The 72,089-nt window shown below is 44.5% G+C and overlaps 1 protein-coding gene across 1 annotated transcript; it reads left to right on the top strand.

Annotated features, from left to right (window-relative positions):
- Positions 1 to 44,284: 44,284 nt before the first annotated feature.
- SPP1 (secreted phosphoprotein 1) lies at positions 44,285 to 53,817 on the top strand. Its single transcript, XM_048510055.1, has 7 exons — positions 44,285 to 44,433; positions 47,650 to 47,712; positions 47,834 to 47,884; positions 48,784 to 48,906; positions 50,466 to 50,507; positions 51,040 to 51,378; positions 52,966 to 53,817. The coding sequence occupies exons 2-7, from the start codon at positions 47,659 to 47,661 to the stop codon at positions 53,233 to 53,235; spliced, it is 879 nt and encodes a 292-aa protein (XP_048366012.1). The 5' UTR covers positions 44,285 to 44,433; positions 47,650 to 47,658; the 3' UTR covers positions 53,236 to 53,817.
- Positions 53,818 to 72,089: the final 18,272 nt, after the last annotated feature.

The raw sequence follows: 72,089 nt of genomic DNA, 5'->3' as shown, positions 1-72,089 counted from the left end.
TGGCCTTCCCTGGGGTATCATAGCTTTCACTGGGGTATACTGCTTTGAGACTTGGTGTTCTTTCCAACCTGGAAGGAAATCATATCTCAAAGAGGCTTAGTGAATTGCTCACAGGCAGCCATGGTTGTCCTTTGTTTGACCGTATTGCCTACATACAGGCCTTGGCTGGCCCGGTGTTTGTGAGTTCTAGCCAGTTAGAAGGAGTTGCTGCACTTGGTACCATGTGGGCAGGTACGTGTCTCAGATAAGAAGTTCTGTGTGCTGTAAACACGGAGCCATCCTCCGCAGAGCCCTCCTGTGTAAATTATTTTCCACAGACAGGTGCTTGGCTTTTAGCTTGCTTGTTGTCAAGATGTAGAGCTTGCTTAGCCCATGAAATTCTGTACAACTCTGGTCCCTTCAGACATCTCCAGCAGACGCTGATCTGCCCGGGCACACCCCAGGCTTATATGGCCCAAAAGAGCCCATCTGCTACAGTTTGGGATCTTCAGCAAGCTGAAGGGATGTTTTTGGGGAACTCTGCTTTGCTTTGCTTATTGTTTGTATATTGAATACAACCATCATCTTGCACATAACACCTGATTAATCTTGAATAAACACCATTTTTATTATAAAACAATTTGCTTCCAAGGATTGAGTAACTGTCTCATTGTTGACATTGTAATTCACCAGATGTTACCCTTAAAAATGCTTTGTGTGTGTCCATTCATTCAGTTTTTCTGGGAAGAAATTATTAGAAGAGTTTGGATTTATATTCCACCTTTCTCTCCTGTAAGGAGATTCAAGGTGGCTTACAAGCTCCTTTCCCTCCCTCTCCCCACAACAGACACCTTGTGAGGTAGGTGGTGCTGAGAGAGTTCTGAAGAACTGTGACTAGCCCAAGGTCAACCAGGAGGAATGTAGGAGTGCAGAAACACATCTGATTCACCAGATAAGCCTGTGCCACTCAGGTGGAGGAGTGGGGAATCAAACCAGGTTCTCCAGATTAGAAATCCACCTGCTCTCAACCACTACACCACGCTGCTATTACTTGTATCAATTTTGTATTATTCACTGATTTTTGAAAATGCTAGTGTACTTTTAAACTTCTTGCCTGTCTCTTTTAGGCTAACTGGTGGTCGATGGAAAGATATTACAACATTGGAAAGATAAAAGCCCACCTCTGGTAAATCAACATATTGAGGATTTTAGAACTACATCAGTATTTGAAGACATGGCATGTAGAATGGATCTATGCTTAGATATTTGGAAACCATTTATAGAAACTTATGCTTAGATCTGCCACCACTGTTGATATATTTTCATCTCTATGTGCATGTCTTCTTTAAAAAAAACTTTGCTTTTTCCTTTTTCAAGGAAATAAAAAAGGATTTAAAAAACAACACCACAATTGGCTTATTTTAGGGTAAGCACTGAGCTTGGGTGGACCAGTCTCTGAATTAGGATTCTGGTGTTATTGCAACTTCCTCTCCAGGGTCTAAAGCTGAAGACTTTCATACCACCTACACCTGGTACTTTCAACTAGAGATGCTTTGAATTGAACCCGAGACTTGGGTTGTCCTTCCAACTCAGCTTTTCTGTAACGTGTATGTGTAAATTCAGGAAAATGCTACAAAACCGCTGTAAGTCTCCGAGCTCTCCTCCTTAAGGAAACCAATCCATATAAGTGCTAGCCCTTGGAATTTCTCATTGCTCAGGGGCATAACAATCTGATAGCAATCTGTTTATGCAGAGAGATACCTCTCCCTTCTTCCTGCTAAGTGCCGGGAAAATGGTTAGATTTACTTTACTGGAAATAACAAAACCACCATGAAATTGGATTCAAAAGTCTGACAAAAAACTAAGTTGCTTTCAGGTTTTCTTTTCCTCCCGTTTCTTCTTTTGACGGAAACAGCGATCACTTCTCTCAAGGTCAAAGAGAGTATCAGGTTGTCTCGCCTGTTGCTTTGAGAGTGTGGTAGAACCGAGTCTAAAGGAGAATTGCAATTTGTTGTAAACAGCCCGTTTTATTCAGTTACAGCCTTTGTTGATGAATTGTGTATGGGGAAGAGGTCCATTTTAATCAGCGGAGCATCCTTGTTTTGGAGGCTATTTTAGATGTTGATGGTGTACAGCAGCAGGAAATGAGAAGAAATACAGAAAGAGCATTTCTTTCTAACAATGAGTGGTAACTTAAGTGCATTAATTTAGAATTTGTTACTGGAATACATGGGCCAACTTCATTGATTTTTCCCAGCATCTATTCTGTGTCGACAGCCAGTTCATTGGGATCTGACCTATCTTTAGTTTATTGGAAATCAGGGCCAATTACAAAATTGACAAAATGCCTTTGGTGTTTCCTCCCCTCTGGTGGTAGTTCCTTCCCCCCTCCTCTTCCATTTTCAGATCGGCTGCCGCTGATCTCACCTAGTTTCCTCGCCCTATCCTTTTCTAAGATTGTTGGGAAGGGTAGGATTCCTTCTCACCTACAGAGAGAAGATGTCACCACTGACAAATGGTATTCCCATCACTATTGATGCTCACTCTCCTCAAAGTGAGCAAGCAAGCAAGCAATGGCAGCAGCCATGGTTTGCATTCCAGAGAAAGCAAGCAAAGGTGCAAGAGAAGGGAGCTGCTGTTCCTAGCCTCTACGTCCGCTTGCCTGCCTAGTAGGTTACCAGACACAAGGTCCTAGTGGAATAAGCTCCCTAATGAGATCAGGGCCCTGCGAGACTTGAATGAGTTCCTCAGGGCCTGCAAGGACCAGGAAAACTTTTCCACCAGGCATTTCTCATCTAGCCAAAGCTGAGCCTAATCGAAGGTACCTAACATTTGGCCTCTCAAGTATTATTGGGTGCAGGGGGGGGGGGGCTTTTCACCATCTATGGTTGTTTTTAAATGTTTTTAACCATTATTTTACTGTCTGTTTTATTTGTATTAAATTTACTGTTGTGCTGCCCTGAGCCCTTCTTGGGAAGGGTAGGATACGAATGAATGAACGAACGAACGAACCAACGAATGAATGAATAAGGTAGGGCCTGCAATTCTCATTTAATGACAACTGATCTCCAGTCTGCAATAATAAGTTCCCCTACAGGTAATGGCTATTCCAGAGGACAGACTCAATAGGTTCACATCCATCCACACTCAGCTCTCTCCCCAAATCTCTGAGAATTTCCCAAACAAGAGCTGGCAACCCTACCTATGAGGTTAATTGACTGAGTCCTTTGGCTATGGCAAGTAGGGATGCTATCCTCCAGGTGGGACCTGGGGATCTCTTAGAATTCCAGGCCATCTGAAGATGACAGATATCAGTTCCCATGGAGACAAGGGTACTTTGGGAGGTAAATTCTGTGCCATTGCACCCCACTGAGGTCTCTGTCCTTCCCAGGCTGTCCCCAAATCTCCAGGAGTTTCCCAGTTTGGACCTGGCAACCTTACTCCCCATCATCCCCTGCCGAGGACCGGAGGGGGGCGGCTGGCAACCCTACCACTTATCCCTCTTGATGTAGACATTCCACACAAGCTCCTAAAATGTTTTGCAAATGTTTTCAAAACTACCTGTTTGTCTGCACTCACGCCTCTAAAAACACTTCTAAGCCACCATTATGTGGTTGTTCCATTTAGTTTAACTCCTTAGATTTGTAGCTACGAAGCCTCAAAGCCTCATGCTTTGATCTGCTAGTGGGCTAAAAACCACGCAGAACGACGTGGAGGAAACGTTTTATTTCCTGCCTCAAAACGTTTTATTTGGTTTGTGCGGAAAGGGCCATAGAGGAGAAACTTGGCCAACACAGGTAGCAGCATGACATGATGGCAACAAAGGGAACGGGACTTAGAGGAGTCCAGTCCTCCAGGGACCCCATCCACACTACAGTTCATACAGAGCAACAAAGTGGCAGCAGCTGCTACAGGGGCCGATTAGTTAGAGGTCAGCAGCAGGCCTCGGGTGCCCAGTGGTGCCCATCCTTGACCCTGCCTGGCCTTGCTACCAATGTTCAGAGTTATGTTCCTGGTGATTACGGCATGGGTGACTCAGTGCTTTGCGTGAGTGGGTGAGAAACAACTGAACTGTAACAGGCCTATATCTGGTAAAAGGTGTCAAGTACTATAAATGCAAGATGCAGTCTCCTTAAAAAATTTAAACTGGCCAAATGGCAATTTTATTGTTTTTGAGTGGTTTGCAGACCAAGAATGGAATGTGTTAATAAATCATCTATAAACAGACTACCAGAAAGAGGATGAACTATTTCATCAACCCCACCTGATGGGAAAGAGTCCCGGTGGAAGTATATCACACGTTTGCGCAACGCCAGCTGACACTTAGTCATCTTAGTCTAATTTATTTCATTCCATCAATCATAGATGGAAAGGAGAAAAAAATCCCACAAGCCGATGGGACTCCAGGGCAGCCCAAGAAAGCACATTCAAATGAAAGCCAGTATGTACCAGAGGGCAGTGAAAAGAATTAAATCCAACTCTAGGCTTGCCAAGTTTTCTCCACTTTGGAAATCAAAAGAAGAAGAGTTTGGATTTATACCCCACCTTCTATCCTGTAAGGGTGGGGGAAGTTGCATTTCAAACAGTTTGAGAAATGTCTGGAAACTTGCACCATCAGGAGCAAAGACAACAAAGTGAGCAGCAGTGGCGTAGTGGCTAAGAGCAGGTGCACTCTGATCTGGAGGAACCGGGTTTGATTCCCAGCTCTGCCGCCTGAGCTGTGGAGGCTTATCTGGGGAATTCAGATTAGTCTGTACACTCCCACACACGCCAGCTGGGTAACCTTTGGCTTGTCACAGCTTTTCAAAGCTCTCTCAGCCCCACCCACCTCACAGGGTGTTTGTTGTGAGGGGGGGAAGGGCAAGGAGATTGTAAGCCCCTTTGAGTCTCCTACAGGAGAGAAAGGGGGGATATAAATCCAAACTCCTCTTCCTCTTCTTCCTCTTCTTCCTCTTCTTCTTCTTCTTCTTCTTCTCCGTGTTAGTGTTGCTCCTCCTGGAACCGAAGTAACAAATTCTGCTCTTATTTTCTTTTCCAGGGCTTCTGCTGTTATCCGAGGGATATAGTTAAATAGTACAACATTTATGCAAAATAACGGCAGTCTAAGCCCACTGAAATGAATGGGCTTATACTGGAATAACTCTTTTTATGATTGCACTGATGGTCTGTCAGGAGAAATCGGGGATTCAGTTTCTGGTGCCCCCAGTTAAAAGACTGAAGGTTGTTGCAGGGGGAAACTCTTACTGGTAGGAAAGCTGCCGTCCATCAAAGGGGATGAGCTAAATGCGCCAACGGTCTGATTTAGAACAAGGCCGCTTCATATCGTCATACCCAAACGGTCCTGGAAGATACAAGGATGCAGCAGCTCTCGAATGCTCAGGAAATGTCAGAATGAGACCTCAGTCTGAAGAAAGCCTGTGAAGCTGATTTATATTGAGTCAGATCTATCCAGTTCAGTATTGTCCATTCCAGCTGACAGTCTTTCTCATCACCATCTACCTAATGCCTTTTAATTGGAAATGCTGGAGATTGAACCTAACACCCTCTACAGCAAAGCAGTTGCTGTACCACCACTGGCACTCTAGTACATGGCCAGTGGTGGGATCCAAAAATTTTAGCAACAGGTTCCCATGCTGGTGGGATTCAAACTGTGGCGTAAGCCGCCAGTGGGGCTCGGCGGGGCACGACGGGGGAGTAAGCTAGCGGGCATTCCAGGGGCGGGGCATTCCTGGGTGGGGCTGTGGCAAGGACAGCCGGGCCGCTTCTTGCCGGTCCTTAGCAAGGGAAAGCGAATGCACGCAGGCGCAGGCTGCCACGCACGCCGGTGCACCTCCTGCTAGACTGCTTCAAGTTCTGCGCGCTACTGCTGAGAGGAGGGGCGTAACTAAGGCAAAAATCACGTGGCAAAATCACCAATTAGTAACCCTCTCTCGGCACACACAAATAATTAGTAACCTGCTCTTGGGAACCTGTGAGGACCTGCTGGATCCCACCTCTGTACATGGCTCTATTACATGGCTTCCCAACCTTTCTGAGACTGTGCGTGCTATTAGACTTTTGGCTTCTAGTGGTGGCCCGTACCACCACAAAATTGGTTCCTCAGTCTGGGGCAAAGATCTTACAAAATGTTGGGGGCTTCCAAACCAAGTGTCTTTCTATGGAGCTCTAAGCAGACACAAAGATGTCGCTTCTGGGATCTTCGGCAACATCTTCTGCTCCAGTGAGGTAGAGGAAAGACACGATGGGCTTTTACTTTGGGGGGAAAGAATGTGAGTGTCATGAAGTATAAGGGTAGACATCACAGAGCCCACAGGCCTCAGTGCTCTAGTAACATCAGCTTGGCAACTGGTTTTTGAGGTCCTTGAATAAAAAAAATAAAGTTTTTTTAAATTAAATAACTGCAGTTCATTCAGCCAGGTACATAAAAATTTCAGACAGAGCCTCCAGGCAGTTGGTTGGACATGGAGTAATGCCTACTGTCTCAAACATTTTCTAGACAGAACATCTCCCGTGATGGGTGTCATTACTGATTTTCTCTGTGGTACCATTTTAGACCTTAGACAGTTATTTATTTATTTTGCGTGCCTTGAACGACATCAAAAACTATATTGAGTGGAGAGGGGGGAAGAACCAGAGTCACGTCTAGCTTACCACAAACTCAGAGGTCCCACTCCAATAAAACCTGATCTGTTGCTGGATTACAGGCAAGTGGTTTTATACACCATTTCTGTTTCTCTTCACCTCCCCCCAGCAGACAAATTACTACTGCTGATTTGCCAACATGTCTGTCTCCTAAATCCAAAGCGGGAACTATAGAACACAGCTGTGTGTGGAGACACTTAGAAAAAATCTTGACAAGTCTTAATCACACATGTACAGAGCAAGGGTTATGCTTTTTCTTACATGTTTGTTCAGTGGTAACTCAGTGTGGTTCCAGCTCAGACCATTGCCAGAACTCAAGAGACTATGGCTGGGGGGTGAATCATTGCTGTTTCTCCCACTATGAAAGAGTTCATGGATGTTCATTTTGTGTTGGCCTCCAGCATTACAGGGGATTAGCCCAGCACAGGACGAGCAGGAGAGGACCCATGGGTCACTGTTAGGATTTGCAAGTGTCTGTCACAATCCTGACAAGAAGGGGTTAATTATGTGCATGCTAATTAGTTAGTGAGGCTGCAGTTTTAGGACCAGTTCATTGATTAAGCCATTGGCTAGTGAAGAAGAAGAAGGAGGAGGAGGAGAGGGAGGAGGAGGAGGAGGAGGAGGAGTTTGGATTTATATCCCCTCTTTCTCTCCTGTAGGAGACTCAAAGGGGCTTACAATCTCCTTGCCCTTCCCCCCTCACAACAAACACCCTGTGAGGTAGGTGGGGCTGAGAGAGCTCCGAGAAGCTGTGACTAGCCCAAGGTCACCCAGCTGGCGTGTGTGGGAGTGTACAGGCTAATCTGAATTCCCCAGATAAGCCTCCGCAGCTCAGGCGGCAGAGCTGGGAATCAAACCCGGTTCCTCCAGATTAGATACACGAGCTCTTAACCTCCTACGCCACTGCTTATGTGAGACTGAGGTCAGAGGTTATAAAGTTATCTATGTTTCTTTGTCTCATGCACACGCAGCCTCACACACGCACACACACATGAGGTACCTTCTTTGTTGAAGATTCACCTTAAGAGGTGAATCTCTGCCTTGCTGTAGGCACCATGTGGAAGCACGTGGTCCTAGGCAATGTAACCAAGTTAGTGCTAGAATAGAAAGTATTCTCTGTTTTTATTCCATGTAACCTTTTTTCCCCCTTGTTAGTAAGGAAACTCTTTTTTATATAATCACAGCAACTGTCTCCAGGTCTCTCATTTGTACTCTGCTAAATCAAATTAATCCCAACAGTCACTGGTAGAGCTTTGCATGTAGGCGCAATCTTTGACATCTCAGTTGAAAAAGATCTCAGGAAGCAGGTGTCAAGAAAGAGCTGTTGTTACAGCTGATTGTGCTTGACTTGGGTAAGGTAACTTCATATGAGAAAAATGGATACACCTTTCCAAGGCTTGGAGAACATAACTTACAGACAAATTACCATTGTATAGTTCAGACCTGGGCATTATACGGCCCGGGGGCCACATCCGGCCCGCTGGATGACCCTGACTGGCCCGTATGACAGACCTGGCCCTGGCCTAAGAGGACCTGTTTAGAACCACGCTGCTCATTCTTCTGCTAACCTTCCCCCTTCCCCCCTCACCTTGCCACTGGCTTTGGAAGGGCTCCTCTGAGAAAAGAGCTGCCACTCCCCTCACAAGCAGTGGCTTCACTAAGCGTTCCTTCAGCTTTGAAAGCCCCGCAGAAGCTGGTTGCCTTGGCTGCCGGCTTCTGCGGGGCTTTCAAAAGCGCCTCCGAAAGCGCCTCGCCCGCCCTGCCTTGCTGGGGAGCGAGGCACTTTTGAAAGCCCCGCAGAAGCCAGCAACCAAGGCAACCGGCTTCTGCGGGGCTTTCAAAAGCACCAGTCGATGAAAAAAGCAGGTCAAGGGACTTAAGTCTCCCCACTTGCTTGATTGTCACAGTGGACAACTATGCAGGTAGGTTAAGCTTGTGATTCTTTGTGCCAAATAGTGTTGTATGCAGAACTGTTGCCACTGATTCCAAGTTGATCTGTGCACCTGTCTGTCACTTATCAGCCCCTATTATGCAGAATTGAGTTCAGCCTTTTGGCCCGGCCCTCCACAATATTTTCTGTTTCTTATGCGGCCCCATGGAAAAAATAATTGCCCACCCCTGGTATAGCTAAGGCTGCCAACTCCAGGTTGGGAAATACTTGGAATTTGGAAGCAAAGACTGGGGATGGAACTCAACAGGGATGGGTTGCCATAGAGTCTTGGAGGTGGGCAACCCTGATCCTATTATGTAAAAGGCTAGCGTGGTAGCGATGACTCACTTCCAGCCAATCACCATGCACACACAGCTTGGAGGGTGGAGCTTGCACAGAACAGGTAAATAAACACAATTAACCCGCAGAATGTGGCAGGATCACTAGACCAAACTAACTTTGTTCATGTACTTTAAACTGTGAAATTGTGGGTGGATGAGCTGATAGCAGAGGAAACCACTGCGGGAAAATGTTCACCAAATGGTGGGCAGCACAAATCACAAGTGGGAGAAAATGGTGGGCGCAAGCTCCGTTGAAAACAGAAATGAGAGCAGGAGAGGGGAGGCGAAAAAAATAACTGCTTTCCCTGGCAGTGCTTTTCTTTTGTCCACGCTATGCAGACAAAAAAAAAAGCCAAAATGGTTCTTTTAAAAATGTCTGCAAGATGTTTTAAATTTATGTTTGTGCTGTGCATAAAGAATCCATGGTGGGAGCTGCCCGGAGCCCAGTCTTTGGTCAGGGTAGGGAAGGACAAAAATCACAATAAAGTCAAGTTCACTTCCTGTTATTTTTAGCACAGAGTTAATTTCTATTTTTTAAAAAAGTTCTGCCCAACACCTCAGTTGTTTAAATCAATATTATGATGACTCCGCACATTCAAGATATCATAGAATAGTGAATGATGTGGAAGTACTACTATAGCTCCTGCTATTCTTTGTGACAGCCCTGAATGCCAGCATACATGACATCAGACATGTTCACACAGTGAAGGCATGTACAACTGAATGTACAACTGTTTGTAAGAAAGAGTCAATTCACAGTCACTTTATAAATGGAAACCAGAGGGTCAGAACCTGAATGAATGTCAAGTTTAAATCACACATTTAACTCTACAGGTATTGAATATGACACCAATATTACTCTATTATTATTCAGTATTTTTCAAGGCACCCTGAGACCTGGATCGCCCAAGTGATGCTGATTTCATCAGATCTCAGAAGCTAAGTAGGGTCATCTCTTTGTAGTACTTGAATCGGAGCCCACCAAGGAAGTCCAGAGTCGTTATGCCAAGGAAATCTATGGAAAACTACCTCTGTTAGTCTCTTGCCTTGAAAATCCTTCTAGGTTGCACTTAGTCGACTGCAAGTTGATGGCACTTTACCAAGGTGACCAGACGTCCCGCTTTTGGCGGGACAGTCCCACCTTAAACCAATTTGTCCCGCGTCCCGCGGGTTTTTTTAACTGTCCCAATTTTTGGAAGGCTGCCGCACTGCCTTCTGGGGCGCTCCCCTTTTCCCACCCTGTGACAGGGCGGGAAACAGGGGAGCGCCCCAGAAGGCAGTATGGTGAAGTTCTCCTCACATGCGCACAGCTGGTCCATGGGGAAGCGCTTGCTGCCTTTTGGGGCGCTCCCCATTTTTCCGCCCGGTTACAGGGCGGGAAACAGGGGAGCGCCCCAAAAGGCAGTGCACTCCTACAGCCACGTGCGTGCCCCCCTCCCCCAGATCCCGGTTTTAAAAGGTGACAATCTGGTCACCTTACACTTTACATACACATATGGAAAAGGAAACAGGATGGCTCATGCCAGTCACAAAGGGGGAAGAACAGATGGTTCTATATACTCAGAGGAATTAAACAAAAGAGAGCCAGCATGATGTAGTGGTTAAGAGCAGTGGACTCTAATCTGGAGAACCAGGTTTGATTCCTCACCCCTCCACATGAAACCTACTGGGTGACCTTGGACCTGTCACAGTTTTCTCAGATCTCTCTCAGTCTGTGCGGAGGCAGGCAATAGCAAACCACCTCTGTTAATCTTTTGCCTTGAAAACCATGCTGGTTTTCATGTTGGCTGAAACCTGACAGCACTTTACACACACACACACACACACACACACACACACACACACACACACACACACATTATTTAATGCCTGCACAAAGAAAAATCACTGTATTCTGTATACAGAGTGTATGTGTGTTCACTGTAACTTGTGAGCAGGGCTTTTGTCACTGAGGCTCATTATGCACATGCACAATAATGCACTTTCAAACTGCTTTCAGTGCTCTTTGAAGCTGTGCGGAATAGCAAAATCCACTTGCAAACGGTTGTGAAAGTGGTTTGAAAACGCATTATTTTGCGTGTGTGGAAGGGGCCTGAGTCTCAGAGTTTGGGATGATAGGGACCAGACGCAACTCTGTCCCTTTCCCCAGGGTACTCATGCCAACTCACCACAGAATTTCTGGCTATGGTCCTAGAGCAACATTCGGTGCCACCTACCATTGCTTCTTCTCAAGACCCTGTTGCATAATCCATTATGGCATCCCATTCTTTGCCAGGTTCAAGTTAGTAAATAGCCTTGTTCAAGACTGCATAGCCTCTTCATACTGAAGAGTTGTCTGGCTTATTTTTTATCAATCTGTCCTTTATTTCCATACCAATAAATCCACCTGTGATGTCCACAGAACATCCAGCATCGAACAAGATGCAGTAGCAGGAGCCAAAACCACTCACAAATGAAGTTAGTTACACACTGAACTCTTCCAACGGCAGTCTGGAAAAACATGACTTCTGTTAATGCAGTTTTTATTTTCATGCCTCCTTCTGCCACCCAAAGTGAAACCATGCAAGAAACCACATAACCCTCGACTGCTCTAATACTTTCAGAGAGCCATTTTAAAAGTCACATCCAAAAAAACAAGAACCATTTGGAGAAGTTCTGAAGAAGGAACACACGTAGGATAATACATAAATATATATATTTGTATACATATATAGGATAATATAGATAGGTTTTTTTCTGAAAAACATTTAGCATTCAGACATTATTATTATTATTATACAAAACAGTTATACACAGCAAACAAGATCAATATGCTGGATTTTGTATTACATCACACGTCGGACACTTTCCAAGCATCTAGGACTGTGTTTGGATGTATGACATTGAATAAATGCATTGCAGGAGCCAGTAGTAGGGTGGCCTTTTGCAGCTGACATATGGTGATTTTGTCAGCGCCAATTGTTTTTAAGTGCCGTTCAAGATCTTTAGGCACTGCACCCAGTGTGCCGATCACCACTGGGACCACCTGTACTGGTTTGTGCCAGAGTCTTTGTAGTTCAATCCGCCGTCTAAATCCCTCGTATCGTGTAAGTTTTTCCAGTTGCTTCATCATCAATCCTGCTGTCACCAGGAATTGCAACATCAACTATCCACACTTTCTTTTTTTTTTCCTGATACAATCGTGGAGGTCAGGAGTATTGTGTTCCAAAAATACTTTGTCAGTCTGGAGATTAAGAAGTCCCAGAGTAGTTTTACATGCGTGTTCATTTTCAGTGACCTTTTCAGGTTTGTGAGTTCCACCAGTTCTTTGTCACAGGCAGATGGTAGTTGTAGGCACAAGTTCCAGTGAGATCATCTGAGCAACCAGTGTTATGCACCTCTGCTTGCTTAGATCCTGGTCCATGCTGATCTTCCTTTGCAGCAGCTAAAGTATGCTGATCTATTGGTTTCGTCTGCTTCCTTGCAGAGTCTGCACTCCCTAGGATCTGTAGTTGGCTTGCTTTTCGAATTCTGGCTTTGATGTATGCGTTTGTTCGAATTGCTTGTTCTTGGGCTGCAAAGAGATCAAGCTTCCTCAGTCTCCTTTTTCAAAGTTCCATTTTAGTGAGGCCACAAATCCAGAGTTTTTTTTCCCTTGTCAATTTTGTCCCCTCAGATTTTTTCTAGGAACTGTCCAGGGGGAGCCTTCTGTTGCCAGTGTTCTCTTCTGCGTTGCGAAGTGTATTTTCCTACGGTATTCACTCTTTGTCTTTTGCACTTTGAGCAGTTTTCTGCTGTTGACTTCCATCAATGTTGGTTCTTCACTGTTTTTCACATAATCTGCCAGTGCATGTTTCTCTTCTTCCACCGTTTGTTTCACTTGCAGAAGCCCTCTACCTCCTGATTTTCTGGGTAGGTAAAGTCTGTCAACATCACTACGCGGGTGTAATGAGTAGTGGATTGTCATCAGTTTTCTTGTTCTGAAGAAGTTCTGAAGAAGGAACACACGTGGGATAATACATAAATATATATATTTGTATACATATATAGGATAATATAGATAGGTTTTTTTCTGAAAAACATTTAGCATTCAGACATTATTATTATTATTATTATTATTATTATTATTATTATTATTATTATTATTATTATTATTATTATTATTATTATTATACACATAACAACACAGCACAAGTGTCTGGAATTCATCTCTGAATATCGAGTCCTTCCCAAGGACCTAGGATATTAGAGGTATTTGCGTAGAATGTGTGCAGTTCCTAGAAGTGCTGCTTTCTGCAGCATGTGGACTGATGTTCTGTCCAAGTTTAAGGCTTTCCCAGATGTTTTTTCAAGATTCTACTTGGGATTCCTCCTAGGAGGCCAATGCGACTACTTCAGGTGGGATTACTGTTGTTCTTTTCGCCTTACAATCTTCAACTTCAGATTTATTTATTTATTTGTTGTTGTTGTTGTTGTTGTTGTTTATTTGTTTATTTGTTGTAGCTATTATTATTATTATGTATTGTGAATTATATTGGGTTTATAAACGACGCTCCCCCCTCGGATTTTTGCATGCCACCAATCAATCATCAAAGGTATCAAATTTGGTATATTTTATGGTAGTGGTCTTCAACACATGGTTCAGAAGTTCCAACTTCTGGGTCATGAACCCCTGTAGAAGCCACCTTTAGTATTTCTGTAATGCCCTGATCTGGATAGCCCAGGATAGCCTGACCTCGCCAGATCTCAGAATCTAAGCACAGTCAGCCCTGGCTACTATTTGGTTGAGGGATCTCCAAGAAATACCAGGGCCATGATGTGCAACCAAGCAATAGCGAACCAGCCCTGAAAGTCTCTTGCCTTGAAAACTCCACCAGGGATCACCATAAGTCAGATGTGACTTGTTGGGAATTTTTTCTTCCAGTACTAAAAACATTTCATAAATATCGCAGGACAGATCTACAAACTATGCTAGCAATCTTGGATTTCCACACATAGTTTTTTTTCTGATTTGGCCTCTAAACTGGACTGTTTTGGTGGCAGGGGAGTCTCTCTACAATGTCAATATGGGGTCATAGTTACAGTGTCAAACTAAGACATGATACACCCAGGTTCAAATCTCCATTCTGCCACGGAAACTCACTAGGTGACCCTGGCCAAGTCATGCACTCAAGTCATGCGCTCAGCAGAGGCCAATTTACTGGAGGTCCCTGGCCTCGAATGACGCTGCTGCAGCTCTCCACTCCGGGCCAGGGCCTTTACCTGACTCCTAGGCGCCCGGCCTAGTGGAACACTCTCCCGCCAGGTTATCCAGGCCCTGGCAGGACCTTGGGGAATTCCGCAGGGCCTGTAAGACTGAGTTGTTCCACCGGGCCTTTGGGGAGACCAGCCGCTGAAGGTGCCCCAGTTCCCTCCCCTTTGCTTCCTATGGGTCCCGAACACCGCCGGGACCCATTATTCTCTCTTTATTTCTTTTTTAGGAGGGTCATGTAAGGGTTTCGTGGGATGCTGTTTTGGGTTATAATTGCTGTTTATATTGTATTTATGTTTTTATATATGATGTTTTTATATATGATGTTTTATATTGTGCCCCGGCCTGAGCCCTCCGGGGATAGGGCGGTATATTAAATCTAATAATAAATAAAAATAAATAAATAAAAACTAACCTACTTCACTGCGTTGCTGTGAGGATAAATGGAAGAGAGAAGAATCATGTAAGCCATTCTCACAGGCAAGAAAGTAGGGGTATAAATGAAATAAATCAATAAACATCTATTTTTGTGGCGTTTGCCATTTGCTGGGAACTTTCCCAAACCTAGTTGGATACTGTATTTTGGGGGAAATTATAACCAAAGTGCCTTTTGGTGTGGACAGGAAAATATGACCTTTATCATTCCAGACAGTTACCTAGGGTACAAGCCTCAGATCACAATATTTCCAGTTCAATCAGGATAGCCTTTCACACTTTCTTTTCACAATATCCAAAACTGTGGAAAGAGAGTGCATGAGTAATGTAGAGATTCCCCTTTTGAGGTTTATGCAAGACAACATTCATTTACCAAAGTGTCTGGTGGTAGTTGGTGTTTTGCTCCCTTTCTTGGGAAAGCGCTCCCTGTCTCGCACCCAAAAGCAAAGTGGACTAGCATGGAATGACTGGAGTGTAGGATAAGCATTCGCAGAGTTATTTTACTCAGCCAACAGAAAAAGAAAAATGACAGTCAGCAGCAGCTTCCGTTGTTCATTGAATTCGGACTTTTGTGCTACCTGAATGTAATTAGAGCATGAATTGCTGTAACCAAATCACAGGGCAATTGATCACTAGACCACAAAGAGAAAAAAATAGCATGACTGCTGATGCCAATGGAACGTGCTACTATGTGCAAGAAAATGCGGCCTAGAATCTGTGAGGTTTACACCAAGACACTGACACTTGTTAAAAGAAGATTAATAACAGAAAATGTTTTAATGATCTGCCCACTAAAGAAGAATGTTTATTTTAGTGTGGACAGTGCGGAGAAGGGATGTTTCTTCCATCTGTCTTACTCAAGATCCTTAAACAAAGTAGAATTTAGAAAATAACAAACTAGTAGAGTTGCCAGGTCTCCCTAGCAACCAGACAGGGGCAGGGAGAGGTCTAGCCTGGTGTGGCAGCAATGTTTCCAGCTTCGTGGTGACATCACTTCCAGGATATGCCAGAAATCATATCATCATGTTGCAAGTGATGTGAGATGTTCTGATATTGGGGCAAAAACTTCATAGTAGAAGCTGTTTTTGTCCAAATACCAGAGTGCTGTCCAAATACCAGAGTGCTGTTGGTGACACAATGACATCACTTCCGGGGCTCACTGGAGGTGACATTACTACATTGCAAGTGATGTCACTGCCATGGCAGGCTAGACCTTTCCTCGCTGTTGGTAAATCCCCACACTGGCCAGGTAGCTGGAGGTAAGGAATCCCATAGTGGAGGCTCATCAGCCCTGCAAACTAGGACTTTCTAAGGCTGATGAGGAAGTTTGTGATGTAGGAAAGGAACAAGAGTTTCCTAACCCTGAAGGAAAATATTTTTATACAGCAATATGCTCTCTGAATGAATCCAGGGTCAGGATGAGGAACCACTGGATACTAAGGTTACTTCTATAATATTCCATTTAAAAAAAAACACCCCACTATCAGAGTGCAAGTGGACGCAAATGCTTCCAGAACACAGAAGAGCAACTTGGGCAATCGCTAGACTTTGCCCCTTTCTGCACAGACACTTTAAAACGTTTTGAAGTAGGAAATGAAATGTTTCCTCTGTGGTGTTCCACGTTGTTTTTACCTACAAATGCTTTATTTGCAGCCTCAAAACAATTCTTCATTTGAAACATTTTCAAAATGGCTTCATTTGCTTGTGCAGTCTCTTTAAAATGTTTCCCACACCTATCTGCCTTCCTTGAACTTCCTCCTTCACATGAGCTGACTCTCCATTCCCCCCCCCCCCACACACACACCTCTTTTTCCAACCATTTCAGCAGTGTTTCCTCATTTTGGTGGGGCTAATCTTCACCTGTTGGACTGTAAAAGACACAGAGGATTGCAGCCCCCACACTGTGAAGAATGGAAGCACAGATTGGCCGACATACCAAACAAAAAGGGAGAAATCACAAAATGGTGTCCAGGAATCGTTTCGAGGGGGTGAGTGTGGACATGCATCGTGGTAAAGGGGACAACTGAAAAATTGGGGGATTTGTGTGGAAAGGGCCTTTGTTTGGTTTCACTTAATTCCTCTCAGTCTCTTTCTGTGCCTGTTTCTATTTTCAGCTCCATCTATACATTCCAAGGTTCTTATGTTTCTTTGGGGAACAATTCAAGGACTTCGTATCACACCTGCAATGGAAATTTTGTGCCTCCCTGACGTATACATTTCCCCCCCTGTTTGCTACCACAGCATGCAGAGAAAAGCTACTGTAGGTCCCCTGTCCTCACACAACCTCAAACTGCCCCAGGAACCTCTATTGACTCTGCTGTGAAAATCATGGTGCTTACATGGTTACATGTAATTGTCATAATGGAGCCAATAAGTAATACATTTTCAGGGAGATTTGGGTTCTTGATAATTGCACATGGTAAGACCAGAGCCTGACCTCCCGCTGCGCACTGTGCAGCCATCTCTAGCAGTATCCGGCCACATGCTGTTTGTAAAATGTGGGAAATCTAGCATTAAGAAAGTGGCAACATCCCTGGGGCATCCCTGGAGATACTTCATTAACCAATCTAGGCCAAAGTCACACTTTCATAAGGGACACACCCAGTGGTGGGATCCAAAAATTTTAGTAACAGGTTGCCATGGTGGTGGGATTCAAACAGTGGCGTAGTGCCAATGGGGCATGGCGGGGCACGACGGGGGCGGGGCTGGGCATTCCGGGGGCAGGGCATTGCTGGGCGGGGCTGTGGCAAAGACGCAGCCACTGTGCCGGTCCTTGGGCGGGAAACGAATGCACGCAGGTGCAGGCTGCCATGCACATCGGTGCACCTCCTGCTAGACTGCTTCAAGTTCTGCGCGCTACTGCTGAGGAGTGGAGGAGGGGCGTAACTAAGGCAAAAATCACGTGGCAAAATCACCAATTAGTAACCCCCTCTCGGCACACACAAATAATTAGTAACCTGCTCTTGGGAACCTGTGAGAACCTGCTGGATCCCACCTCTGGCCACACCTTAAAAGGCACTTCATTGCTTGGTGCTACTCAGAGCATTGCAAGCACTCCACTCACTTCCGTGCCATTTTCTCTACTGGAAAGTACTGAGCGGGTATTGGCCGTTTTTCAGACTTTATGTGGCTGAGGACATGCGGAGCCCAAGAAAGTAACAAACAAGGCTCTAAGGTGATGTACATGAGGCTGTAAATCAGTTGGGAGACACACACACACACACACACGCCCTCAAACCAATTTGTGTCACATGTAACATATAGTTGGAGCTCTCATGTTCTCTCCCACAAACACAAGGACTTCATGAAGTGTATGTGGAGACTTTTTGTTTCTAGCTTTCCACCCACTAAACTATCCATAGCTCCCCACAGTTAGAGGAAGTGTTAGTTCCTCTAGCACAGTGATGGCAAACCTTTTCGAGACCGAGTGCCCAAATTGCAACCTCAAACCCATTTATTTATCGCAAAGTGCCAACACAAAGTGCCAATTTAACCTGAATACTGATATTTCAGTTTAGAAAAAAGGTTGGCTCCAAGAAGGCATGCATTACTCGGGAGTAAGCTTGGTGGTAGTCGGTGCCTTTGCTTTGAAGCAACGGTGCAACTCTTCCAATGGGTGAATCACGACCCTAGGAGGGTTTACTCAGAAGCAGGCCCAATTGCCAGCAACCAAGCTTACTCCCAGGTAAAGGATTGTGCTTTAGTTCTTCACATGAAAATCAGTGGGGTTTAACAGTGCTTAACAGGGTTACCTACACTGCTTCCCCAAAACTAGGTCTTAGGTTTAATGCTAATAATCGAGCCCAGCAGCCCAGGCCAGCCTAGATGTGGGGGGGGGGGGACTATGTGAGTGCCCACAGAGAGGGCTCTGAGTGCCACCTCTGGCACCGGTGCCATAGGTTCACCACCACTGCTCTAGTATCTGTCAACTGCTAATCTAGAACCATGAAGAGATTGTCCAGCTATCAGGAGACCATCTCCTAACCAGTAGCTTCCACAGATGAAACATCAGACAAAGGTTCCAGGCCATAGCAATCTGCTCAATAAAGTAATTGTCATCCAACAGTTATAACACTACCAGCTCAGCTCAGCTCAGACAGCACTGCACTTCATTATTTTTACAGCATTATTTTTATTTCTACATGATTTCTACCACATTATTTGTTTTTATGTAATTTCTGCACCATAATTCCTTTCTATGGCGTATGAATCAGTGTCTGGAAGCTGAAACTGAATTCCAGATGACATGAAGTTGATTCCTAGCTGGAATTGCTCTGGGTTAGATCCAACAAACTTCTCCCCTGCTGAAAATGGGAGAAAAGGTTTCCATTTGGCCACCAGAAAGGCTATAGTGGGGATCATAGGACTTGCAAGGACAATTGTCATGTGGGCTAGGGGCAGTAATAAGTAGGGGAATTGGCTGAAACTGGGTAAAAAAGCAGGTGGGAACCAACCCACTGCTATTCTGGGTGGATTCAGCATGTCTCCTATATAGCATGTAAAGAGTTGGGGGGAGGCAGTGCTTAGTTAGTATATTAAACTAGGATCTCTAGGAGATCCAGGTGCTAATTGCTTTCCTTGTTATGGAAGTTTACAGGATGACCTTTGACATGCCATACATTCTCAAACTAAACCACCTTCAAGTTTGGGGTTTGTGTGTTTTCTGGGTTGTATGGCTGTGTTCCAGGACTGGAACCCGGAAAACCCACAACCCAGGAAAATCCACAACACCCTAGTGATTCCGGCCATGAAAGCCTTTGACAATACACCTTCAAGTTTGCTGTAAGCATAAAAGTGAAAAGGGAGAAATGTTGTGAACCACGCTGCGTCTCCATGAGGGAACAAAGTGACTTCCTGGCACAGAAGCAAATTGATGGAGTCACTCAAGGCCAAACTAGACGTAACAGCTTCCTTGTGGCCACCACAAAGATGCCATCGCCATTTGAAGTTACTTTAAAATGCCATGAGTTTATATATCTATATATATCTATATCTATCCATCTATCCATCCATCTATCCATCCATCTATCCATCTATCTATATAGATAGATATAGATATAATGATATCAGCATTTTTGTGGTGGCAGCAAGAATCCTCTTCTGGATTCAGCCAGTCTAGGCAGGCCTATCCACGCTACTATTACCTCAGGTTCCGCTTCTGCAATGTGCTTTTACGTGGGAATGCTTTTAAAGACGACTTGGAAACTGCCATGTTAAGAAGGAGGTACAGATTTCTTTCTTATTGGTTACAGTATTGAGCAAGCATTGGTTGGCTGTGATGCAAACTTTCAGATAAGTACCAAAGGTGAACAATGTTATGGGGTCAGTCAGCATCTTGAACTTCCTCAGGAATAGATATTGTCCTTGATCATGACAAATCAAATAGTTTCTACTCTCACTGCTAGTGGTGATTTGGACCTCTTCTTTGAACCTAGTAGTGATTCGGACCCCTTCTTTTCTCCATCAGCACCAAAACTTTGGAACACCCTCGCCAGGGAGAGTCATCTGTCTCCCATTATCAGTGTCTTTCACCAGTGTCTTTGTTTCGTTTGGCATACCCCCTGGCTGTGGCACTGTTAATGTTTTATTGAACTATTGTATAGTTTTATATGTTATTTTTAATACTTGGAGACCCTGTTTGGGTAGAAAGGCAGCCTAAAAAGGCAGCCTAATAAATTAATAAATTAATCAATAACATTTAATAAGCCACTTCACACAGACTTGACATCAGCTAGGTCTGACATTAAGTTGCAGAACTAGACGTGTCGTTGCACAAACTAAGCACCCTCTCCATTTTCTGGAGGAGGGAAATCTTTAGAGCACCCTTAGAATAAAGAGCTCCAGTGTGTCATGGGACTAAGATCAGTAAAAGATTATGGTGCCAGACCCACTCTTCAAAGGGGCTTAAATTGAAGGTGGTTTATTAATGGAGCAGCTGAAGGAGCAACAGCAGACACAGGTGAGCAATATTTTACCATGATACACAGACCTCGCTTGTTCTCTGTTTACATGTGGTTAGTCTGGGCCGTGGAAGCTTGGAGGCCATCCAGGTGACCACCCAAAGGGCTTCAGCCCATCCAGAGATTCAGATTACCCTGCTGTCTGCCTCTCAGCTCCCTTGCTGCCCAGCTACGCCATAACATCACCACTTGGTCTAGAGAGATTTAATAGACCGCAGTCACAATTACCATCAGACAGTGTTCGGTAGACAAGACAGGAGGAGGCCTTCTTCCAGAAATCACACTAAGCTTGCAGATTTTAAACACACTGGTAATATTAGGAAGATTTTTGTCAGCCAGTACGAAATCTGTCAAAAACACAGGCAAACAGCAAACCCTTATGCATGGTTACAGTTCTAGGCTGATGCTGATTTAATTCATTAGTACATAGATGCTGATTTAATCAGTTGGTACATAGCAGTGATGGTGAACCTATGGCACGGGTGCCAGCGATGGTACTCAGAGCCCTCTCTTTGGGCACACGCAAACAGAGTCCCACACACACACACATCTAGGCTGGCCTGGGCTCGATTATTAGCATTAAACTTAAGACCTAGTTTTGGGGAAGCAGTGTAGGTAACCCTGTTAAGCGCTGTTAAACCCCACTGATTTTCATGCGAAGAACTGAAGTGCGATCCTTTACCTGGAAGTACGCTCAGTTGCTGGCAATGGGGTTTGCTTCTAAGTAAACCCTCCTAGGGTCATGATTCACTCATGTGAAACATTCCACAGTTGCTTCAAAGCAAAGCCACCGACTACCACCCAGCTTACTCCCGAGTAACGCACGCCTTGGAGCCAACCGTTTTTTGCTAAACCGAAACCTCGGTATTTAAGTTAAATTGCCGTGTTGGCACTTTGCGACAAATAAGTGGGTTTTGGGTTGCAATTTGGGCACTCGGTCTCAAAAAGGTTCGCCATCACTGGTATATAGAGAGTGGAACAATGTTTTTCGACTGGGCAGTCTGCAAAGCCCTCCCAGAGACTTTTTCCTAGAACTTGGAAGGGAGACCACCAAGACAGACAATGGCAAACCACCTCTGCTTCTCAGCTGACTTGAAATCCCCTTACTGGGGGCGCTGTAAGTCAGCTGAAACTTGATGGCACTTTGTTCACACATGCAATGCATCCCGCATTTGTCCAAGCAGCAAGAAATTCCAGTGGCAGCATTTATCCCAGTTGGTTCCCTTTGGATAAGAGAGAGCATTAGAGTCTTACTATCTACAAATATGCACCTCGAACATACGTGGATGCCAAAATGCCTTGTGGTTCAGCCTGTCTTCTTCTTCACTGGTTCTTAATCTTTCATACCTTCCCTCCCACCAGTCACACTAGCAAAGAACCTGGGTCCCACCATAACCGAAACAGAGCCTGTTTTTCCCAAGAAGGACATTTATATGTATACAGGTATTCTGCTATTATATTTGTCATTTACTATCATTTTAAGGACAAAAAAATGCAGTAGTATCATCATGAGTAAAGTTTGTTGGTATGTCTGTAATGGATAATCCCTGAATAATCACCTGGGTGAACACAGCCTCTGTGGTACTTTTATTTAATCTTTTTGTTCTTTCATACTGAGATGTTTAGATTACTGTAGGGAAAATAGTGACTTTTAGCCCTCATTAAAATGGAAAACTGAATTATTCAAGAATGCTCTTCTGTGAGGTTTATAGAGTTGCACTGTACAAAATGATTCACGAAGTTACTTGGATAAATTAAATTACGGACTGGAATAAATTAAAGTCGGGATTGTGGTACTACTGTGTATAGGCAGAGGCGTAGCTCCAAGGGGACAGGGGTGTGTGCAATGCACTGGGCGCATGCCCCTGTGTGGGTGTGGCAAGGGTGCTCCAGGGACAGGGCGGGATGGGGCATTCCAGGGTGGGACAGGGGTGGAGGATGCACCAGTGCACTGGGTTCATCCAGCTGCTGCTTTCCCCCTTGCTACACCTCTGTGTATAGGTTGCTCCTTGCTGTTGCTTATTTACACTGCAATTGCTGCTCCATCTTTTACAGTGCAGAGGTAGCCAGCTGGCTAGAGACCAAGCAAAAATCTTGTTACCGCATTGACTCAATCTGGTCTTGGGTCAGAGTGGATTTTGGGGCTTTCTTTGCTTGCTCGCTCTGCAAACTTTCGAGGAGAATGAGGCTTGATAGTATGAGGAGATACCTTAACTATTACCTGTCCTAATAGGTCACAACTGGCCAGGGCAATGCAGTTAAAATAGTTCATCATGTGGTGAATACTGGTGATCACTCCAAGGTATCATTTTGCCAGAATGGAAGGAAGGCCATAGCAAGCAAGGTCCCAGTCCTTGCCTCCGGCTTCTGCTTGATGGTAAAATTGGTGGTAGAGTGGTCATGAAGTAATGTCACTTCCTGGTATGCACCCAGAAGTGACATCACAGTGCCATGTGACAATCTAGGAATTTCCTAAATCAGAACCTATCAGGACTACTGGGCCAACCTTGAGGCCTTCTTCACCTACCCAAAGCTACAAAGCAAGGGTTTTTTTTGGCACAATGGATTTGTGGTTGTGAGAAGCAAAGGTAAGTTATAGTTAATATTGCTTGGCCAGTCTTGCCCAGACATGAGACGAGATGGAGAGACATTGACTCAGCTGCCTTGATCCAAACTTTTGCCTACACTTGGGGCACAGTAGACCTTTTAAGCACTAATTAAGTTGTGTCCCATTATTTAACCCACAAGGTTGACTCAGACCTGCATATTAACCACATGTGTGCACAATTCTTATGTTTGAGGCTATCAATTGCTGAATGATAATAGGATAGCAGCAACTCCAGGAAAATAAAGTTTGGCACTCAGCACTGCATGGAAATGCCATGTACAAATATGATGTAAATGCTGCTAAATGTGCAAATATACAATTAATTATTCATTCCTCCAGTACATACATCTTCAGCATGGTCAATGGGGCTGCACGTGTGACCCACCCTGGTCTAGCTGGCAAAATCCAGAATTTTACTTAAGAAAAATAAGTTTCTGAAGATGCCACAAGTTAGACGGAATAAATCAAAAACAGGCTTTGCTCTCAGCGTGTGACTCAACACCGGGGTGTATTCACTTGGAAGCCAGGATGTTAAGCTGGCATGGACAATGGTTTAAGAAAGGAATTTACTTATTTGCTTGTGGACTGATGTGCCTTTGTGGTGGTTTGGTGGCGGAAGAGTGTAACCGAGCTTCTTCACAAAGGCGAAATCTGACCATGCCCTGCGGCTGTGGTACAGAGTGTGGCTGTCCCATTGCTTCTCGAGAAGGGAGGAAAGCCGAATGCTTCCACCAGCAAAACACACAACATTCTTTCAGCAAAATTCACACCAGGCTTCTCATTCCTTTATTATTTATTTATTTACCTGTATCCCATTTTTCTCCTTGTGGGGCCTAAAGAGGCTCCTAGTGCAAAAAACACAATAAAAGAAAAATACAATTACAATTAAAAAAAACACTATGTGGGGAAGGGGAAAGAATTCAAAGAGCAAAGCAGGTCATCCCTTCCGTTGGCAGATTTTCCTTTCCGCTCTAGCATGAAAGTCAAAGGACAACAACTCTTTGGCTTACATCTCTGGGCACACTCAGGCCTTAATTATTTGTGAGAAGGAAAGGAGAAATGGACTCAGTGAGATGTTATTCTTCTTCACTAGTGGGATCTTCCCCAGTTCCTCCACACCCAGGTCTTAAAATACCCATGAAATACAGAGGAGAAACAGACTAGGTGATACATTATGATTATTCAGTCAGTGCTAGGGTGGATTCAACAAAGTCAGGAGCTGAAACTTACTCCAACAGAAGCTGAGAGTAGACTGAGGCCTTAAGTACCCCAGCAAGGAGATGGAGATACAAACCCCTCCTCTCTAGAAGACAGGCTACTGACTCTTAAAGGCACCTTGCCTTGTGAGAGTGAGGATCATTTCAACAGAGATGGTAATGGTTCTTGGCTTTGTGAGGATTGAGTCAGTGGTGGGATCCAAAAATTTTAGTAACAGGATCCCATGGTGGTGGGATTCAAACAGTGGCGTAGCGCCAATGGGTCTGGGGGGGCACAACAGGGGGCATGGCCGGGCATTCCGGGGGCGGGGAATTGCTGGGCGGGGCCGTGGCAAGGACACAGCCGCTGCACTGGTCCTTGGGCGGGAAACGAATGCATGCAGGCGCAGGCTGCCACGCATGCCAGTGCACTTCCTGCTAGACTGCTTCAAGTTCTGCGCTACTGCTGAGGAGCGGAGGAGGGGCATAACTAAGGCAAAAATCACGTGGCAAAATCACCAATTAGTAACCCCCTCTCGGCACACACAAATAATTAGTAACCTACTCTCGGGAACCTGTGAGAACCTGCTGGATCCCACCTCTGGATTGAGTGGTCAGCAGAAGAAGGATCTCAGTGGTTGTAGTTAGAGTGGAGAATTTGGAGTCTGAATCTGAGGAGGTTAAGTGAAAGAGCTGATGCAGTATCCTCCTTCTCCCAGACTCCTCTTGGCCATCAAATGGAATTCCTGCAGAGGTCTCATATGTTGTCTCCTGGAGCAATTCCAGGACCTCAGCCTCCTTCTGGTGAGTGGATTTGGTTTCTTTGCCCAGTGAAGAAGAGTTGGTCCATGACTCCATGTTCTGGCTACCTCCAAGTTGGACTACAACAAAGTACAAGTGGTGTACAGCAAGGCTGGGCAGGGCTGGTATGCTGCCACAGCAACATGCAGTACTGAGGAGGCTCAGTGCTGAGTCCGCGCTGATAATTGTTTAGCAGGAAATAATTCAAGATATACCAAGTCCATGGGAGAATCTGGAGCAATGCCCAACAAACTAGGAGTCAGAAGTCAGGTAGGTACACAGCAGCAAGGAGAATCCAAGAATCAAGGTCAAGAAGCCAGCCCATGGTCAGTCGGGGTCTGAAGACAAGCAGTGGCATGCAGGCAAGGTCAAGAAGGACACACTTTGCAACCACGACTGCAGTGTCTGCCAAAGGCCTTTTATTTCTCAGATCTACTTGTCTGCTCCTGCAAAGACTCTGGGTAATACTTAGCCTGTAACCTTGCTGAGCGGTACCTCTCCTTTAAGGCAAATGATCTGCTCTTTTATGTTTCTGAACACAGCAAGCTTTTTGTCCAAGTATCACCATCACGTATGATCACAGTCTGGATTACCCCATTGAGCCAACAATTGCAGCACAAAGGCTGCACATGTTGCGGCAAACTATTTAATCTCCCTGAAATTACATTTATAGACTTAGGGAGAAACCAATTTCTTCGGGTAAACCAACTGTCATTAAGGTTGTGGCAGTCTTTCCCAAACCGAGGTCTTAAAGAGGAAGAGAAAGAGACGTCTGCTGGGTTCCCCCACCCCTTTAAAAGCATAGCTCTGAATAGTCTCATTCTTATGCTTCAATTTACTTGCAGAATTATAGATTGTGACAGGAAGGTAGCAAGGTTAATTACATTTCGCTGAAGAAACATATTTCTTAATGGTATTTTCCTATGTAGGCACAAAAGCAGAAGTCATCTTTACAGTAATTTTGTATTAGGAATCCAGTTGAAGAGTAAAGCCCATTTAACCAGGGATATCCACCCCATCAGGATCACTGTACTTTCAAAATGTTTAAAAGTATATATAGTGAGTACTGGAAACATCCCATAGCTGGGGTGGAATAATTCAGAAGACCACTTTAAACCCTTCTCTAGCCATGAAAAAGGAAGAGAGAACAGAGTGGAGAGGAGAGCCATTACTTGGACCATGATATTTGACTATATAACCATGATATTTGACTATATAATGTGTTGGGCACATACCCGAGAGAGCGCATCCATCCATATATTCCTGCCTGGGTACTGAGGTCACAGAAAGAGGTCTGCTTGACTGTACCACCCCCTTTGGAAGTAAGGGGGGTAGGGGAAGCCCAGGGGGCTTTCTCTACAGTGGCCCCTACACTGTAGAATGCCCTCCCCCCAGAAGTTCACCAGGCACTTACTCTCTTGAGTTTTGGTGCCTATCAAAGACCACCCAGGCATTTGAAGGGAGGGTCCCAAGATTTCCATACACCCCTTCCTTTTGTGGGTGGGTGGGGTGGATGCAGGAGATTTTAGACTGTGTTTGCATTTTTAGGATGGGTGAGATGGACCCTGCACCACCTTTTATACTTTTCCAGGCAGGGAAACCACTCACTCAGATTTATTTAATGGACAGAGGATATGGCAAAGGGAGGCATGTTAACCTGGAGATGGATGGATGAGGCAAATAAGGCAGGAGTCAAGCGGAGTATATACATACACTAATTTACACAAGAGCTTGGCACAGAGGTTTACAGTTTTTTATTTTCTTCAGCATAGCGCTTAGGATTACTCAATTAGAGTTCAGCTTCAATGTTGGTTTCACAGATGTTACCCAGTTTGTACAGTTCCCTTATCTTAGATGATACTGGTTTATGGTTTCTACACACATGGTCCTAACATAGGCTGGGTACTTAACCACAGTACACTCATTCAACCCTCACATTAGATAAACCCACAAACATAAAACATAAACTCGCTACTGAGGCAAACTTAAAGCAAATTCCTATACCACTGGTACACTAGAATTCTTTTCTCCCTAGAAGATATTCCTATCCTGGTTTATATGACCTTCAGCTATAAACCTAATCCACCAGTATACTCGGTCAGTGTATAATTGCTTTCTCCCAGCACTCAGGTTGTTAACAATAGTTCTAGTCACACACTTTGACAACACTATCCCCTCAGAGGTGTTTAGTTTGTACTCAGTTAAGACAGATGGTTCAGCATCAATGATTCAAACCAAAAGCCTTTCAGATTGTCCTCATAAGGGAGATAACCTCCTTCCCCATCTGCATCATCTAGCCATTAGGCCAAGCAGTGTGCAACATGCTACAGCCAGTCAGGGAGCTTCTACTCTTTCTAGGCCTCTAGGCCTCAATCAGAATATAAACAACAATGGCTGCAGACAGAACTTCTCTTTTGAAAATCATATTTTCTCTGCAGTCTGTCACAATGGAGCTTTATTGTGATTTTACTTCTGGATTTTTATCGTTGTGATTTTACTGTTGTATGGTTTTCATTGTAACCCACTCTCAGATGGTGGTAAAGGGTGGGGAATAAATGTAAATGAATAGAAAAAAAGAAAATACTGGCATGATTCCTGGATGGGCTTTTCATCCACAATTCATTCATGTAGAGAAGGCCATGGCTCAGTGGTAAAGCATCTGCTTTGCATGCGGAAGGTACCAGCTTCAATCCCCAACCTGTCCAGTTAATAGGGTCAAGCAGACAGTGATATGAAAGATCTCCGCTTAAAATTCAGGGAGCATTCCTGCCAGTCAGAACAGACAATTCTGTCTTTGATAGGCTAATATTCAGAGTCAATATAAGGCAGCTTCATGAGCTCAAATATATACACATTTCCTCTTGTTAGATCAGGGTGATTGTCTCAGAGACATCAAATGACGAAGACGGATGTTCATGATACAAAATGGAATCTTGTAGGTCAGGATAAAAAAAAGAGTTTGGGTGCCAAAGATAATGTCAATTGAATGAGATATGCAGCTCACCAAACTGTTCTGTGAAGAGTGCTTCTGTCACAACCACTGTCTAATTCTACCACTAACCTGTGCTTATTACTGTTATTATTATGCTGTTGTTACGAAGGGTCTTTTTCTGTGACAGTACTCACCAGTGCGGAGTACGGGCACCTTTTTTCAGACCTTTCCCAAATCCTGAGGGGAAATTGGTGCAACTTTTTACATAAGTACTGGTAACTTTTTTTTTAAAGGGCACTAGTTAATCATTAAGAACATAAGAACATAAGAACTAGCCTGCTGGATCAGACCAGAGTCCATCTAGTCCAGCACTCTGCTACTCGCAGTGGCCCACCAGGTGCCTTTGGGAGCTCACATGCAGGAGGTGAAAGCAAGGGCCTTCTGCTGCTGCTGCTCCTGAGCACCTGGTCTGCTAAGGCACTTGCAATCTGAGATCAAGGAGGATCAAGATTGGTAGCCATAGATCGACTTCTCCTCCATAAATCTGTCCAAGCCCTTTTTAAAGCTATCCAGGTTAGTGGCCATCACCACCTCCTGTGGCAGCATTATTCCAAACACCAATCACACGTTGCGTGAAGAAGTGTTTCCTTTTATTAGTCCTAATTCTTCCCCCCAGCATTTTCAATGAATGCCCCCTGGTTCTAGTATTGTGAGAAAGAGAGAAAAATTTCTTTCTGTCGACATTTTCTACGCCATGCATAATTTTATAGACTTCAATCATATCCCCCCTCAGCCGCCTCCTCTCCAAACTAAAGAGTCCCAAACGCTGCAGCCTCTCCTCATAAGGAAGGTGCTCCAGTCCCTCAATCATCCTCGTTGCCCTTCTCTGCAGCGAGGTTTATTTATTTAAAACATTTCTGCCATGACTTTGGACCATGCAGTCCAAAAGGCACTTTGCAAAGGCACTTCAGATCAACCTGGCTCCTCATAGTAACTACCTAGAACAGAATGTGTTACTTAACACCATGTTCTGCTTTTGAAATCTGTAACAAGGATTAACCACTGAATTTGTCAGCCTTTTCCTCTTCTCCTGCTGCGTTTAAATGAGTTTGATGTCAAGTCAGGACACAGGAAGCTGAGCAGATGAACATGCCCGTCGGCGGGAGAGTCAGGGTTAGAATCCTATCAGAAATTCTGGGACGGAGGCTGCCCTCGGATTTTGTTTGTGATGTCTGTGTAGCCCACAAGATAAGAAAGTGTGTGGACCTACTTCCTAACTTGTAGATTGCGAATTGTGGTTCTTGTGTGTAGGTGTGTGTGTTCATAACCCCAGCCTAATCTCCCTTGCCCACTGTTGCCTCGAAGGCAGGACTTTCAGTAAAGGAAATGGTAATTAAAACCCTCCATGTCTAGAATGCAATTATATGGTTAGCTTGTTTTTATTTATTCTGTATGTCTGGGTTGGCTTTTTGCTCCCGGGGCCCATTGTGACAGTAAATTGCTGCAGTAAAAACAATGAAACGCGAGAGCAAAGCATGATGTAATACAATAGTGTATTGTTCTTGAGACTGCTGCTTCCCAAATGTATAGTTATAGATTTGTACCCTAGTACATCTCTATAGCATTTCAGGCAAAATTCAGAAAGCTCTACGTGGTGTACTGATATCAGCAAATTCAGAATTAGAGGAGTTTTGGGACTAGACTTCCCAATCTGCAATTCCTAGCAGCTTTGCAAGCACATCTCATACTCTTATTCCTTTTTATTGTGCCATATTCTTTACCGTAACTCAAGTTCCTAACTGTACCTTGTCTCACAGAAAGATAAAAATCTGATTGGAAGTTGTTCGGCAGGAGTACCTTGCTTCGGCACAAAAAATATTCTCTTGGCGAGAGGCACAGGGGATTGGAGGGGACTTGGGAGGACTGATGCCTTTCCCCCTTTCCCAAACCCTTCACAACTAAACAGCCATATGCTTTAACAACTCCCGGACCCCCCGAAGGACCAGGCATGCTCCCCCACATCTGGCTCATCCAATTTTTATTTTCACCCAATAAAGTTGGTGAGCAGGGTGCAAGCGCTGCTGGGATGGTGTGTGTGTGTCTGTGTGTCGCTGTGTGCAGCTCAGGTGAAGCATCAGGTCCCATGTTTTGCAACAACAGCAGCCGAGCAGGGTGAGCACCATGAGCATCTGCAGGAAGCCAGGAGCCCATTAGAGGGGTGTGCTGTTTACTGCCTTCCCTTTTGTTTCAGCTTTTGGCTTCCAGTATGCTGCACCTTGCCTTGAACACACCTACCTGCCTTGGTCTGGGGATAAGCCAGTTTGGGAGTTGCTTGCAATGTTGGCAGGGGAAGAAGCTCTGACTGTGGCTTCCCATTGTACGAAGGCAATGGACTCTTTCTCTCTTGTTCTCCCTCCCTCCTCTTCTTGTTTTATTAGTCGGGCCCAGGGCCAAGATTTTCTCCTCTACTGAAAAAAACAACATTTCCCTCACCTGCGGTCCAGCCCTCCCCTCCCCCACTGCCAAATGCACACTTCCATGGATTTCTTTTGTTAACTGCCAGATGGAGGGAGAGTGGGGTCTCCCTCTCCTCAGTTTTCAAGGCCTAGCAGGGCAGTGGACAGCTTCATCTTTGGAATGTGGGGGGGGGGGTTGGAAGGGGCTTGGGGGGACTAGTGCCAGGCACTAGGACCCAAACAGAGTAAAATAAAGTTCAGGAAGTGGTGTTGAATTAATTCAAAATTGAGCTTGTATCTTTCCGTGAGACAGGGTGTAGGCTTCTGCACAACAAAACAGTACTTCACAGCCATTTTGAACACTATGCACGGAAGGACCAACTTTTGGCTCCCAAACCACAACGTTTGAGAGCTGCTGTTATTTAACATCCTTTTTCAAAGACTGCAACATACGTGAGTCCTTTGGACTAAGCCTCAAAATACTGATCTGCTCTACTGCTTTCTCAGACCATGGTCTGTATTATCCCTTCAGGCCTTTCTCAAGGACAAAGAGAGAGAGCACTAGAGAATTATTGTGGTGGTTGGAAGTACCATCAACTCACAGCTGACTTATGGCAGCCCCATAGGGTTTTCAAGACTAGAGGCCTTTGGAGGTAGTTTGCCATTGCCTGGCTCTACGTCACAGTCTGGACTTGCTTGGTGGTCTCCCATCCAAGTATTAACCATGGTTGACTCTGCTTAGCCTCCAAGATCTGATGAGATCAGGCTGGCTTGGGCCATCCAAGTCAGGGCCTAGAGACTTACAGTAATTTGCAAATGTGTAGGTTGAGCAGACATTATTTCTATTTATTATAACATTGATATTATGTGGACTCAGAAACAAACACACCACTAGACAACTGCCCTACAGAAAATTCTGTCTCCTGTGCAAAACTGCTTAGCAGTTCTGTCAGATGGACAAATGTTGATTTTGATTCCCTTTCCAACATACAATGTGAATCAAGGTACGCTACAGTTGTCTGACAAAGGAGTACTCTTCCCTTAAACCAGGGGTCTTCAAACTATGGCACCCCAGATGTTCATGAACTACAATTCCCATCAGCCCTGCCACTTGGCCATGCTGGCAGGGGCTGATGGGAATTGCAGTCCATGAACTTCTGGAGGGCCATAGTTTGAAGACCCCTGCCTTAAACAGAAACTTGAGCGTTACCTCATAACTTAAACGTTCCTTAGAGGAATATTCATTGCAAATTACAGTACAAGGAAATATACAGGGAACATGTGGAGGGCATCTTTCAGACACAGCTGGGGAGCGTTTGACTTGAGGTCCTCTTCTGATTCAGCGCTGCCCGGGTTCAGCCTAGGAAAAGACAACAAGAAAGTCTCACCTCAAAGCTGAAACATTTTTGGAAAATATTGATGCAACATAAAGGTGTTTGGAAAGGGAACAGAAACTTCTTTTAAAAAATATTTTTCTTAAAAACTGAAACCTCAGATGGACTCGTGAAACATAAAACAATACAGGAAACTCAGTGAAAAGGACTACAGCATACTCCATAAAAACGAGCTAGTAAATTAGAGGTGGTACTAATAAATGATGCCCTGACTAGCCCAGGCTAGCCCAGACCTCAGCAAGGTTGGCCCTGGTTAAAGTTCAGACGGGAGACCACCAAGGAAGTTCAGAGTTGTGATGCAGAGACAGCCAGTGACAAACCACCTCTGACACCTCTTACTTTGAAAACCCTACACAGTAAACATAAGTCTTTTGAGACTTGATGGAACTTTCCTCCACCACCACTAGTTATGACACATGTCATGGTGTTGCCCAGAAGTAATTTGGTGGTGAGGGGCTTCCATAGGGGCTACTCAGCTCGGACCCAGGCAGTTACAGTGAATAGGGAGTTAGGTTCACTTATTGCATCTCACGTGCAGTTTGAGGAGGAGCTGATAGACAAGCATAACTGATGAGGCCCGAACCATGCGGCCTTTGCGGTACTAGCAACATCAGTGGGCCTGAACTTGTAGAGTATTTCCTTAGTCCCTTCTCTAGTGACAACCGTTGATGTGAAGCAATTAGTGGAGAAATGGACAATGTAATGGCATCACATCAAGCATTTTCATATACACTGCTGTTGGGATAAGATAGTGGCAAAGCTGCAACAGGGCGGGGGGGCATCACACCCCCAACGCACACCATTGACATCACATGGGGTGGAAAATCGTCCCCCAGATCCCCTTCCCAGGGCGGATTGGGGCAGGGGTGGCGGTGGATTGGGGTGGGGCAGGGTGGGGTGGGGCGGGGGCAGACAGGGGCAGGGGGCGCTCTGGGGGCATGTGTGGTCTAGCTTTTGATTTGACCAGCTGGAGTCACAGGAACATATGGGGACAGATGTTGGCAATGGCATGAACTGGAAGTGACATCATGCCTCTCAAGAAATTGCCAAACACTCATGGTTTTACCATAGAGCTTCCAAAAGTTCGTAGAGTCATCATGTCACTTCTGAGTTTTCCCTGTTGGCCTGACAGCTAGTTTTTGTAATTTTTCTTTTGCCAACACTTAGCATAAGCATAAGCATTTATTGTCATTGCGCACGCACAATGAAAATTTACAGCAGGTTAATTCCCTCGATGCAATACAATCTCCAGACTCCATACTCCCATCCTCACTTTCCCCTTCCTCCACCCATCACTACACAGCCCCAAACACATCAACACGAAGCCCCGGAGTTCAGCATCGCCACAGCTCTAGAGTAGAAGCTGTCTCTAAGCCTCTTTGTCCTAGTTTTGATAGACCTATATTGTCTGCCAGATGGTAACAGTTCAAAAAGAGAGTGTGCTGGATGAGACGGATCTCTCAGAATATTTTGGGCTTTCTTTAGGCTTTGGGAATTATAGAGTTCTTCCAAGGAGGGGAGAGGGCAGTCGATAATCCTCTGTGCAGTAGTGATCACCCTTTGGAGTGATGTGACTTAGAGCTGCAGCAAGAAATATGAACTTAAGTTTGGCTGGATCCTACCCGAAAGTTCTAATAGAAACATATTGTGAAAATTATATTAGTGAATTAGATCCCCATATACAGGCTTAGATCATGTGAATCAGTCCCATATGCGCTAGATAGTCCCTACTACATGCTACAGAGCATACTTTTTCTTGAATTAGAAATTCCATTTGCACACGGCTCACAGAAAAGCCTTGATTTTGATTTTGTGCAAATGCAAATGACAGTACAAAAGGAAACATGCTCTGCAGCAGCGACTATCTAACATGAATGGAACTTGTTCAAAGGATCTGAGACATTCATTGTAATAAAATGGCCTTCAGATGACACTTATGCTTATTGTGACACTTGGCTGACACTTAGGCTTATTGTGAAATCTATTAATTTTTTAAAGACATCCAATGCTATAAATGTAACTTCCCCTAAATGTTTCAGATGCAATGTTTATCTTGTGGCAAAGGGTCAGCTGTCTTGTTCCAATGACATCATCAACTTATTTGTAGTCTCTGTTCAGACTTTTATTTTTGTAATCTGGAGCAACGCGACTGAGAATGTTTCCATTCATAGACAGATTCCATGAAGACACTCTAGATTGTTGGGGTTTTTGTTCCTGTTGGAATGAAGCAAATACATCAAAGTTGGCTATACCCATGATCTACCTTTCCCTCTATGATCACTGGAGGATCAGTGGCAAGTATGCACATTTGCAATGCAACATGCCAATGGTGATTTTTATCATGTGGAGATGCTGTGCAGCAACTCTTCAGAGTCTCCACCAAAAGTCTTTCACACCACCTCCAACCTGATCCTTTTAACTGGAGATGCCTGGGATTGACCCTATGACCTTCTGCATACCAACCAGATGCTCTACTACTGAGCCATGCCCCCTCCCGCACCCCCTGTTCTACCTGTTACAATAGATTGGCGGCGGGCGGGAACCAGCCAGGCAGTAATTCCAAACCAGGGAACCATAATCTTGTGCAAACTTCTACCTCCATTGAGTCACTGTCCACACGAGCTGAATCAGTCCCTAGAGCTGATGTTAATTTGAGTCAGTCAGAGAGGCAATGCAGGCTTGGACTATAAAGCAGAATCTGAGGGCTACACTGCTACAGTCTGCAGTTGGGGGTTCATAAGACTGAGGCCATTTACGCACTTGTGGTCTCCTTTGCACTGAGTGTACATTCCTTTCAGGTTAGATTTTGCATAATGCACACATAAGGCTCCTGATCTCACCATGCCTCAGATTAGAGAATCTCCACAGTTTCTGAAACCTCTAACACTGTGACTTTTCCTCCACCTGTTTAGGGAGAGTGAAGAAAACACTATATGTTTTGTTTTCTTCAGATTTTCTCCCCACGTTCCCTGCCCACACAACAACAGTTTCTCCCATTCTTCCAACCACCATTCCTGAAAGATTGAAAGGGCTGTTTGTTAAGTTGAGTTCCACTGGAGGAGGGTCAGAAAAGATGGTCACTGACTGTAGTATCCAAAACCCACAAGTCACTTCAGAGACGGAGCCAGCAGTTAAATGCTGGGTTCGGCCTGGCAGGCCCCAGCACTCAACTCTGTGTTGTCTGAACAACTCTGCGTTGTCTGCATTGTCTGAGCCTTTGGATAGGGCGGTATACAAATAAATAGATAGATAGATAGATAGATAGATAGATAGATAGATAGATAGATAGATAGATAGATAGATAGATAGATAGATAGATAGATAGATAGATAGATAGATAGATAGATAGATAGATAGATAGATAGATAGATAGATAGATAGATAGATAGATAGATAAGGGCAACATGCATATTTTGCATGGACATGTAGCTTGGATATACACAATCCAGGACCAAGAAAAATCCAGTGGTCAGTCCCCATATATCACCAGTGCAAATACATATGATGACCCTGTGGTGACCACGTGTATTGGGAGGTTCTACATGTGGTGGCAGTCTCCTGGTACACATGGACATCACATCTGAAAAGATCTATTATGATGAGACAGGGAGCGTGGCTGGCTGGTGTGATGTGGCTGCCTTTCCTACGTGCCTTCCCCATCTAAACTGTGTCATGTGTCTAAGATCATGCAAAGTCCAAACTTGGCGATAGCTGACCCTCCTGTCCTCGGTAAATGGCGTTCCTGGTGTCTCCATGTTGCTTACTTTAGAATCCAAAGCATCCCGTTCCTCTCCTTAATGTATACCTTGCCGCGTAATTTCCTTCTCCGCATCACCAGCTAACCACAATTTGCTGTTGCCTCTGCCAAACTTACATCCACAGGCTCAACCATGAATCTTCCTATATGTCTAACATTGAATTATACGCAGGATGTACTTTCTCCATCTGTTGCCTATTATCTTCCTCGTTCACATCTTGTAAACAAGTTGTCCACTGATGTCTTTGCTTCAGAAGAGAACAGGAAAGGTCAGTTTTCATCTAGCAGCATTTTGGGAGCAGTGTCTAGCATGAAGTTCTTGCAAAGATGATTAAACAATGTGGGGGGCGGAATGTGCTGTTAAGTCACGGCCAACGTATGGATTTTCACTGGATTTTCAAGATAAGAGACCAACAGAAGTTGCTGTTTCCTACTTTGAAGGCCTTCCATCTAAGTGTAACCTCTATCTGTGGGTTCTGTGGGGCAGAACTTGGAATGAGTTTGCAACAACAAATTTTAAAAACAAAGTGGTTTACTTTCTTAACATATAACATATAACATCAACATTTAATATCACACTTCAAGGTCCTGTTCAGGTTGCATATTCAAGTCCTTATATTTACAGTCTACTGATACTGCCGAGTCCAATTCTTCTTTGCAAGTGGGTTGGCTCCTGAAGACTCCAAGGGCTTGATGAACAGGATTCAACATGGTGAAGGTTTCCAGGAGAGCTCTCACCCACTACAAACATAAAAACCCTTAACAAGGTGTTAAGGGCTTATACTAATCAAGGTCCGAGTCTGGTAGCCTTGTCTCCTCCAAACTATATGAACTCTGCAGCCTTCTGCTGCTTTGAGTCTCCACCCCTTTTTGGGTCAACCCATTCTGAGCATGGGGGTTACATTAGCACAAACCACGGTCAACTGTGTGGATTTCCCAGTTTCCTAAGATCTGGACGCAGGTCAGGACTAACCTCTTATCTCATCTATACCAGGGCTTTCAAACAACAGCACATCCTAATAATTTCTTGTTGTTTCGATTTTTGGTGGTATGGGTTGTTGTTGTTGTTTTCAGGGAGGTATTGGCAGCTCATTGGGTGCAAGGGTCTTTCAGGGACCATGACAAACTCTGCTAGCCACAATAACTACAGGATGCTACAGCTTGCCCGGAGCAAAGTGCAAATGACTAGGAAAGACAATGTCAAACCACCACGTAATCTGCCTAGTAAACGTTGTGATGTGGCATCACCCCATGGGTCAGAAATGATCCAGTGTTTTTTTCTTTATAGTCTCCTCCGATCAACAGTGCGATTGAACCTAGAACCCAGATGGTCTACCTACCACCAACTCACGTCCTCTCCCTGAAAAGGAGAGGTACAAATTATTAAGGAGGGTGTGGCAGGGAGCCTAGATAATGTTCATAGATATGCATGTTACCAAAGTAAACGTTCCTAGTTGTAAATTTAAAAAAAACAGAAGTAATATGCCTGCATTTGGAAATTCTAGTTTAGGATTTAACAAACTGGTGCATTTTAAAATTTTAGGTTAGGGATCCTTAGAATGATTCCTTTCCTGCCAAGATCCACAGACCTGTTTCTTTGCTATGTCTTGCAGGCATTTGCAGGAGATCAAGGAATGATCTTTTGCCACCTAGAACAGCCTGTTCTGTCCTCTGTATGTTGCACACTTTATAAACATGTTTCTTATTTCAGTTTTTTATAAGATGAGCACTTTATAAACATGTTTCTTATTTCAGTTTTTTTATAAGACGAGCAATTTAGGTGAGGACGTTAGAATCGTAAAAGTGGGAAGGGGGGGTCTCTAAATGCTTTCCCCATAGCAAAATAGGATGCCAGCAATCGTGAGAAAAAAAATGGATTTTGTATGTTTTTGGTATAAACGACTATTTACTACAGTCTGGGTAGTTGTCTGGAGGGGGGAATTTTTGCTTTGGAAAGCTGTGGCCACAGAAAGTTTATTTACATGGCTGATGCCAAGTGGCATTTTTAACCCAGATTTTAAGTTTCTTTTCTCCCTTAGACTATGTTTGTGTTGCTTTCCTAGAAACTCAGAGATAATATTTTTGATCTCTTTTTTATCCTGTGTAGAAGAAATTGGTTCTTGTAACTCACATTCCAGACAAAGGTCCCAAAGACTTGACTTCTGGCTTTCCCACCATATCTAACGGTTCAGCTATACCATACAGCAGATGCTTGTTCATAGACTTGATCCCAATTCAGGTTATATGCATGGATTGTTCCACCATGAGTACACTGTTTAGACGCACACATCTATGCTGGCTGCTATCCAGTGGTGGGATCCAAAAATTTTAGTAACAGGTTCCCATGGTGGTGGGATTCAAACAGTGGCATAGCGCCAATGGGGATGGGCGGGGCACGACGGGGGTGTGGCCGGGCATTCCAGGGGCGGGGCATTCTTGGGCGGGGCTGTGGCAAGGACGCAGCTGCTGCGCCAGTCCTTGGGCGGGAAACGAATGGACGCAGGCGCAGGCTGCCACGCACGCCGGTGCACCTCCTGCTAGACTGCTTCAAGTTCTGCGCGCTACTGCTGAGAGGAGGGGCGAAATTAAGGCAAAAATCACGTGGCAAAATCACCAATTAATAACCCCCTCTCGGCACACACCAATAATTAGTAACCTACTCTTGGGAACCTGTGAGAACCTGCTGGATCCCACCTCTGCTGCTATCCTGGCTATGCTGGGATTGGGGATTGTGGAAGATGGGGTGTGAGGACTGCAGAAATGTGCATCAGAGGATGTTTGTATTTTTGTTGTGCGTGCACAATGTCATTAAAGCTTATCTTATCTTTTCTTATTTCCATTCGTCCATATAATCATGCGTATGGATATATACCTAAAAGCCTCGACTGAAGGCTGCTATCTCATTTGTTCTCCTGCTTCCTTCTGGGTTTTTTTTGGGGGGGAGGGGTGAAATTTATGTATGCTTCTACTAGTTGGTTCTGTATATCTCCTTTTTGTGTTGTGATCACATCAGGCTAGCCTATTGTGCATATTTTATTTTTCAAATAGCATACAAGTCCTAAGCAAGTACTGATAATAGATCATGAGTTTCCTGATATGCCCTGGTGGTCTGAGACAGTGTGTGGCTGCTCTAGGGCCCTTTCCACACATGCGGAATAATGTACTTTCTGTACACTTTACAACTGGGTTTTACTGTGCGGAACAGCAAAATCCACTTGCAAAGAATTATGAAAGTGGACTGAAAATTCATTATTCTGAATGTGCGGAAATGGCCTTAGCAGGGCAGAGATATGGTCCCACACTCTCTCAGAGCATTGCTGAGTCTGATAGGCCTGGGCAGAGGAGGAGGAGGAGGAGGAGGAGGAGGAGGAGGAGTTTGGATTTATATCCCCCCTTTCTCTCCTGCAGGAGACTCAAAGGGGCCTACAATCTCCTTGCCCTTCCCCCCTCACAACAAACACCCTGAGAGGTAGGTGGGGCTGAGAGAGCTCTGAGAAGCTGTGACTAGCCCAAGGTCACCCAGCTGGCATGTGTGGGAGTGTACAGGCTAATCTGAATTCCCCAGATAAGCCTCCACAGCTCAGGCGGCAGAGCGGGGAATCAAACCTGGTTCCTCCAGATTAGATACACGAGCTCTTAACCTCCTACGCCACTGCTACACCACTGCTGCCATAACAGATGGCAAGGACTCTGATGCCATGGGTGCAGCAGAGGGGAAGTTGTGGAATGGTTTCCCAGGCAAAACGAAGGACATCTGTCCAGTTTCCCCTTTTGCCAATCGATAGGGCAAAAGTCAGGCTTGGTCAGAGGGTCAAGGGCTGTGGGTCTCTCTCTCCCCCTCTCCCAGTCGACGTGGTGTATCCAGTGATTGGCTGCTTCTCTGATATTGAACATTGATATAAACCAGTGATGGCGAACCTATGGCACGGGTGCCAGAGGTGGCACTCGGAGCCCTCTCTGTGGGCACGCGCACACAGAGTTTGTCATGTGGGGGGCGGAAAATCACCCCTACACACACACACATCTAGGCTGGCCTGGGCCACTGAGCACGATGTGTGTACACTGCAGTGAGCAGGGAGGGCTCGGCTGGCAGGCCTGGTGCCTGTGCTCCAGGTGATTGCTGCCCGAGGAGGAGGGGCTCAGAGGAGGCAGAGATGCTAGAGAGGCACAGAGCGGTGTGCACGGGACTTGCTGGAGGCTACAGCAGGCTGGCCCCTGCTTGAGCAGGTGGGGTGGAGGAAGAGGGAGCCAACCATTTCTTTCTAAACTAAAACCTCAGCATTCAGGTTAAATTGCCGGGGTGGCACTTTGCGATAAATAAGTGGGGTTTGGGTTGCAATTTGGGCACTCGGTCTCAAAAAGGTTCGCCATCACTGATATAAACAAATGTTTACTATCGATTTTTGTGGACTATATCATGTAGTAAGTGTTACCTGATAGTCCATTCGCTGGTAATAACAATTAACAGCACGGATGCATTTTGTGTGGATAGTAGTACAAATCATACAAATATTGAACTTATTTTAAGACATCACACGGTGTCTGTAATGACAAATCTGAAAGGGTTCTTTATATGACCAGAGTGCATATACTAAACAGCCATCAAAGATGCAGCACAGAATGTATACCTCAAGGCAAAAGGTGAACTGTTTGTGTTAATGCTCGCAAACCAAGATAACCTCAGTGAAGCAATGGGGAAGATGATGGTTAGCAGAGAAGGAATATCTACTAGAGACCTCTAGTGGTGACTTTGCTGCCTTGCTACTTCAGACACCAGTGAATTAAAAAAGAGTTTGAATTGAATCTGGTTTATAAAATGAGGGAGAGGAAGATCAAAGGGGGATAGAAAATATTTTTGTTCCTTTCCCGTAACACTAGAACAACTAAAACTGAGGGGCAATCAATTCAGACAGACCAAAAAAGTGCTTCTTCACACATCATACCCTTGTGGAACTCGCTGTCCCCACATAAAAATGATGGCTACTTGTTTTGATAGCTTTGAAAGGGCGGGGGGTTTACAAATGATAGGAGAAGAGGCAGTTCAATGTGTATTAACCATAAATGGAAACCCCATGCTCAAAGGCAGTACATTTCTGAACATCACTTGTTGTGGGTCACAGCTTGGAGGATTGTTGCTTTCATGCTCTTCTGGACTAGAAAAACTCTTGGAATCTCTGGGCTCATCTTATGCTTTTATTCTTAAAGACCATTTCGGAACCAAATGGGCCCCGCCTTGGAAGGAACAAAAATCTCCTATCCCTTTAATAATTATGACAATGATTTTGCTGTCAAGTCACAGCCAATTTATGGCATTGCCATAGGATTTTCAGGGCAAAGGAAGTTCAGAGGTAGTTTGCCATTGCCTGGCCGTTCAGCAACCCTGGGTCTCCTTGGTGGTCTCCCATTCAAATGCTGTCCAGGGCTGACCCTGCTTAGTTTCTGAAAGCTGATGAGATCAGCCTAGCCTGCGATACCCAAGTCAGGGCAATAATGATAATTTTGCCGCCAAGTCACAACCAACTTATGGCAAGCTTTTGTGTGGTTCTCAAGATGGTCACCTCCCTCTGCATAGCAACCCCAGCAGTGGTGGGATCCAAAAATTTTAGTAACAGGTTCCCATGGTGGTGGGATTCAAACAGTGGTGTAGCGCCAATGGGGCTGGGTGGGGCACGACGGGGGCATAGCCGGGCATTCCGGGGGCGGGGCATTAATAATTTCTCTGGTACTATAAAAAACTCTTACTGTAAAAAAAAGTTCCTAATTTCCAGCTGGTATCTTTCTGTCCATAATTTAAACTCATTATAGCAAGTCCTATCATCTACTGCCAACAGAAACAACTACTTCTACCTCTAACTGACTGCCTGTCAAATACTTAATACTTTCAAATACTTAATTTTGTGTCTAGAAATCAAAAGAAGGATACTTTCCTTAAACAAGGAACTTTACCATATTTCTAACACATGTTTTTAAAACAGCCCAACAGGAGAATTATCCCGCTTCTACAGCCTTCATTTAACCAGCCAGCTACAGGAAACAACAGGACTTTATGATTTTTGGACCTAATGGAATTTCTAATGGAAAAGCAGACCCATTTAGTAACCCCCTCTCGGCGCACACAAATAATTAGTAACCCACTCTTGGGAACTGGTGAGAACCTGCTGGATCCCACCTCTGAACCCCAGCCTTCCCTGCAGGACTCCCATATAGGTACTACCTATGGCCGATTTTGCTTAGCTTCTACTTTCTGACAAGCTCAGGTTCCCGGTCTACTCGTATCCATAGGATAGGATGCTATTTACTAGGTGAAGTTACTGACCAGCATAGTGTAGTGGTTAAGAGCCAGTGTAGTATAGTGGTTAAGAGCAGGTGGATTCTAATTTGGAGTACCAGGTTTGATTCCCCACTCCTCCACCTGAGTGGCAGAGGCTTATCTGATGTACCAGATGTGTTTCAGCACGCCTACATTCCGGCCCTCTTTTCTTTCTCCTGTGCTGTGGTTCAATATTAATATTGTGTAAATTTTAACACATGGGGAAGAAAAGTGGATGGTAGGCATAGGTAGGCCTGAAGACACAAGTTCTGTCCTTTTAGTGTGTGGCTTAATATGTGGAAATAAGCCAGTAAAGCTTTTATGGCATGAAGGTAAATAACACTGCCTAGTAAATAACATCCCATTAAGCTTTTGTTAAAGGGACAGGATATTTTTTTCTCTGGACAACTGGCAACCCATTGGTCACCTAAGAAGGAATGAGGATGGAAGCACAGTTGGCTAAGCACATAAGTTTCTTCTTTGCACTTGACACATTGCAGGAGGAAAACACCAGATTACAATCGGGAAACCTGGACTCCCTGTAAAGACCTCATAAAATGGCGTCCGTTACTTGCACAATTATTTCGCAACAAAAGAAGAGCCAAATTGTCTAGCCTCCAGAAGTTCCTATTGTGCTCTTTACTATCTATATGTCTTGAGGAGATCCCCTGCCAGGAAAAATTCTAGCCTCCAGCTTGATGCGGCATGCTGGCTTCCTTCTCTACAAACAACAGTCTTTGGGCCTGATCCAGTTTACTTCTGGAGGGAAAGGAGGTAGAGAAAATTCATTTCTTTCTCTCTACAAGTGCAAGGAGCTACCCTAAAAGCTGCTGATGCTTTGCATATTGAAAAAAGTTAATTAAAGGCCTAATAGAAGAATGAATACTAATGGATTATGATAAATTGGATAATTTATATTATGGAATTCATGAAATATTCATTCTGTTATTAGGCCTTTTGTCAACCTTCCTCATTACCTGGTTCTTCTGGGTTCATTTTTCCCTCCTTTCGGTTTTGGTTCTGCATTTTGCAAGAGCCTTCTATTTGCCTGCCCTTAAGGGGAACTATGGGGAGACCTGCTGCCCTTTCCGCCATGCCATGGCAAGTCCATTGATTACAAATTTCCTAGTGAATTCTGAGTGGAGAATCAATCCCAGTTCTCCAAATTGGAGTCCACTGGCTGTCTAAGTCCACACTAGCTCTCTAAGAAAATACTGCCAGACGGGAAAGCAGGCTTTCAGTGAAGCTCCAGAATGGGGCCATCTTTAGAGATGATACCGAATTGTTTGGTCTCAAGTTGCTAGAGCATAGGTGTCAAACTCGTGGCCCTCCAGATGTTATGGACTACAGTTCCCATCATCCGCTGCCAGCATCATGCTGGCAGGGGATGATGGGGAACTGTAGTCCACAACATCTGGAGGGCCACAAGTTTGACACCTGTGTGCTAGAGGGTACAAGTACCTTGTTGCAAAAACTAAGATGCAATTTTCTTTTGACTGGTCCCTTTCCCAGTTCCCCAGTAAAAGCTCTGTGGGGCTTTCAACGGAATCGCTACATCGGTCTGTTCCTTGAAGCCCATAAAAGCAAATCAGATTTCATTCTGGCTTAAGATGTCATGGACAGAAGCCAACTTTATCTGATGCATCTCATGAGGCGCATATTCTTTGGATGTGATGAAAATTGCTTTCGTGCACATTAACTGAAGACATACCATTATTTATATTTCGAAGACATTATTCAGACTTTTTCGCTGGGCATCTGCAGGCAACCCCTCTGCATGTAAACCTCAGTGATTGACGGCAGTCGACCTGCTCCTTTGAAGCTGCAAATGTTTCCCTTTAAAATGAAAGCATCTATCTATCTATCTATCTATCTATCTATCTATCTATCTATCTATCTATCTATCTATCTATCTATCTATCTATCTATCTATCTATCTATCTATCTATCTATCTATCTATCTATCTATCTATCTATCTATCTATCTATCTATCTATCTATCTATCTATCTATCTATCTATCGATATAGATATATATTAAAAATGTAGCTCAGACTCAATTCTGGTTTCTTCCTCCAGCAAGTGCAGAACTGGAGGTTTGCCCCTCAAAACCTCTGGCTCGGTGCTGAGTGCCAAGTGTTGATCTGGAACGGCTGGTTAATGAGACTGTACATAAGTAATGCTTTAACCATCCTGCTGTTCCTTGTTTGCTTTGAAAGCCACAAAACCCGAAAGGGAAATGGTGGAGAATAGTGGGAAGACAGTGACAAGAAACCTCATGACCTCATCCTTTCTGCCTCGTGAGGATTGGTCGGCTGGTGTCTGGCATAGAGTTTAAATTCCCGAGGTCTGCAGATGGTAAGCAGAGGAAGAGGAGGCGAGGTAGACGGAGCATCTCTGGAGCAAGTGATCTTGGCATTGCCTTGAGCAGACCTCTTGCCTGAAATACCCCTTCAGTTCCAGGTAAGGCAGTTCCCTTTTCTTCCGAGCTATTGATTTTGGCTGTGTTGTGCTTTTATGAACATGAAAAGCAGGAGGTGGCAGCTGGGAGAGATTTTTAATATCAGAGCAGAGAAAAGGGAACTCTGTGCAGACTACTGAACTGGCTTTCCAATCCTTGTTCGCATGTCCCAGGAGAATATTTAAACCTCCAGGAAGGAATGGGACTACAAAGACGGAGCTGTGCTGAACAGAAGTGGTTTTAAAACACATATCTTTGGCTGCCTGAAATTTTCCCACTGGCAATTTATAACACCACCCTCTTCAGCCACAGGATGTGGCTCATATGGGCCACCGCCCAGCTCTAAATTTTTTAAAAGTTGGGGGGATCAAGCCAGCCAGGAAGTCATAATCTGGGTCCTGGAAACTAGAGTTGTCACCAAAAAAATTCAGCTAGAGCTGCTATGCACAGTGAGTTGCACAATGCACAGAAATGTGGCTAATGCAACTTTTCTCATCAGCTTTTCCATGCTAGGAAAAGTCTCATTTGCTGAGCCTCATTTGCTGAGAGGCAGCATGGTGGAGTGGACTCTAATCTGGAGAACCTGGTTTGATCCCCTACTCCTCCACATGAGTGGCAGACTCTGGTGAACCAGTTATGTTTCTGCACTCCTACATTCCTGCTGGGTGACCTTGGGCTAGTCACAGTTCTTTGGAACTCTCTCAGCCCCACCTACCTCACAAGGTGTCTGTTGTGGGGCGAGGAAGGGAAAGGAGCTTGTAAGCCACCTTGAGTCTCCTTACAGTTGAGAAAAGTGGGGTATAAATCCATTTCTTCTTTCCGACTGTCTTGCAAAGACAGTAGAGTGTTATTGCGAAAAACAGTTGACAAACAATATGAATTTTTTTCCTAATCTCAGAGATGCAGGGGTGTGTGATGATGACTCAGCTGAGGGAGGTGCATATGCACTTTGCACATGTTAAAGGGCATGTCATTATTACTAAGACTTTGTATGCTCGTGGGGAAAGAAACTTTGGTAAGGCTCAGATTCAGCTTCAGACAGGAGGTTTTGAAACCACGTGCTTCAACTCTGGAAAGCTTATACCCCAAAAATCTTGTTCATTTCCATGATGCTATTGGGCTTGAATCGAGTTTTTCCACTACAGACCAACATGGCTTGAAATTGACACCCTGCCAGTTGCTCTAACATTATTATTCCCCTACTGTCTATTTAATCATCAATGTGTTCCTTGCTAAAAGCCATTTTATTTCCCTGGCTTTTAAGCTCCAGAAAGGGATGGTTACTTTCTCCTTTCTTTGCTCTTCAAGAGTTCCTTCAGCTACATTGTGATGTAATGCTTTGCCATCGATTTTCTCTTTGTGTACCGGGTCTCATTAACCTTTGTTAGTAGAAGGGCAAGCACAGTAACCTGTGCCAATTCTCCCTTTCACCCTCACTAATGGCTCCTGTTCCATCATGATTCATCAGTTTCTGATATCTCCTGAGCCCTGATTCATACATTTTTTTTCTGCAGAGTCAGCCTGAGCGCTAGTTTCCTTCCTGACTTAGAACATTTGGCTCGCTGTTTTTAAATGTCTTAGATGGAAGGATGAATCAGTCATAAAACCTGTTAGTGCTGCAAACAGAAATCCTTTTTTAATTCCATTATGTTTCTGCTAATGCTCAAGGAGATCAGAGGGGGGGAAATCAGTTTATCGTACCTTCAGAAAAACCCCATGAAAGGTACCTTTTCCTCTGGAATGTCCATGAAGTTTACATCATCTGCTTCTGCCACAATTTAAAACGAAATCAGCTGTTTTAAGCTCTTCTCAGTATCCCACTATGGTATAATGGTGTCTCATTTCTGGGACACTATGGACCTGCTGAATTCGTCTCCCAGATATAGTAGTACTACTTATTCTGGAATAAGAAGCAATCATTAGAAATAAAAAAAGCATATTTAAATAAGAGTAATTTGTAAAAATTCTTGGCCCCTTCCGCACATGCAGAATAATGCAGTTTCAATCCACTTTCACAATTGTTTGAAAATGGATTTTGCGATTCCACACGGTAAATCCAGCTGCAAAGTGCATTTAAAAAGTGTATTGAAAGTGCATTATTCTGCATGTGCGGAAGGGGCCCAGGATAGCCCAGGCCAGTCTGATCAGATTTTAGAAGCTAAGTAGAGTCTGCCCTGGTTAGCACTTGGATGCAAGATAACAAGGTAGTCCAGGTTGCTACACAAAGGCAGGCAATGGGAAACCACCTTTGTTCCTCTCTGGCCTAGAGCTCTCCTAGGAGTATTCACCATAAGTCAGCTCCCAAATCTGAGTCCAGTAGCCAGAGACCAAGATTTTCAGGGTATAAGCTTCCAAGAGTCAAAGCGCATTTCATATTAAGCTGGCTCAGAACTTTCCCACACCCCCAATTTGAATGGAAGAAAAATCCTTTTCATTTCTTAATTGTCAATAGAATAAGAATAAGAAGTTGGGGTTATAAGGAGACTCAAGGGGGCTTACAAACTCCATTCCCTTCCTCTCCCCACAACAGGCACCTTCTGAGGTAGGTGGGGCTGAGAGAGTTCCAAAGAATTATGACTAGTCCAAGGTCACCCAGCAGGAATATAGAAGTGGAGAAACCAATGTGGTTCACCAGATAAGGCTCAACCGCTCATGTGGAGGAGTGGGGAATCAAACCCAGTTCTCTAGAGTCTACCTGCTCTTAACCACTACACCATGCTGTAAACCTTAAATGTCTTATTAAGGCTTACAGTGCAATCCTAAAGAGTGTTATTCCAGTCTCATTTCCTTTCAACGGCTTAGACTGAAATACCTCTCTTTTGGATTGCACTGTTAATCTCATTCCTCACACATGGGAACATGTTTGACTGTAATATCAAACTTGACATAGAAAAGTTTTTGCTGATTGCCTGCAATGGTTCTCTTTTTACACTGCGAAGCTTCAAATATGTGAAATCTCCTCCTGACACTTCAGATGGTGCCATCCAGTTAGAATGCTGGTTAGAATTTATGCTCGTTTTCCATGAACAGCAAGTCTGTTATTGACTCCGACAACTGTGGTTTTATGGTTTTAGACTGTTTTGTTGAACACTGACTGGTTGAATACTGTAAACGTTCTAGATGGTTTGGAAGACATTTGGGAAATTCTGTTCTGAAAGTCAGTATTTGAATGAACTGTTGCATAGCTTAATAAATAAACTTTGCATTATTTTTTACAGGGCATCACAATGAAGATTGCTATTCTGTGCTTGTGTCTTTTCACCATTGCCTTGGCGGGGCCAGTAAGTGTGCAAAAAATACTTGTGATACACACACAGCAGATCACACACGTTTATGTAATGCAGTTGCATGAATCAAGACTGACTCTGTGATCTCCCCCCCCCAACCCCTTTTCTCTCAAAGCTCAGAAAATCAAAATTCCACCATGATTCAGCGAGCACAGAAGATAAGCATGTAAGTTTTTTTTTCCTTTGCCATCAGTTCCTGTCACCATTTTATTCATTTAATTATAATCCGGGTTGAAATGTACCAATGTACCGATTCCAGATTTCATATGCAAACGTTCAGCTGAAACAAAGGCTCCCTTTTCATGAAACAGTTTGCCCCTATGAAAAAGGGTGATTGTTTCAGTGATTATCTGAGTTCCAGGGCAAAAATGTTTTCCTGTAGCTAATTTTTAAAAAGAGGAAAATTTGTAATACAATGGACAGCATGACTCTTGGCAAGCGCTTTGCCAGTTGCTGAAGAAGAAGAGTTTGGATTTATATCGCCCCTTTCTCTTCTGTAAGGAGAGTCAAAGGGGCTTACAATCTCCCTTCCTTTCCCCCTACAACAAACACCCCTGTGAGGTAGGTGGGGCTGAGAGAGCTCCAAAGAACTGTGACTTCCCCAAGGTCATCCAGCTAGCAAGTGTTGGAGTGCACAAGCTAATCTAGTTCACCTGATAAGCCTCCACAGCTCAAGTGGCAGAGCAAGGAATCAAACCCAGTTCTCCAGAATATTCACCTGCTCTTCACCACTACACCATGCTTGAGAGAGAGGGATTGCAATTTGGGTATTTTGGGTGCCCAGGGAAGCACTGTTCTTTCCAAATTTGAAATTTCGTATTTTGCTGTGGAAATTGCACCACATAATTGTTTAGTTAGTAGATCTGTTGTGCCCTGACTTGGATAGCATGATGGCATCAGACCTCAGAAGTCACCCCTAACCAGTCACTGCTGCAGTAGGAGAGGTGTTCTCTCCTCTTCCCTGTGGGTATCTGTGGGTATCTGTTTACCACGCCATATAGCCTCCCATGTCCTGTGTTGTGGGATGTTTCCTAACGTACATTAATATAACTCCTATTTTGGCAGGACTCCAGGGGTCATCATGGTCACCGACACCACCACCATCACAGCCATTCACAGAGCCAGGAACATAGCCATGAGCATGTGAACAGCCACGAGTCTCAAGAGCATCATTCATCCTCCCATCAGGTGTGACATCCTTCCTCCTCATTGAGTGACGAGAGTCACCCTCCAGTGTAAAAAACTGCAAATATGAGGCCAAGAGACTAGGCCCAACTATCTGTTATTTTGCTCACCATATCAATGTGTAGTCTTTCCAATAATCTGTTTCGGGTTTTTTTTGTCCAAGCAGATTTTAGCAGCAGTAGCAAAAAGTTGTACCTTTTTTGATCAGTGATATAATAAGCCTTGATCAGTGGTGGGATCCAAAAATTTTAGTAACAGGTTCCCATGGTGGTGGGATTCAAACTGTGGCGTAGTGCCAATGAAGCTGGGTGGGGCACAATGGGGGCGTGGCCAGGCATTCCGGGGCGGGGCATTCCTGGGCGGGGCTGTGGCAAGGACGCAGCTGCTGTGCTGGTCCTTGGGCAGGAAACGAATGCACACAGGCGCAGGCTGCCACGCACACTGGTGCACCTCCTGCTAGACTGCTTCATGTTCTGCACGCTACTGCTGAGAGGAGGGGCGTAACTAAGGCAAAAATCACGTGGCAAAATCACCAATTAGTAACCCCCTCTCGGCCCACACGAATAATTAGTAACCTACTCTCGGGAACCTGTGAGAACCTGCTGGATCCCACCTCTGGCCTTGATGCAGCTAATGTCTATCAGACTTAAGCTCCACTAGTTCCAACAGCAGATGTTTGTCTCAACCAGCTTGAAACCTCGTTGCTTCCATTACTAGCTTAGCTTGGTCCAGAACTGGTGCCGGTGCTAAGATTTTTAAATATATATATATTTAGCCATTTTTCTATTTGTTTTCATTTATTGATTTTCTGTAGGGTCGCCAGCTCTGGGGTGAGAAATGCCTGGATATTTGGGGGCAGAGCCTGAGGAGGGTGGGCTTTGGGAGGGGAGAGTCTTCAATGGCAATGGTATACTGCCATACACTTCACCTTCAAAAGCTACAATTTTCTCCAGGGGAATGATCTGTTTGACAGCGGAATAAACTGCCTCGGAGTGTAGTAGAGCAGGGGCGTCCAACTCTGGGGCTTCAGATGTTCATGGACTACAATCCCCATCAGCCCAAATTGGACACCCCTGTAGCAGAGCTTCCTTCCTTGGAGGTTTTTAAACAGAGGCTGGATGGCCATCTGTCAGGAGGGCTTTGATTACGTCTTCCTGCGTGGCAGGGGGTTGGACTTGATGGCCCTTGTGGTTTCTTCCAACTCGATGATTCTATGATCTGTCACCTGGAGATCTGTTGTACTAGTGGAAGATCTCCATCCACACCTGGCAACCCTAAAATTTATATCAATTAATCAGACAAGAATTGTCATTATTATTATCCAAGACATTTTTATGCCAAGCTTCCTCTAAAGGGTTCAGGACATCCTTATTTTACCCTATTTTATTCCTTCATTTTCCATAACCCTCCCTAGCCAATTCTGTCTAGTCCCTACCCAGACCAGAGAAAGAGAGAGAGAGAAAGAGTTAAAGATGATACTTTCAAAAAATTAAATTTCATTAGGATCATTAATTATCCTGGGAACAGATTTTACAACATTGAAATTTCATTTCCCTTTCTAGAGCTCTGAATCTTCAGAAGAAAGAGAAATCACTGAACAACAAGTAAGTCTTCATCATCTATAGTATAATCCACCAAAATGACTTACCAATGAATATATATATGCCATTTCATGCATATTTTTCTTTTGCCTTAGTGAAAGTTCCTCTCATCTTTTTTATTAATTTGCCTCAACTTCCTGCACAGTGGGGGCCTCAGGCCTAAGTATACTTAGGAAATAAATACATGTTAGAAGTCAAACATGGGGAATCGAAGCCTATTTGCCTCATAAAATAGGATTAGGATTGGGCAGAAGGCCCCAGGTCCTAGCATCTCTAGTTACACTACCTCAAGGTGTGCTGGAAAAATAGGCCTGCTGTTCCTAGTAAGGAACCAAGCGCCCTCTGCATGTGCTCTGAGGCTCTATGTATTTTTCTTTCTTATTGGGAAAGCTCTGAAGGCAGGGTGGTGAAATCGGCCATTGATATTTTTGTCTAGGCAATCTCAGCATAAACGTAGTCCCCCTCCCCATGTGCTTCAGGTTTTCCATACTTGTCAGTGTTTGTACACTATTGAGCTGCTTCTATTCTTCTGCAGACCCTTCTGCTACCTTCTGGTAAGAGTAAGGAAGATGACCTCAACCATAGCGACGTGGATGACCATGACGATGTGGACCATGATGACGTGGACAGCCATGATGACGTGGACAGCCATGATGACGTGGATGACCATGATGATGTGGATGATGACACCCACAGCCATTCAGATGAGTCCAATGAATCAGACAGTTCCGATCAAGCCGTCACTGATGTTTCCACTGACATCCCTTTTACTCCATTTGCCACACCTGGCCCCTTTACAGGCAGAGGTGACAGCCCTTACGGAATGCTGGCTGCGGAACCAGTGTTTTTGAGGAAGTCCAAAAAGTCTGGAAAGGTAAATTATAGTCCTTCAGGGTACAACCACAAATGAGTGAAGTAGTAGCCAAAAATGTTGAAGGAGGTAGTGAAGAAGAATTGCTTAGCAAACCCACGTAAAAACAACTGTAACCCATCTGGCACGGCATGGTGTGCATGCAACTTTTTCGCCAGTCGAATTCTTACTCTGTGATGCCCCATGGTTTAATTCCATAGGCAGAAATTGTTTTTGTTTTAGAACCCAGTTTAGGGATTGGTGGTAGCACTTTATATTAAAAGGTTCCCGTCTCAGTCTCTGGCCTCTCCAGTTAAAGGATCTGAGGCAGCAAATCCAGGTAGGCCTGGGTTTTCCCCAGAAAAACAACTGATTTCCAGATTACAGAGACCAGTTCCACTGAAGAAAATGACAGCTTCAGAGGGTAACATCTATGGTATACCATAGATCTAGGTGAAATCTTTCCCTAGATTCAGCCCTCCTTAGGCACCATCCCAAATCTCCAAAAATTTCCCAGACCAGAATTGGTACCAACCTGGAAAAAAACTGCCAGTAAGAATAGGCAATACCTAGCTATAAGAGTCCAACTTGGAATATGTTCACACCATGCCATTCAAAAACATAGATCACATTAAAAGTTATAGATCACATTAAAACAGATCCGGCTGGTCTCAACAAGGCCCAGGGCTTTTACAGTCCTGGCCCCTACCTGGTGGAACAGGCTCCCTAAGGAGACCAGGGCCCTGCGGGATCTGCAGAGTTTCCGCAGGGCCTGTAAAACGGACCTGTTCCGCCAAGCTTTTGGCCAGCTGGGGTGACCACCAGACCCCATACCATCCTGGTCTCCCGTGGGCGGGTATGGGGTAGGAATGTCGCCATTTGTTAATATATAGTGACATAGGAAATATTGATCTGAACTAAATTATATTAAGTGGTTTTATTGTATTTATTGTTTTTATGTGAATGTACACCGCCCTGAGCCCTCCGGGGGTAGGGCGGTCTAGAAGTGGAATAGAATGAATGAATGAATGAATGAATGAATGAATGAATGAATGAATGAATGAATGAATGAATGAATGAATGAATGAATGAATATCAATCGCTGACAAATTACGTAGCATAGCTGGACAATATCATGTGTCGCTGCTATAAAGGGGCCAGTTGTACCAAGTACTGAAGATGTTACTCAAAGTGCCTAGGAAGAAAATAAAATTATCTGAAGAAAACAAAACACCCCCCCCCCCTTGTTAACTGAGTTTTTCAGAAAGTGACTGGTGAAAGAATGCAAGAGCTCCTGTCCAGCAGGACTTCTTACTTACCATCAGAGATCTGATGGGTGTGCCAGTTAAAATAACATTGTTTTAGCGGTGGCAGCCATCACAGTGGTGGTTTTAGTCTCTCAAACACTCCTCTTGCCCAGAATTTTTGAAACACTCCACCTCCTCAGGCGGACATTTTGTGATTGGCACCCTCTCCTTTGGCAGCCATGTTGTGGTTTTTAGAATTCCAAAGTTGCCCACAGGTTCAAAAAGGTTAGAGATCCTTGGTGTGGATATACCTTCTGACTCAGGTTATCTATTGATTATCTTTTTCCCCCCCTTCTTTTGACAGTTCGATTCTCATGACACCACAGAGGAAGTTGACAACTCATCACACGTGGAAAGCAATGAGTCCCCCTCTTCTGAAAGTCCAGATACTAGTGTAGAATCAGAGGACAAAAGTAACTTGCATGACAGCAATGAGGTCCACAGTGCATCCCACCAGAGCGTAGAGAATGACAGCCTCCAGAAAAGTGTAGAGAATGACAGCCACCAGAAACTTGACAGTGTTGAGGATGACCATGACCACGACCACGACATAGACAATGAGATTGGATACTAAGTGACAACCAAAGCATGGTCCAAAGAAACACGCTTATCTGAGAGAATCCCTCCTGGATTTTTGCATAAGTGGGCGCATATAGGATTGGAACCCAAAGCCATCTATTTTTTTTTCTTTTGCTGAGTTAGAGAGAAGGTCAATACAATTCTTACTTGAATATCTGCTGCCAGTTATATACACATCAGAAGGCTAATTGCAAGCAGTAGCAGTTGCTGGCAGTGGATATTGCTAACCAAGCAGATATGCACCTTAATCCTCTGCATGTTTCCTTGGAATCAGTTCCTGCCACACTGAATGGGGCTTATTGCCAAGTTAAAAAAAAATTAGGGTTGCATCCTCAAGTGTCCAGTACCAGCTGTCCTGACCATTAGTAAATCCTAAGCCCTTCCTGTTGCATAGTCTTCCGCTCAATCACATAGTGGTTTGTTATGAAGGAAAGAGAGGAAATGATAATAATGAAGGAATCTAGTTTTTCACTCAGGCTGAATGTTACATCATATGATATTGTACTTCTAAGGGGTTCGATATTGCAATGTATATTTTGTTGATAATGGTGAGTTAAATAAAAAGACAAAAACCTTACATCAGGATCTCAAAGTGGTTCTTGTTCTAGATGCTCAGCTATCAGGAAGCAAGTCTGGTCTTCCAGATCTCCAGTGTTGGGGAGTATTGTGCTCCCTCTTGTGGTGGCACAAAGGTACACACACATCCTAATTAGAGACAAATATGAATAAATGATGTTTTGTTCAGTAGCCTCTAGGGCAGTGGTGGTGAACCTTTTTGAGGCCGAGTGCCCAAACTGCAACCCAAACCCCACTTATATATCGCAAAGTGCCAACATGGCAATTTAACCTGAATACTAAGGTTTTAATTTAGAAAAACCAGTTGGTTCCAAGGCACACATTACTTGTGAGTAAGCTTGGTGGTAGTTGGTGGCTTTGCTTTGAAGCAACCGTGCAACGCTTCGAATGGGTGAATCATGACCCTAGGAGGGTTTAGAAGCAAGCCCCATTGCCAGCAATTGATCTTACTCCCAGGTAAAGGACTGCGCTTTAGTTCTTCCCATGAAAATCAGTGGGGTTTAACAGCACTTAACAGGGTTACCTACATGTCGTGCCCAGCGGCCCAGGCCAGCCTAGATGTGGGGGGGGGGGGCGATTTTCCAAAAAAAAACCCACATGACGAACTCTGTGCGCTCGTGCCCACAGAGAGGGCTCTGAGTGCCACCTCTGGCACCCGTGCCATAGGTTCGCCACCACGTCTCTAGGGCAATGGTCCTCACAATGGCAGACGTATTTTCTGGAGGCAATTTCCCTCTTCAAGAAGAAGAAGAGAAGAATTGGCCAAGAGTGCCATTTGGGCAAGAGACATCTGCTTCCAGCACCATGCAACCCCTCACTGTCTCCCCTCCCTCACTTCTCTTCCCTTGCATGCCACCCCTCCCCCTCCCTCCCTTCCCTTCCCCTCTGCTAGGGTGGGTGGGTCATATCAAGATGTAGGGCCCCCTGCCTCCCCTCCCTTGCATGCCACAGCTCACTGTCTCCCCTCTCTCACTTCTCTTCTCTTGCATGCCTCCCCCACCGTCCCTTTCCTCTCCTTCCCTCTCTTCCCTTGCATGCCACCCAGTGGTGGGATCCAAAAATTTTAGTAACAGGTTCCCATGGTGGCGGGATTCAAACTGTGGCATAGCGCCAATGGGGCTGGGCGAGGCACGTACGGCGGGGCAATGGCCGGGCCATCTCCAGGGGCGGGGCATTACTGAATGGGCTGTGGCAAGGACAGCAACTCGCTGTGCTCGGTCCTTGGGTGGAGAAACGAATGCCACGAGGCGCCAGGGCCTTGCCACGCACGCTGGTGCACCTCCTGCTAAGGATCTGCTTGCCCAGAAGTTCTGTGGCAGGCTACTTCCACTCTGAGGGAGGAGGTGGGCGTAACTAAGGCAAAAAAGCACGGATGACAAAATCACTACAATTAGTAAACTCCCCCCTCGGCACACACAAATAATTAGTAACCTACTCCCTCCGGGGAACCTGTGAGAAACTGCTGGATCCCATCTCTGATGCCACCCTCCCTCTCGAGTGGCAGTGGAGGTTAAGAGCTCCGTGTGACTCTAATCTGAAGGAACCGGGCTTTGATTCTCCGTTCTGTCAGCTCTGAGCCTCGTGGAGGCTTATCTGGGGAATCTCAAGAGGTAGCCTGTACACTCCCACAGCAATGCCTAGCTGGGGTGACCTTGGGCTATCTCACAGCTTCCCTCGGAGCTCTCCTCCTCAGTCCCACCCACCTCACATGGTGTTTGTTGTGAGGGGGGAAGGGCAAGGAGATTGTCAGCCCCTTTGAGTCTCCTAACAGGAGAGAAAAGGGGGGGATATAAACTAAAACTCCTCCCTCTTCCTCTTCTCCTCCCTCCTCCCCTCTCCCTCGGGTGGTGTATGTGTGTGTGTGTTATTGTGTTTCACTTCCACTCGAAAGTTACTGCCATATGTGTCTGCTTCCAACTGCCTCTATCTCTTGGCCATCTGAGTGAACATTCCATAAGGCACGTAACATCCTCTAAGGGTGACAGTTACACAGACAGGCCCCCCTCCCTGTCCTTCACCAGGGAGCGCCAGGAAAAAGGCGTTTTTACCTGGGCCAGGTATGAAATTTCAGGTATGTGAACATCTGAAAACACTCTCGCCTGACTGACTATAGTGGCTGGGAATTTTCAGAGGAATTGGCCCAGCAGTTACTGAGGTACCCTGTCATCAACACATACACGGTTAGCTTTTTATATATATAGATGGTGTTTACCTAGGGTTGTCAGCTCCAGGTTGGGAAATTCTTGGAGATTTGGAAATTCTTGGAGATTCTTGGAGATATACCGCCTTCCCCAAAGGCTCAGGGAGTGCGGTGTCCATCAACACTAAAAACAATTTAAAACATCAAATACATAATTTACAATAAAATATATAAAATACTAACTACAGATGGCTGTACTATACTATAAAATACTAAACAACCCCTCCTTCCCCCTTTATATACCCACAGGAGGCCAGATGTTCTTATGGCGGAGTTGGACATCAATCTGGCTGGAAAGCCAGACACATGGGGTGAACAGGTCTCAGCTTTTGCAGGCTCCACTCATGGAAACTTCTAGTAAAGTCCCAAGAGAGGGCCCTGATCTCACCTGGAAGCCTGTTCCACCAGGTAGGGGCCAGAGCCGTAAAAGCCCTGGCCCTTGTAGAGGCCAGCCGGATCGCCTTGGGGCCAGGGATCACCAGTAGGTCCGCCTCCGACGAACAGAGGGGCCTAGAAGGGCGGTATAGGGAGATGTCATAAAATATCATAAAATAATATCATAAAATCTACCAGCCAAAGCAGCCATTTTCTCCAGGGGAATGGATCTCTGTTATAATCCTGAGAGATCCAGCCTCCAACTGAAGTTAGGCAACCCCTAACAAAGACTGGGTGAATACCTAGTATGTGACTATGTTGAGGCCATTTTTTTCTTCCACTTAGTTCCTCAGAGGTAGGCAATTGGGGCTGGAGGTGGTAATTCCTTGCCCTGGGGAGAATAAATAAAAGCTCTGCCTAGGGCAAATAAAAAGATTCCAAGTTTTGAGAAGCACAGTCATGGCCATTCACTCAGCCACGGTTGCGAGACGTGTTAAAACAAAAGAATCGCGCATAATGTGATTCTTGAAAACCCCGGTGGGACGGAAACGTGGAGCCAACTTGCTTTAAGAGTGGGATGCGTGCGAAATCTCCCCCCACCCACCCCCCTCCCTTGCCCTTAACCCATGTTTATTGGCCCGTGCAGAAAAGGCCTTAGTGAGGTGGGGGCTGTAATAAGGAAGGAAAATTGGACATTTTAATTTTATTCCCCTGGGATTCAGGGAATTTTTAAAAAATCGAGTAAGCTCTCACATCTATATTTAGAGCTCTACATACGGTGACAGTTGTTCTAAAATTAGGCTCACGCTGCTGCACCTCTTGGGTTATTCATGAGGACAGACTGTACTTGGAAAAACAGGCAAGGGAGTATTTTGCTGCAGAATCAAGAGGCTCAATCTCGCTGTTCCCTTTGTTCCTCCATCTTTTTCATTTTAAAATGCATTTATTTGGGTGGTGGGTAGGATGGAATCTGGGCCTACCTTTGCATAAAAATATGGTCTTGAAAAGAAGAAAATGATAGACACACAGCATTCATAATGAGTGTCGGGAGAGGTGCTTTCCATTGTAAATTCTTGGAGATTTGGAGGTGCAACCTGGGAAGCGGGGTTCAGGGAGGAAAGTGACATGCTGTGTATGCTAATTTAGGAGCAGCAGTGGCGTAGGAGGTTAAGAGCTCGCGTATCTAATCTGGAGGAACCGGGTTTGATTCCCAGCTCTGCCGCCTGAGTTGTGGAGGCTTGTCTGGGGAATTCAGATTAGCCTGTACACTCCCACACACGCCAGCTGGGTGACCTTGGGCTAGTCACAGCTTCTCGGAGCTCTCTCAGCCCCACCTACCTCACAGGGTGTTTGTTGTGAGGGGGGAAGGGCAAGGAGATTGTAAGCCCCTTTGAGTCTCCTGCAGGAGAGAAAGGGGGGATATAAATCCAAACTCTTCTTCTCCTAAATGCTTCTCTTTGGTTACATGCAGGGGTTGAAAAATGTGGTGGCTAATTGTAAATTTCCGCACTTCATTGTGATAGTAATGAGGCATAATATACTCCACAGTCATTAAACACAGGGTTGGAGTAAAAGGAGAGCGGCCACCAGTTTCTCAAAGAATACTATTGAAACTTCATCCCCCCCTTGGAAAAGAGCAGGTGTTTTTCACAGTGAGACTCCAAACCCATAATCCTAAAATAGAGGCCTTGATGGGCCTTTCCTGCCATCTTGTGCCTTCAAGGTAGGGTAGCCAGCTCTGAGTTGAGAAAAACTTGGAGATTTGGGGGGTGGAGCCTGAGAAAGATGGGGTTTGGGCAAGAAGGGACCTCAGCAGGGTGTCATGCCATAGAGCCCGCCCTCCAAAGCAGCCATTTTCTCAGAGGAACTGATCTTGGTCATCTGGAGATCAACTGTAATAGTGGGAGATCTTCAAGTGCCAACAGGAGGCTGCCAGCCCTACAACAGAGGAAGAGCAGACAGTGGTGATGGGTGCCAAAAAGGAGAACAGAAACAGGAAACAAGAGGACAAAATCTGTGTATGCTAATTTACATTCACTGATGCAATTTGCACATAAATCTTATTATTTCCGTACAATTGACTGTAGCTCTTCACTGTAGCTCCTGGACTTTTCAACTTTTCAAGCATATGCTTACCAAAGGATTTCTCAGGAAAGAAGACACCTATTTAAACCCATACTGCTAGTGGTTCTCAACCTTCCTAATGCCGTGATCCTTTAATACAGTTCCTCATCTTGTGGTGACCCCCAACCCTAACATTTATCCATTTTACAGATGGAGAACACTGATGCAGAGAGTCTCAGGCAACCCCTGTGAAGGGCTCGTTCAACCCCAAAAGGGGTCCTGACCCCCAGGTAGAGAACCACTGTACTAAGAGGGGAGGGGGCAGGCTTCCAGCTATTGCAAGAGACCAGTTGGCCCAGGCTCCCCTTTCCCTGCTGCCAGTTGACAAGCCTCACCTGGAAGTTGACAACCCTAGGCCTCAAGAAAGAGGACTGTCACAGAGAAAGAGCAGAATTGACCTCACTTCGGCACTGAGTATAGAATACAGCCAAATCTTTGCGAGTCTCAAGCCCACAAATGTGTGATCCATATTTGAACGAAGCAACCCATAATCTTCTCCGCTGTTCAGCACCCACTGCACCGAAACCAAGAACAGTGAAATATTACCATTCTTCTACTGAACATGCTCAATCAAGATATTCTCCTCTACACACACAAAAACCCCAAATGATATTATCACCGAATCAGTAGAGAACACAGCTCTTCTGTTGCAAACAGCACCTGCCCCTTAGAACCTCCTACACAGAACTGAACATACTTTTTTGTACCCATTAAATCATCCTACTTGTTACTAAAGGCTGAATGTCAAACCAAAATGATTGATCATTTAACCATAGGACTTCCTTTTGCTTTGAAGGCCACTAGTGAGGAGGGTTTAAATTCTGAAGGTCTGCCATGTATTAAGCCACAGTTGAGGACAGCCAGAGACTCAGGATCTTCATTCTAGCAGGTTAGCACACCTTTGAGAGGCCACCCTTCAGGTAACCATCACTATATTTTTGCATTTATATTGCTTTTCAGAGTGTTCAGAGATGGCACGCAGAAGTACATTAGAGAAGATGCTTATAGCTGTGACCTCTCTTTTTAATGAAGATGTGACTGTAACCTACATGCCAATATACTCATATACACTATAGCCATTGGCCACTCATTTAAGATTGCCAACCTCCAGGTGTGTCCTGGAGTTCTCTGGGAATTACATCTGAGCCCTAGGCTGCAGAGATCACTTCCCTTGGAAGAAATCGCAGTTTCAGAGGTAGCACCGCACCCGTGCGGAGCTCCCTCCCATTCCAAACTCTACCTCATCCAGACACCACTCACAAATCTCCAGGAATTTCTCAAGTTGGCCACCTCATCCATATTTTTCGGTTGAAAGGAGGGGGTAACACAGCCAGTGGTCTGAGATATGCTACTTCTTCTTAGATACTCCGTTGTTGTAGGGTGCTTTCATTCTCAACAGCTGGATAATGGGACAGAGAAGACTTTGCGCCTTTTTTTGCCATCAAGTCCCAACTGAAATGGCAACCCAGTAGGGTTTGCAAGCCCAGACATGGCAACCCAGTAGGGTTTTCCATTGCCTGCCTCTCCTTAGCAACCCTGGGTTTCCTTGGTGGTCTCCTATCCAAATATTAACCCCAGCTAATCCTGCTTAAGCTTCCAAGATCTGGTGTGATCAAGCTCGCCTAGATTGTCCAGACCAGGGTAAATACCCAGCTAGAGGGTAGTAATCCCATGACAAGTGTGTACCCATAACAAGTCTCTCCAGTCTGTTATTTTTGAGGTAAGGTGGCCCAAGTGAACTGGGGATCTGGACCCACGGGACTTGAAGAGGAATTCACTGGAACCAACGAGCTAGCTGGAGAAGCTTTGATACCTTCATGTCTCAGTAACTGATGAGCCGCTCCAAGCATCAAAGCCTGTGAGCGCAAATGTCATTCACATCACTTCCCAATGCCGATTTTCTTAGCTATGAACGCTTAACATATACACTGTGTAGGTCTCAATAAATCCTTTCTTGGGTTACTTCTGCTTGTTCAGGCTTAACTAACCTCATGTGGGGTCCTGGGCATTTGTGGGGAAGCTGATGAACATTGTAACCCAAACAAAGGCCCTTTCCCCACTTAACATTTGTTGCGGGCTATTCGCTCACAATAACCTGCGGCTTTCTAGCAGCTACTTCCCCACTGCATCCAAGCTGTGGCAAATATTGTGCTACCCCTTAGCTCAAGCTCCGCCTGGCCTCCTCTTCCCCCCCCCCCTTTCTCGCGCACTTTTCGACTCCTGGAAGGAAGAGCAGCTTTTTGAAAACCCCGCAGAGAGTGCGGGGCAAGTATGGAGGAAGCCCAGGCGTGACTCTGCAGTTCAGTTTCCCGCCCCTGCTGTTGACGTGTAACCTTTAGCCCAATAAGGAAGCAGTGGGCGGGACAGGATGCGTGCGCAGCCAATTTTGTTTTCGTGGTGTTTTAGCCCCAGCTCTACTGGAAAAATCATTTTTGCCTCTTTGATGCAAACTCTAGTCTAGTAGATGTTGCAGGTCTGCAGGAATGCCTCTCCTCGAAAGTAGCTGGGCAGCCCGCCCTTTCATACAGTCATTGGGTCCCCATCTCCAAGTGCAGTTTTGGAAACTTTGGGCTTTTCTTCGCTTAATAAATAAACCTCCGTGCGTTGGACTTTGGAAAAAAAGAAATAAAATGCAGGATTGGGGGAGGGGGAGACCGACCACTCAGCTCAGCACCTTGGAACGCCACATTAAATCGTAAAGGCAGCGTAAAAGCTTGAGCTTGACTAGAGAGGGGGGGGAAATGGAGGAACGGGTTGCCTCTCGAAGCATTCACACCGGAGTGCTGGAATGTGCTGAACTCCCAGGGAAATTGGAGCCTGGGTACACAATACTTCAACCCTTTCAGCAACTGGGTCTGATTCCTTTTTCCATCTCTTGCTCTTTTAGCAACAAGGGAACTTTGGGGAAGACAGAGAGCTGTAGGTCTTTGTTCCACTGTTTACATTCACTTACAGGCTGTTATTTCTCCCTTGGCAATCAGGCAGCAACTCTGTAGCTCAACTTTAGTTAAGCCTCTTTGGTCCTGCATGTGCAAAAAAGGTAGCTGGTTCTAGCTTCTCCAGGCAGTGGCAAGTATCTCTGGGTTTTTTTAAAGAAGCCATTACTCTTCTCATCTCCACTTTGCTATATTGTATCAATTCTATGCATGTCTCGCAGACAGAAAAAAAGAAAAAAATCCCTTTCCAGCAAGAGCAGCAGCCAATCAGGATGGCCCCTGAGCTGAACCCTCGTTCCACAGCCTCAGAGTGGGAAATCTCCGTGGCTGCTGCCGGAGCATCCTTTGAGGTGCAGAAGCTGCGGTGGGGAACGTGAACCCACGCCCAAAAGGTCCCGCAGCAAACAAATCCAGTGCATATCTCCTTCTTTTTTGAAGTGGGGAAACGCCCAAAGGCTCATAAGATCCATTCTAGAGGGGAAGTCTAAGCAGGCAGATAACCCGATAGTGGTCCCAGATTTTCAGAGTAATAGGATAATAGGATAAAAGGGAAATACGATAATCTCAAAATGGCCACAAAAATCTCACCTCAGAAGAATAAAATCCACCAAGACAGGGCAGTTCGAGCAGATGTTCAATACGTTTATCATGTGTTGTATTTTGAATGTGTCTCCCGCTTGCTAACCATTGCAAAATATCTCCTAAGGAATCTCACCACAATGAAGATTTCTGCAATGTTCATGTGCCTTTGGAGCATTCCCTTGGTGTTCTCTGTAAGTACATTATAGTATAATAAATGCACTAAGAATGGCCCATTTGCCTCTTTGACGTGGCAGCAAAAGATCAGTTCTCACCATCACTTTCTGACTTTCTCTTTTTCAAGACTCCTCTGCAAAGCCATCATAATAATGATGCTGAGAAGCTGGAGATAAAGCAGGTATGTCTATCATCCTCTCCACGGACCTCTAGAAAAGCAAGTAGTGATTCAAGCTCTGTTGCAATCAATATATCAATGACAATGTGTATCAACTCTAAAAACAACCCTACATAGGACCCAGTTTGTAGCTGCGCACTTAAAACAGTTTAAGAAGTGGCTGATTATCAAACAAGAATCTTTTTAAGGGATTCACACAGAAACTCAGATTAGACCACTGATACATGTTCCGGATTTGAAAAGTTTAATTTTGCATAGTGAAAAAGCCTTTTTTCTTTCCTAAATAATTCAAGGAGTCCAAGGCTCATGATGCTTCCATGAACCTGCCACACCAATCACCAACAGTTTGGGTACATTAGTTCACTGGCGATGGTGGGTAGTTAGAACCTCATCTGTTTCCTAGCACAGAAGCTGAAAGAGCCCGTGGTAACATAGGCTCATTCCGCACATGCAGAATAAGGCACTTTCAAACTGCTTTCAGTGCTCTTTGAAGCTGTGCGGAATAGCAAAATCCACTTGCAACCAGTTGTGAAAGTGGTTTGAAAACGCATTATTTTGCGTGTGCGGAAGGGGCCATAGAATGGGGATAACCACTGCTGGTTAACTAGAATAGAGAAAATAAAAGGAAACACTTTCATTAAGGACCAAACTGCATGTTAGGGTTTTTAACCAGTTGGGTCATGGTTACCCGAAAACAATTTTTCCCCTTCCAGCTACATTGCAGTTGTGGAAATGTTGTTTTAAAAATCAGCAATTCAGTTCAGAACTACTACCCTGGAACAAAAGGGTTTCCGCTCCCCCCCCCCCCAATTCTGTGCCAATTCCCCTAGCTGGAACTGCCCCAGCAGAGAGTTATTTGTGTAAATTTGAAGCTTCGTGTGTAACTTCAAAGTTAGGCAAATAACAGCTTGCTGGGGCCGCTTGAGCTTGGGAAACAAGTGTCAATGGGAAGGCAGGAGCACCCTCCCCCCCCCCCCCCGCCCCCGCAGGAGTTCTAAGCAGAGTCAGGCTCCTGCCCAATTTTAAAAGGATATTTCTCACAGCTGCTGTTTGGCTGCAGAGAAAGGGAGTCAGGCCCAGGAACGCTGACAAAACTTGCCAAAAACACTATGTGTAATTTGGCCTGAGAAAGACTGCAGTGCAAGGGATCGAATGAAGGGACTTGGCCAATTTCATTCTGAATACTGACACAGGCTTCCTTCCTTCCTTCCATGGTTGAAGGTTTTTAAGGAGGCTGCAGCTTACAAGCTCCTGGCACCCAACTCACCAGAGGCTTTAGTAACATACCATAGTTAAAGTATTCTGAGGCACATTCTGCTTACAAACATCTTCCACAGCAGTCACTAATGGCTATGGTATGTTACTTTGCTAAAGACATCAGGTTATGAAGAAAACCTTTTAAAAAACAGCTTAAGAAATGGCTGATTATGAAACAAGAATCTTTTTAAGGGATTGGTATTCACACAGAAACTCAGATTAGACCACTGATACATGTTCCGGATTTGAAAAGTTTAATTCTGCATAGTGAGAAAGCCTTTTTTCTCTCCTAAATAATTCAAGGAGTCCAAGGCTCATGATGCTTCCATGAACCTGCCACACCAATCACCAACAGTTTGGGTACGTTACTTCACTGGCGATCGTGGGTAGTTAGAGGCCCCTTCCGCACATGCAAAATAATGCACTTTCAATCCACTTTCACAATGGTTTGAAAGTGGATTTTGCTATTCCGCACAGTAAAATCCAGCTGCAAAGTGCACTGAAAGTGGATTGAAAGTGCATTATTCCGCATGTGCGGAAGGGGCCAGAATCTGTTTCCTTGCACATAACATGGTGTGGGGACAGCTACTGCTGATTAACTGGAATAGGGGAAACAAGGGCGGACCTGCATTAAACACACCCCACTGCTGCTGCGTTGTATCTGCAGAACACAGCAACCATAGGGAAGCCCTACAGACCCCATCCCCTTATGAAAAACACTCTGATTAAGGATCAAACTGCAGGTTGCGTTTTTTTTGGTGAACCGAGTCATGGTTACCAGAGCAAATTCACTTTCCCTGCCGCCACATTGCAGCGTTGGGAAAAGGTGTTTTTAAAAATAGCTGGAACCCAATACTGCTCAGAATGGCTCTGCTGGAGCAGGAGGAGCAGGGGACAGAATGCGAGAACTTGAACACTGAATTTTGAACATTGACATACACTTAATTCTTTTCTTCGTTTAAGGTTTCTGAAGATGATGCAGCTTACAAGGACCTGCCACTCGAGTCACCTGAGGCTCTGGTATGTTACTTGGTGGGGATATTATACTTTCAGTGCACTTGTTACTCTGCACCAAAAATATTCTCTTGCAAGTAAGATGACACAAATGGCATGTATTTGACAAGAAATTCTATCATATTTACAAAAAATGCTCCTGTAAGAGAAAGCATTGTGCAGGGGACAGAATATGAGAAATCATGTACAATGCTGGCTGTGACCTTTCCCCACCTCAATAGTAAAAGTATAGTGAAATGTGTTCACATACAGACACCTTCCAGAACCTTCAACAACAGTCAATAATAGCTCTAGTATATTATTTCACCAACGTTGTTAGGTACTTACGCAGTAGCAGAAGATACCGACTTTGTGGATGCTACGATCACAAAAAGGGTTTGGGAATATTCAGCAACATATATTCTACCAGCCAAACCATTCTTCTCCTCAAGAAGCTTTAATTTAAAACCAGAGGCATAGCTACAAGGGGACCGGGGGGTGCGTGTCTGGGGGGGGGAGGGGAGCAAACATTTGTTTTTTGTATTTTTTTAGTGTTTTTCAGTTTTTGGCCTGCAGGGGTGCAGTTTTTAGGCTAGCAGCAATAAAATTTCAGGGAGTTTTCGGGGGACGCCTTGGGATATTTTATCACTGCTTTTAAATGTTATTAATTATACTGTTTTCAAATGTTGAACACCGCCCAGAGCCCTCCGGGGATGGGGCGGTATAAAAATCCAATAAATAAATAAATAAATAAATAAATGATACCACCCAAGTTAGGTGAGGTTTGGTTCAGGGGGTCCAAAGTTATGTACTCCCAAAGGGGGTGCCCCATCCCCCATTGTTTCCAATGGGAGCTAATAGGAGATGGGGGCTACGCCTTTAATGGTCCATAACTTCCTCTGCTTCCTCTGTCTTCTCAGGTATGTTTGCTCTCTGTTAGTTTATTGGGGATATGAGGTGCTCCCAGATACCATCTTTTTCCAGCAGGTATTATCAAACATTTGCATTTTAACATGATTTAGAAAAACAATGTATATACTCGTGTATAAGTCGACTTTTTCAGCACAGTTTTTGTGCCGAAAAGCCCTCCTTGACTTATACGTGAGCCACCCACCCGCCTCCTGCTGCCCATCATTCCCCTCACTCATCCACTCATCTTTTCCTTTCCCCTGCGGGCTCTGAATCTTGGCTCCGGGGAAGCTGCCGCTCGGGCAGGGTGTCTCTATCATTCTCTTAAAAGGGCAATGCTCTGGAGCATTGCCCTTTTAAGAGAATGATAGAGACACCCTGCCCGAGTGGCAGCTTCCCCGGAGCCAAGCCTCAGAGCCAGCGGGGAAAGAAAAAGCCAAGCCTCAGAGCTGGCCAAGGATCAGAGCCGGAAAGGAAAAGATGAGTGGCTGAGTGAGTAAGGGGAAGGACGGGCAGTGGTGGGGTTGCGGGCAGGAGCCTGTTGGGCGACCCACAGGCTTGCGCCCGGTGTCATGGGTGGCCCTGGCTCTTCCCTGCCCCTGCCTGCTTTGGCATTTCCTTGCTTGCAGGCAAATGCTTTGCCTGGCATTTCCTTACTTATAAGCAAGGAAACGCCAGAGCAGCCAAGGGCTGGGGCTGCAGTGGGGATCCAGGAGGCGGCGGGGGCAGCGATCCGGTGGGGAGCGGGCACCCCGGCTCTTCCCTGCCCCCACCTGCTTTGGAGTTACCACCCTAGACTTATCCACAAGTCAAGATGTTTTCCCAGTTTTTGGTGGTAAAATTAGGTGCCTTGACTTATACACGGGTCGACTTATACACAAGTATATACGGTAGCATCTATGAAATTGGAATTCTATCCGTCAAACCATTTTTCACAAATCCAGGGGACCCTACACTTCTCAAACTCCAAAAGTTTTCCAGTACAATCAATTATTTATCTATTGGGTCCAGCGCTATCCTCTTGTAATATATTGCAACCGCATATGCATGTAAAATATCACATGATAATGGCAGCAAGCAGTTATGGAAAGCAGACAAATTACCATAGATGGAAGACTGGAAAGATAAGGTGCAATTGCACATGTTAGATAGAATGGCTCATCAAATAAGACATCTCTTATGAAACATGCCAGCAAAACTGGGAACTTTGGACAAAACATATTAATGTAAATAATGATGTAACAATTTCTTCTATTGAATACTAAAATAGACATGATTTACAGACGAAATAAGATGAGTAAATAGTAGAAACGATAGTCGATCGAAAAAATAAAATATAGACACTTTAATAGCTCCTAGTTTTTAGAATTTGATAGAAAAAGTTGTGGTAATGATTGTATATACTGTATTATCTGTATCTGAATTTTGAAATTATTTTAATAAAAATCAATTGAAAAAGATTTTTTAAAAAAAACACAACCCAAAAGTTCCCAGAGGCACGGCAAGGCCTTGTTTTGTAGCTACCACTATGACTTTCAGATAAAATCTCAAAGAACAGATGAAAATTATGTCTAACTCTATGTTGGATTCTTTACAAGAACAGAAGAAGAACAGTCATGTTGATGTCTAGAAGAACAGTCGTGTCTACAGTCTACTTGATCTACTTACAAGTCTGTCCGTCACAAAGATAAGGAGCCCTGGGTACATGTGATCAATAGGGACATGCCTAACTGTTCTGTACAGCACCCTTCCAAAACACCATCTTGCTCCCTATGTGTCCGGCCAAGTACAACCTTCTTGCCCTCCCTTATGTTTGCCAGCATACCATCTTTACAGGTAGTTTTGGGGACAGATAGTTTACTCCAATCTAGAACCACTTGAAGTTTTCAGTATGTTTGACTGGCTTTATAATAGGTATTGATTTTGACACTAATCTTTCTTTTCCAGAGCTTTCCAGATTCTGAGGACAATAATGAGGTAACAAGACAGAAGAAAACCCTTCTTCAAAAAGATTTTAAAAGACGTCAGACCGGCTGATCCTATCAGTCCTATCAGTCTCTCACCAGCCTTGCACCAAGATGCAGAATTATTCATTCTCACCCTCACCCCCCCCCCACCCCCCCACCCCCAAAGTTAACTAATCCTAAGGACAGAACTAGACAAGGAGGCAGGAGATCCATGACTGGGCTTCCCACATGTAAGAAAAAGAAATTAAAAATTGCTAAGGAGTAACACAAACAAAATTCCTTATGCAGTCGAAAGTATTTAATTATTATATAATGCCATTAGGGCCAGAATCCTTATGCTTGCTGTTGGACAAAACAAGGACTTTGCATCATCAGATGTTCAATGGGAGTTTTGTTTCTCCCAGACTTACATGTCATTTTCTCTTGATTTCAGTGGGCTTAAGGTTTAACTAAATGGGACCTGCAATATGAGCCAGGTTGAGCTGGTTTGCAGACACACGTATGATTGACAGATGCTCTTTCCAATGCCCTCTATTGCTTGCTGCAGTGTTGGAGCTGTGTGCAAGGAGAGGAGACACTTTAGGCTTCTCTTCCATACTATTTTTCTGAGACAAGACAACCATAGCAGGAGGGATGTTCGCCATGCTGTCAACCTATGTAGGGTTCACGGCCATTTCTGTTCAGGAAATTTCCATGGGAGGAAAAGCTAAATTCCTTCCTCTCTTTGAGGAGTGTTCCTGAGACACAGTCAGAAACCACTTGAGCCACGTCACACATGTCGTGTAGTCAGATACATAGACTGGAGGAAATCTGCGCATGGTGGTGGTATTCTTTAGTGTTGTTATCATTTCAGATCTCGCTTTCTCCAGGAGCAGTTGAGGAAAACATCCCAGAAGATGAGGTAAAAATGAGAGAACTCAAACTCTATACTGAATTTTCTGCTTGTTTTCACTTGGTCATTTATCATTTTCACTTCTGTTGTAGGAAAGTTCATAATAAATTTCAGCCCTTTGCTAGCACTATTGTGGTGCTAGATAAACCATCATTGCCTGAAGAAAAGAAATTGCTTTTTTAAAGATGATCGCCTTTAAAAACACACACTCATGCTCGGAGTATGTGACAGGAGGCAATGCATTTGAATTCAGTGTTCAAATAATACAAAATTGCAACCCCACCCCCACCCCCCCACCCCATAAATAACGTTATCTGGGCATTTATGTCCTTCCCTGCTCCTCAGGGATCTCAGAGCAGCCCTGCCTTTTCTCTTTGAGGCTAGTGACTATTGGTCTTCAACTGGTTGGTCACAATCTCACCAACAATGCTTAGCTTTTTTTCTGCCTTTGTGCCCACAAGCTAATTCTTTAGTAGGTAAGATAATGATAGACATGGATGGGAGTGAAGTAACTCAGCCAAAAGATATAGAAAGGTGATCATGCCTTGTCTCTACGCAACTCTGTCATCATAGCAGCTCAGCCAATGAGTAGAAGTGTATCAAAAGGGGAACATTTGTTTATCATACACTTTTGCTAGTTTCATCTTGTCTTTAGGATCCAACTAGCAAGATGAGCAAGTTTAGAGAGGAAAGGGTTTAGGAAACGTATAGCATACAGTCTACTTGATCTACTTCCAAGTCTGTCAGTCACAAAGATAAGGAGCCCTGGGTACATGTGATGAATAGGGACATGCCTAACTGTTTTGTACAGCACCCATCTAAAACACCAGCTTGCTCTGGATTCCTACATTCCTGCTGGGTGACCTTGGGCTAGTCACAGTTCTTTGGAACTCTCTCAGCCCCACCTACCTCACAGGGTGTCTGTTGTGGGGAAAGGAAAGGAAAGAAGTTTGTAAGCCACCTTGAGTCTCCTTACAGGAGAGAAAGGTGGGGTATAAATCCAAACTCTTCTTATTCTATGGCATTATACCCCTCTGAGGTCTAACTAATTAGCTGCCTTGACTTTATACACGGGTCGACTTATACACAAGTATATACGGTAGCATCTATGAAATTGGAATTCTATCCGTCAAACCATTTTTCACAAATCCAGGGGACCCTACACTTCTCAAACCCCAAAAGTGTTCCAGTACAATCAGTTATTTATCTATTGGGTCCAGCGCTATCCTCTTGTAATATACTGTAACCACATATCCATGTAATATGTCATATGATAATGGCAGCAAGCAGTTATGGAAAACAGACAAATTACCATAGATGGAAGACTGGAAAGATAAGGCGCAATTGTACATGTTAGATAGAATGCCTCATCAAATAAGACATCTCTTATGAAACATGCCAGCAAAACTGGGAACTTTGGACAAAACATATTAATGTAAATAATGATGTAACAATTTCTTCTATTGAATACTAAAATAGACATGATTTACAGACAAAATAAAATGAGTAAATAGTAGAAACGATAGTCGATTAAAAAAATAAAATATAGACACTTTAATAGCTCCTAGTTTTTAGAATTTGATAGAAAAAGTTGTGGTAATGATTGTATATACTGTATTATCTGTATCTGAATTTTGAAATTATTTTAATAAAAATCAATTGAAAAAGTTTTTTTTTAAAAAAACACAACCCAAAAGTTCCCAGAGGCACGGCAAGGCCTTGTTTTATAGCTACCACTATGACTTTCAGATAAAATCTCAAAGAACAGATGGAAATTATGTCTAACTCTATGTTGGATTCTTTACAAGAACAGTAGAACAGTCATATAATCAGGCAACATGTAACAAAAAAATTTTCAGGATCTTGAGAGAAAGGATAATGTGGAAGGGAAAAGATTTGCTGTTCGATATGATTATACAAAATCATGACTAATCACCCCAGGCATTAACTACTCTCTCCCCAAGGGAAACAAAAGAGGTTGCCTTTCTCCTGAACTGCCCAGGAGAGGCTTCCGCACCAGACTCAACATTTTTTTTTAAAGGGCTGCCCGCGAACAGCCCACTGCATCCTGATTGGGCAAAAGGCTCCATGTCACTACCAGGGCTGGGTAATCCGAATCCGGAATCTCCCCCAAGTTTCCCCACCACTGTACATTCAGTGCACGTTTTTTCAAAAGGTCCACTTTCTTCGAGGGGCCGAAAAAACATGCGCCGGGGGGGGGGAGGGGAGAGCGGCCGAAACGTGCTCGATGCGTTTTCGGCGCTGGTGTAGTGGGGAGTACCACTGGAAACCTGGTTGTTTGGAGTGTCGAGTGCACATCAAATGGTGAGTGTAGTTTTTGACAGTGGAAAGAGGACATTCCAGGTCATCAGGCAGTTTGTGCTTTAGTGCCGGGGAAAAAATCCCTTACCACTTTATTAAAAGTGGTGATCGCTGTGATGAAATTAGTCAGTTGCTTTGCAACCTGATTCAGAAAATAAATTTTAACATACTATTAAGATTCTTCGTTTCCCAGTTCAATCTTTTTTTCAAATGTGAGCGATTACTTCTTTGAGGATGAGGTAAAACATTATAGCATACAGTCTACCTGATCTACTTCCAGTCAGTCACAAAGATAAGGAGCCCTGGGTACGTGTGATGAATAGGGACATGCCTAACTGTTTTGTACAGCACCCTTCCAAAACACCATCTTGCTCCCTATGTATCCGGCCAAGTACAACCTTCTTGCCCTCCTTTATGTTTGCCAGCATACCATCTTTACAGGTAGTTTTGGGGACAGATAGTTTACCCCAATCTAGGACCACTTGAAGTTTTCAGTATGTTTGACTGGCTTTATAATAGGTATTGATTTTGACACTAATCTTTCTTTTCCAGAGCTTTCCAGATTCTGAGGACAATAATGAGGTAACAAGACAGAAGAAAACCCTTCTTCAAAAAGATTTTAAAAGACGTCGGGCCAGCTGATCCTATCAGTCCTATCAGTCTCTCACCAGCCTTGAACCAAGATGCAGAATTATTCATTCTCTCCTCCCCCCCCCCCAAAGTTAACTAATCCTAAGGACTAAACTAGACAAGGAGGCAGGAGATCCATGACTGGCCTTCCCACATGTAAGAAAAAGAAATTAAAAATTGCTGAGGAGTAGCACAAACAAAAATCCTTATGAAGTTGAAAGTATTTAATTATTATATAATACCTTTAGGGCCAGATTTCTTAAGTTTGTTGTTGGACAAAACAAGGACTTTGAATCAGATGTTCAATGGGAGTTTTGTTTCTCCCAGACTTACACGTCATCTTCTCTTGATTTCATAAGAACATAAGAACATAAGAAAGAGCCTGCTGGATCAGACCAGAGTCCATCTAGTCCAGCTCTCTGCTACTCGCAGTGGCCCACCAGGTGCCTTTGGGAGCTCACATGCAGGAGGTGAAAGCAATGGCCTTCTGCGGCTGTTGCTCCCGAGCACTTGGACTGTTAAGGCATTTGCAATCTCAGATCAAAGAGGATCAAGATTGGTAGCCATAAATTGACTTCTCCTCCATAAATCTGCCCAAGCCCCTTTTAAAGCTATCCAGGTGAGTGGCCATCACCACCTTCTGTGGTAGCATATTCCAAACACCAATCACACGTTGCGTGAAGAAGTGTTTCCTTTTATTAGTCCTAATTCTTCCCCCCAGCATTTTCAATGTA

Source organism: Sphaerodactylus townsendi, linkage group LG10 (assembly GCF_021028975.2).
Source record: "Sphaerodactylus townsendi isolate TG3544 linkage group LG10, MPM_Stown_v2.3, whole genome shotgun sequence".
Classification (NCBI taxonomy): Eukaryota; Metazoa; Chordata; class Lepidosauria; order Squamata; family Sphaerodactylidae; genus Sphaerodactylus; species Sphaerodactylus townsendi.
This window is presented reverse-complemented; position numbering and strand designations above follow the sequence as displayed.

What these genes read in the sequence shown, in the direction of transcription:
- SPP1 (XM_048510055.1), top strand. Translation starts at nt 47,659, where the DNA reads ATGAAGATTGCTATTCTGTGCTTGTGTCTTTTCACCATTGCCTTGGCG. An exon ending in CGAGCACAGAAGATAAGCAT is followed by an intron (nt 47,885 to 48,783) that starts GTAAGTTTTTTT and finishes CTATTTTGGCAG; the next exon opens with GACTCCAGGGGTCATCATGG. An exon ending in AGTCCAAAAAGTCTGGAAAG is followed by an intron (nt 51,379 to 52,965) that starts GTAAATTATAGT and finishes TTCTTTTGACAG; the next exon opens with TTCGATTCTCATGACACCAC.